Genomic DNA, 71,797 nt, shown 5'->3' on the forward strand with positions numbered 1-71,797 from the left:
AGGGAGGTGGTCGAGGCCCCGTCCCTGGGGGTGTTTAAGACCAGGCTGGATGAGGCTCTGTCCAGCCTGATCTAGTATGGGGTGTCCCTGCCCATGGCAGGGGGGTTGGAACTAGATGAACCTTGTGGTCCCTTTCAACCCTGAATGAAACTATGAAACAATGAAACTATGAAATTTAGGCCTAGTTCGGGCTCAGAGAATCTGAGGAGGTTTAGTCCAGGCCTGCCTTAGGCCTGGCTTAAGTTTGAGCCAGCTCCAGGAGGCTCAGACTAGGCCCAAAGTGGTTCCAGGAGGTCCAATTCAGGCCCAACTGAGGCCCAAACCACCTCCCCGAGCCCCAACCTAGGCCCAAACCACCTCCCCGAGCCCCAACCGAGGCCCAAACCACCTCCCCAAACCCAACCTAGGCCCAAACCTCCTTCCCAAGCCCATCTTAGGCCTGAATTAGGCTCAACTAGGACCCAACCTAGGCCCAACTGTTAAGGTCCGGAGACATTAGATGTCTCGGTCCGGCGACACAGTTCTTTTAAATATTCCCGTGTTGTGAGATTAGAGGCACAAACGAGGCCAAAGTATCAACAGCTAGACTATTTATTAGATAAATAAAGTGGACATAAGAAGGGGAGAGGGAGAAAAGAGAGAGGGAGAGAGAGACGAGAGATAGAAGAGAGATAGAAGAGGAAAGGAATTATATTACCACCCCCCTCATCCCACCCAAGACAGTTACAGTCTGTGGAGGAAAGGTGCTGCAGGAGATGTTGGGTTTGTAGAGAAACCGTGGTGAGGCTTTTTTCTGGAGAACAGCTGTGGTCCTCTGGGGAGATGTTGGGTTGATACAGGAACAGTGCTGAGGCTCCTCTGGGCAGCCTGGGTCTGTAGAGAAAGGGTACTGAGGCTTGGTTCTCCGGGCAGCTTCTTTTCTCCGGAGCAGCATTGTCCCGGCTTTCTCTTCTCAGCGGCCTGGCCCGTCTCCTGTGTTTTCCTTCATCTCCGTTTTTCTCCCCGTTTCTCTCCTCTGTTTCTCTCTTCTGTTTCTCTCTACAAACCAGTAGTTGCTCCAGTCTTTTATACAATCACAAGCTGATTTACATCCAGGATTGGTGGACAGGACTCTTTCCACCTTCTTTCCAGTGGCTCTGCTATCACTTTATCTTTGTTGACTCACATAGTGTTGTAGGGTTGGAAGGGTAAGGCCCAAAAGCCTCCACCCTCCCCCCTGTAAAGTAAAGGGAAAGAAAATTGAAGGGAAAGGGAACAAAAAACCTCACAGCTGAATTATCAAAGCAGTGGAGCTGTATATTTATAAAGCAATGTAGGATATGCAGGGGAATATATACAAATTTACAATATGTACAATAATTACAATAATATACAATAGAGTAGCACAGAAATGAGAGTTGCCCCCTCTGCTGAGGGGGGTTTCCCACCTCCGCTCTCCCCTCTTTCCCCCTTTCCCCAGAGTGGGTTAGAAAGAGAAAGAAAAGAGAGAAAAAAGTTAGAAGCAGTTTGTGTTAATTGGAAGGGAGTTAATACAGGCCTTGGAAGCTTGTCGGTTTCAAGGCCAAAGCCTTGGCCGAAAGCCCAGGAGCTGCAAGCTGCTGCCCGAAGGAGAAGCGGAAGCAAGACTGATAGAAAAGTGCTGGAATGCCCAGTATACCCTCCTGCACTCCCAGTTCAGAAGGTGCTTCCTCCCACTTTACCAATGAAATAGTTTAGATTGTTCTTTCCATTTACCAACTTCCATCCACCATATTCCCTTTCTTAAGGGGACAGCCCCAACCGGTGACAGTCCACCCCTTCTAAACAATTTCATTGGCTGTTCACACTGTCCATCCAATCCAAGACGATATTTACAGTTCGTGAGTAAAGTTCATAGTCCATTCCGGCTATGCTCATATGTAGATGATTCAAAAGTCCAAGAAAAATCAGAAAATGAGAAAAATGGAAAACAGTTCATGTGACCGGATGACGTTGTCCCCTTAAGAAAGGGAATATGGTGGACGGAAGTTGGTAAACGGAAAGAATAATCTAAACTAATTTCATTGGAAGAGTGGGAGGAAGCACCTTCTGAACTGGGAGTATACTGGGCATTCCAGCATTTTATCTTCAGTCTTGCTTCCGCCTCTTCTTTGGGCAGCAGCTTTCTGTGCTGGGCTTTCTGCCGAGACTTCGGCCTTGAAACCGATAAGATAGAAGGCCTGTATTAACTGCTTTCCAATTAACACAAAACTGCTTTTAATTTCTTTCTTTCTCTTTCTCTCTCTCTTTTCTGACCTACTCTGGGGAAAGGGGGGAAGAGAGGGGAGAGCGGAGGTGGGGAACCCCCTCTGCAAGGGGGGGTTACTCTCATTTCTGTGTTACTTTGTTGTATATCTTTGTATATATTGTAAATATTGTAAATTTGTATATATTCCCCTGCATACCCTACATTGCTTTGTAAATATAGAGCTCCACTGCTTTGCTAATTCAACTTGTGAGTTTTTTTTTTCCCTTTCCCTTCAATATTTTTTCCCTTTACCTTGCAAGGGGGAAGGGAGGAGGCTTCTTGGCCTTACCCTTCCAACCCAAGGTAGTGATAGGACTAGGGGGAATGGAATGAAGCTGGAGGTGGGGAGATTCAGGCAGGATGTTAGGAGGAGGTTCTTCACCATGAGAGTGGTGAAACCCTGGAATGGGTTGTCCAGGGAGGTGGTCGAGGCCCCGTCCCTGGGGGTGTTTAAGAGCAGGCTGGATGAGGCTCTGTCCAGCCTGATCTAGTGTGGGGTGTCCCTGCCCATGGCAGGGGGGTTGGAACTAGATGATCCTTGTGGTCCCTTCCAACCCTGAATGAAACTATGAAACTATGAAACTATGAAACCCACCACATTTTTTTTCTTGGCGTATCCAACGTGCGGTAGATAATTAGTTCAATTTATTACTTGATTGATTTAGTGTTTTCCAGCTGAATTAGCAAACATGAAGGTATTGTGGTTTGTGGAGCGATTATTCTTTTCAATTTTTGGGGCTCTGGTTTACAGATATTGTTTGGGTTTGATTTTGGATTACCTGGGTAAATATTTGGGGCGGACAATTTATATGTGGGTTATGTATAGAGTTAAATTATGGTATGGAAAATGCATGAATTTCTTATGGCCATAGAGGTACAGGAATGTTACCTCCACCACTCTCCCAATTGAGATAAAGGGTTTTAAGATTCCGCCTGAGGAGAGAGTAACTTTAGGTGATGCCTGGGACCCAAAGGTGATTTATTTCATGTGTATAATTCTGCTGCTGGTGATAACTAATGTGTATTCTCTGTATTCCTTGTGGCGAGAGAGAAAGGTGTCCAGAGCTTGTTTTGTTATTAAAACTAGGTCAAAAAATAAACCGCCGTGGCACTGGATCAGTCCCAGAATCATCTAGTGATGAGGAATGTGCAGAATCTGTGTCAGTTAAAAAGAAGGCTAAAAAGTTAATTGGTAAAGCAGCTCTAAATCATTTTGCTGCTGATTCTGGCAAGCTGCCAAGGGCATCGGCTGGTATCAACATGGCGCCTGCTCCTTCTCCTCCATCTTCTTCTCCGTCAGCCATTAAGGGAGCAACGTCACTTCCGCCCACTCCCTTGGTGGGACCGGAAGTCACTGCCCCAGCAGCTGATTTATCTCAGGACCTGTCAGCTTCTATTAAGATGGCTGTAAATTCAAACACAGCTCCAGTTAAGGTGGCTGTTTTAAAGACTAGAGGTGGAAAGGCCAAAGATGGAGAAGAAGAGCTGGAGGCTGATCCTGGTGAGGGGCCCTCTACTCTAAAACATCCTGCTGAGAAGGAAGAGAAGGTTTGTTTTAAAGATCTAGCTAACCTAGTGAGATCAAAGCAGGATACAGATGAAGTTAGGAAAGCAGCTGGCAAAGGTGGTTCTCAGCTTAGAGAGATCCTTATGAGAATGACAGCAGGATTATATGGACAAAGAATTCAGGGAGACGAGGAGGAAGATGATATTTCAGAATGTTCGTCACCATGTGAGGAATTGCGAAATGTCCGTAAAGATTTCACCAGGGCAGATAAGGAGCCAGTTCTAGCTTGGCTTAGTAGGTGTTATGATACAGGTGCTCCAGCTCTAACAGTTGGAGACAAGTCAGCAGCTCAGTTACGAACTCTCTCAAGGGATAATGGAATAGATAGACATCTAGGCAGGGCTCTCGGTAAGGTTAATCTGTGGATACGCCTTTTAATGGCGGTTGCCCTGAGATACCCTTCCCGCGATGATCTTCCCTGGAATCCTAAACCCTGGACTACCATAGATGAGGGAATTAAGCGCTTGAGAGAATTTGCTGTTCGAGAGCTACTCTATGGTGAACATGAAACTCTGAATCCTGATGACATTCCTGTGGGTATTGGTCTTGCTAAAAAGATCATCAAACTTGCTCCTTCTAATTATGCAAACATTCTAGCAAGCAGAATTGTGTCAAGAAGTTATGGTGGAGCTTCTCCTACGGTTGGCCAATTCAGTGATCAAATGAGACAATTGGAGGATAGCATGACACGTGGTTCTTTGGTTTCAGCCATTAAAATTATGTCAGGTGATATACAGAATTGCATAAGAGAGTTAAAAGATGAATTTAGAAATTCCATATCCCAATTGGCACAAAGGGATAATTTCAATTCTTCCTCCAGGTGAGTACAAGTTTCATCTGTGAGGAATACACGTCCTCCAAGGAGGTCATTCCAAAACAGGACATTCCAACACAGGTCGTACCAAAATACACCATCAAGGCAATCACGTAGAACTATTTGGATAACTCTGCGTGATCAGTTCGGTGAGAACATGAACCGCTGGGATGGCCAACCAACTTCTAATCTTTTCAGGAGGCTGAGGGAATTGCAAAGTGGCAGAACCCGAGGTAGCAATACCAGAAGGGTAGCTGTTACTTCCACAGTTCCCCAGAACGACTCTTATGGCTCCAACAGTGGCTCCAGTTATAACATGCAAAGTTATAACCCTGCAAACTATGTGCAATGCACATGTGCGCATGTTCCCCATAACTAGGGGTGCCCTGCCTCCCGCCAGGGGGAGGAGAGGGATAACAGAGATAACAGAATCTATTGGGATGTGTACATCCAGTGGCCTGGCACTTCACAATTTCGGAAGTACAGGGCCTTGGTTGACACAGGAGCTCAGTGCACCATAATACCATCAAATTATCAGGGATCAGAGTCTATAACTATTCTGGGAGTCACTGGTGGATCTCAAGAGTTAAGTAAGGCAGAGGTTAATATAAGTTTAACTGGTAAACAATGGAGGAAGCATACAGTTGTGACCGGACCTGAGGCACCTTGTATTTTGGGAATTGATTTTCTGAGAGAAGGGCGTTTCAAAGACCCGAGAGGTTACAAATGGGCTTTTGGAGTAGCTTCTGCAGAAATTGATGGACAAAAATTAAAGCTGTCTGCTAGACCTGAGATTTCTGATGAATCTGCAGTTGTGAGACAACATAAGATGAGGACATTAAATTGCCGGTTGCTTCTCAGACTGTGCATCACAGACAATACAGAACCAACCGTGACTCTTTGTTGCCCATTCAGAATCTGATTCGTCAGCTGGAGAGTCAGAAAGTCGTCAGCAAAACTCATTCACCTTTCAACAGTCCAGTGTGGCCTGTGCGAAAGCAGAATGGAGACTGGCATCTGACGGTAGACTACCGAGCCCTGAATGAAGTAACACCACCTATGAGTGCAGCAGTGCCAGACATGATGGAACTACAGTATGAGCTGGAATCCAAAGAGGCCAAATGGTATGCTACCATAGACATTGCTAATGCATTTTTCTCTATTCCCATAGCAGAGGAATGCAGGCCTCAGTTTGCTTTCACCTGGAGAGGAATCCAGTACACTTTCAACAGACTGCCAATGGGCTGGATCCACAGCTCAAGCATCTGTCATGCAGTGATCCACGATGCTCTGGAGAAAGGCGGTGCTCCAGAACACATCCAGTTCATCGATGATATCATCCTCTGGGGTAAAACTGCTGAGGAAGTCTTCGAGAAAGGTAACAAAATCATTGACATTCTTCTGAATGCAGGCTTTGCCATCAAACGAGACAAGGTGAAAGGACCTACCACAGAGATTCAGTTTCTGGGAGTGCGGTGGCAGGATGGGCGCCGACACATTCCAGTGGATGTGGTAAACAGAGTCTCTACCATGGCAAATCCCACAAACAAGCAAGAGACCCTACGTTTCTTGGGGATAGTGGGATTTTGGAGACTGCACATTCCTGGATACAATCAGATTGTGAAACCTCTGTATGATGTGACTAGAAAGAGAAACCATTTCCACTGGGGACCTGAACAACAAGCAGCCTTTGACCAGATAAAGCAAGAGGTGATTCAAGCAATGGGTCTGGGACCTGTCCGACATTTTGTACACGGCTGCAAGTGACAATGGTCCAACCTGGTGCTTGTGGCAAAAAGCTCCAGGTGAGACATGTGGACGACCTCTTGGTTTCTGGAGTCGAAGTTACAGAGGTTCAGAGGCTAACTATACTCCAACAGAGAAAGACATTTTAGCTGCCTATGAAGGAGTAAAAGCATCTTCTGAAGTGATTGGAACTGAATCACAACTTCTCTTAGCTCCCAGATTACCAGTTTTGAATTGGATGTTCAAAGGCAAAGGCTCCACACCACATCATGCCACAGACTCAACATGGTCTAAGTGGATGGCTCTGATAACACAGAGAGCTCAAATGGGAAATCTTGAAAGACCTGGTCTAGTGGAGGTGATCTCAAGTTGGCCTGAAGGTATCAACTGTGCCAAACCTCCAGAGGAGAAAGTAACTCGTGGTGAGGAAGCTCCTCCTTACAATGACCTTTCTGATGATGAAAAGAAATATGCTTTGTTCACAGACGGTTCCTGTCGTCTTGTTGGAAACAAGCGAAGGTGGAAGTCTGCAGTGTGGAGTCCAACACGCCGAGTTGCAGAGGCGAAAGATGGAGAAGGAGAATCCAGTCAGTTCGCAGAGGTAAAAGCTGTCCAGCTAGCTCTCGACGTGGCTGAACGTGAGAGATGGCCAAAGCTTTATCTCTACACCGACTCATGGATGGTAGCCAATGCTCTATGGGGTTGGCTAAAGAACTGGAAGAAGAGTGGTTGGCAGAGGAAAGGAAAACCCATTTGGGCATCCAACCTATGGCAGGACATTGCTGATCGAATCGAGAGAATTCCAGTGAAAGTGGGACACATCGATGCTCACATTCCTGTGACATTTGTGCTGCTATTAAGCAGGCAAAACGACTTAAGCCCTTGTGGTATGGTGACAGATGGTCCAAGTACAAGTATGGTGAAGCTTGGCAGATTGACTACATCACTCTACCACGTTCTCGTTCTGGTAAGCAATACGTGCTTGCTATGGTAGAGGCAAACACTGGATGGTTGGAAACTTATCCAGTTCCACATGCAACTGCACACAACACCATTCTCGGTCTGGAGAGACAGATCCTGTAAAGACACGGAATGTTGTCGGGCAAGAGGGGACATGGGTCCCAGGAACACCTGTGCAATTCAGGCCTTGAAGAATTCTCTGTTGATAATATAGTGGCGGAGTAGGAGATGTGAGAAAGTGCTGATTGCTTGGTATGCTGAAGTCCTGCTGCCCCTGAGATGGGAGGCAAGCAAGATAAGGAGGAGGCGAGATCTGGGAAAGAGAGCAATTAGGCCGGATAGAAGAATTCCACAGAGTTGTGAAAACAATGATGTAACCATTTAGAGAGCAACCAATAATATGTTGCCAAGTGGGCATAATTATAGCAAACTGTATATAAGATGTGTCTGATGCTCAATAAAGTTGGAATCCGCTGATCAAATTGGTCGTTAAAGCGGCCCCCTTCTTGCAGTAAGTGGCGCTCGAACACGGGACCCTAATGAAGACAAACGTTAGGGTTTAAGAAGTTCTTCGGGACGTTGGGAGATTCGCAGTAAGCCAGGAGGCAAGAAGGCGGCCGGCCCAGGATAGCAGTACCGGAGGCTGCAAGAAAAGGGAAGACAGCCTTGAAGCCGAAGACGCTGTAGAGCCGTAAACTGCTTAAACGAGGTCTGTGCGCACAGGTATTAACGTTTAAATACGGTTATGGATAGGCAGGCAGCGTATGATTTATTTATATGCTTTTTAGAAAAGCGACAGTGTAAGTTAAATTTTACAAAGGAGTTGGTGCCGCTGTTAAGCTATGCAGAAGAGTTAGGATATTTTAAGGACCCAAATGAGGTGTTTGAAAGATTGCAGTGGAAAAAGTCTGGACAAGACTTGTGGCTGCATGGCTTAGGTGATGAAAAACGAGCAAAGGAGTGTGGAAAATGGTGGAAGATGGTTATGACAGCATTGGATCAGCATCGTGCTGAGCAAGTGGCAGCTTATCAAGCCAGGGTACGATTAGATCATACGGACCCAAATGGAGCAAGTGTTACACATGCTGGGTTGCCTTTGTCAGAAGAGGTTCAGGATTATTTAAGAAAGGAGAAGGCTGCGTGTGTAAAAGGACTAGGTGGCAGAGTCGAATTACAATCTGTAACACAGGACTCTGCTGAGGAGCCTTCCCCGTCTCTTTTAGCTGAGCAAATTGTACAGGACAAGAAAGTAGGTGAGGGAGAGGAGACAAACAGGGCGGTAGATCCTGGAGGTGGTGTTAAAGATCATGCAAGAAAGCACACAGAGTATTGGCGAAAGGTTGCAGAACACTTAAACGCCGAAGGAGATCAGGAAGGGTTTAGCCGGCTGGCTGCTTCACATCAAGTTCTTCCAGTAATGTATACACAGGTCCCTGGGGAGCAAAATGTTTTTCAGGCTGATGTAACCCAATTGCCATGGAAATTGTTATCTCAATTACAACAGACTGCGAGTCAGTTTGGGATTCAATCTGAACCAGCTAGACAGATGATTGATTTTATTTACATGAACTATAATATGTTACCTAGAGATTCTTATAATGTTATGAAGCTGATCCTAACAGCATCTCAATTTATGACATTTTTGAATGAGTGGGAACACCTAGCTAGACAATCAGCTGGAGTACAAAGACAGCAAAACGACCCACTATTTGATGTAACAGTAGATCAGTTGTGTGGAACGGGACAGTATGAGAGACCAGAGTTACAGGCACTTTTACAGCCGCCTGTTTTGCAAGCATCAGCCCAGATAGTGAGGATGGTTTTTGACAAGCAGAAGGATGGAAATGCAAATCCTCACTATATGGGAATTAAGCAAGGTAGACAGGAACCTCTTGGTGAATTTGTAGACAAGTTGCTTGCCGCACTTAGAGCAGCAAGCGTAGGAGAAGGTATCCGAGAGGCAATTTTAAGGCAGTGTTTAATGCAGAATGGGAACCAGCAGACGCAGCAGCTTATTACATCAGCAGATCCTAGATGGACGGTAGCCGAATTGTTGCAGAGGGCTCAGGACTTGCCAAGCAATCCGATGGCCATGTTGACGGAGGTGATTGATAAGGGATTACAAAAACAGGCTGAGGTGTTGTCAATGACAATGACAAAACAGCTTGAGCATAGTCAACAGGTTATGGCAGCCTTAGTACCTTTGCGCACAGACTCGAAAGGGCAAGGCCGACCCTATAAGCAGTCATCAGACGAAATACAGTGTCATCGAAAAGCGTAAGGCGGAGATATCGTCTAAAGTAATGCCTGGACTTTTGGCCCATAGATCCGCTTTAGGGCATTTCCCTAGCGGAGGTAGTTATTTTGATGAAGCTTGTTGGAGAGAATACAGGGACAAGTTGTGGGACTTGGTTATAGATGGTGATAAAACTGCTATAAAGCTGCAAAAGTCGTGGCGAGAATGCATGAACTGTGTTAAAACCTACGAACTGAAACAGCGAATGGCTGCTGCAGTTAGAGCAACTTTGTCAGGACGAGATGCAGCGCCAGGTGTATCTGAGTTGCAGCTGAAAGATGTGTCTGAGAACTGTCGACCGATCGACCGGGGCCGCCCCCGATACATCTTGAGGCGACCACACTGCGTTTACCAGCCGTCACCACTGCCGTTTGCACACAGCGGGGAACCTTCCTCTGACATCGCCAGCGACGGCTCGGATTCGGAAGACAACACCGGCAGCGAGGAATTCAAACAGCGCCGACTTTGCTTTACGGCCCCTCTTAGAAAAAATTGAGCGCTTGGAGGCTCGCGATTACAGCGTTCCTGCCACCGCACTCCTCCCGCGAGCCCTGCCGGCCCCCGCGGATATCGACGGCTCCGACCAAGGCGGTACCGGCTGACGCACCACCGACACCGACAGCACCGACAGTAGCAGCAGAGCAGCTGCCACGGCAGCAGCCCCCACCCCTTTCCCCCGCAGCGGCTTTAGCCGCACCACTCTGTTTTGATTTAAAGCAACAGTACTCATTTTGTCATTTCTGATTGTAACGTCTTTCAGAGATTTGTTATTTAGAGTTTTGTTAAGTTTTTCTAATAAGCATAATGAATAAGTAAGCATTTGGTATTTATAAGTACTTAGTACATAGTAATTGCAGTAAGGTGTATGCACTTAGTTAAGAGTTCAAATTGTAAGATTTTCTTTTGGTTCGAACCTTCTTAGTTGTCTGCCTAGGCATTTCAAAGGAGCTCCATGTAATATAGTTAAGGAATGTATAAACAGCTTTTAATTTTGGAAAGTGTTTTTTAGTTAATGTAACAATTTTATTTCTTTTTAGACACTGATTTGATGGATTAATTTTAACATAGTCTTTTAAGGTTTTAAGGATTTTTTGGTATTAGCATAAGTTAAGGTTTGTAGTAAATAGGCATTAATTTTAACAACTATTCCTTCACTAATGTGCAGAAGAACCAAGACTAAGAGGAAACAGCATTTCCCACGAAGTCGAACATCGATCACAATAACTATTATGATAATCTGGGGTCAAAAGCATCAATCAAAAAATATTTTGTCCTGAATGATGAATTTGAAAATAGGCAGTTTGGGCTGGTAAATACAGAAAACCTATTTTGTAGTGAGAAAAAGGATTTAAATCCCCATGGAAAATTATTGAAAGGGATTGGCATAAGTGGGAAATAAAGACTAGAGAAATTTTAGTTGGGAAATATCAGGAATAATTAAAAGGATTAGTAAAAGGAAAAGTAAGAGACATAAGATTTTGAAGGCAGAGGAATTGAAATTACAAAAGCACAATGGGAAATGGTAAATGAACTAACCAAGGAAGTAGAGAAGAGACTCCAAATGGAATTTTGAAGTGGGTTAAGGAGTTAAAAAATCTGTAGGGCACCTGAAGAATGTAACTGCTGCCGAGAAGAAAATACACCCGGCTGCTGGTTGCACCCCAGCAGGCCGAGGAGGCAGAGTTCACATATACTTGGTGGAGCCTAATTTTGATCCTAACCCTATTTGTACATAAGTAGTCCAATCGAAATCAAAAACCATGTTCCCATGTGTGGAATCTTGATCAGACCGGAGAGAAAAGACTTGAACTTGAAAAAGCAATGGTAAATTTTTCTGCTACAGTTGAAATCATAGTAAATGCAAGCACAGATGCAATAAAAGCGCAGCAAATTGAAATCAATAGTCTCTCGAAAATGTCTACTCAGAATAGATTAGCTTTGGATTTTTTATATGTTAAGGAAGGGGGTGTATGTGTAGTCATAAATGTAAGTTGTTGTAGTTATGTTAATCTAGATGAACGAGTGGAAACAGATTTACAGGCGATTGTAAACCACAATCAGATATTACATCAGATTTCTTTGGATGATACTTCTTCTGTATTTAAAGGAATATGGGATAAGTTAACTTCTTGCTTATCGAATATAAGTTGCTTTAAAAAATTCTTTGCAATACCTGTTGGAATAATTGTAATACTGATCTGTGTAATTCATTGTAATTGTTGTTTTAAAATGGTGAGACCTTTAGGTAAAATTGTTTATGCCAATAAGTTACAAGCAAATGGTTATGATCAGAATGTGATCAGAACAGATGAACTTAATTATGATCCAATTAAGAAGGTTCTGAAATATCTGGAAATTTTAACACAAATCAATGGTGACCAAAAAAAAAAAAAAAAAAAAAAAAAAGAAAAAAAAAAGAAAAAAAAGAAGGGGGAATTGTGATGAATATACTGGTGATTTGTGTCAAAATTGTAAGACTTAGAGTGCACTGGGATTAAGGGTCAGGATCTTGTGAGGCCTGTTTAGAGGGTAAAGAGAAAGAAACCTCTCTTGCATACTTGCAAGGACACTGTCTGGTTAATTGGAGACATCACGGCTGAGAAGGAGCTGTCTTAAAGATAAACATTCAGAACTGGGAATTTGTTTTCTTCAGATAAGAAGCCTGCACAATTGAGCATGTGTGAAAGTGGATGCTTTGACCCTTACCACACTGAATGTAGGGAGAAGGGATTTGACCACCTATTCTAAGACTATCATATGCCTCCCTTCTATTTAGCATAAGTTTGCTTATATAGATGATGAAACCATATAAGATGAAGAAAACTATTGTAAGGTTGCTTTTTGGGTGAAGTTGGTACCAATAAGAGATTAGTATTACTAGGATGAGCAAAAACACATTATTATGGGTAATTTTATATTGGGCAAAGCAACGAAGCTCTTTTGCTCTTGCTGATTGCCTGCAAGTTTTCTGTCTGTGAAGCTAGAGCCTGGCCAGATCTACCTTTACAGATTAAAGAAATCTTGCTACCATTAAACAAATTATGATTTTTGACCATCCTAGAGAAAATAAAGGTGCAACATAACAGGTAATAATGAATTGATTGAACTTTTTCAGACATGTCTGATAGGGATACCCAGACTTAATGTTAATATGTTTGTTAATTATAGTAGTAAGTTTTAAGGTTCTTAGGTATCATTGTACTCATTTTGATTATTGTTAAACTTGTTTATAATTGTATTATGCAAAGTGTTCAAAGAATAACTTCCAAGGCCTTACTTGCACAAAAGAAAAACGGGGGAATTGTTGTCGGGCAAGAGGGGACATGGGTCCCAGGAACACCTGTGCAATTCAGGCCTTGAAGAATTCTCTGTTGATAATATAGTGGCGGAGTAGGAGATGTGAGAAAGTGCTGATTGCTTGGTATGCTGAAGTCCAGCTGCCCCTGAGATGGGAGGCAAGCAAGATAAGGAGGAGGCGAGATCTGGGAAAGAGAGCAATTAGGCCGGATAGAAGAATTCCACAGAGTTGTGAAAACAATGATGTAACCATTTAGAGAGCAACCAATAATATGTTGCCAAGTGGGCATAATTATAGCAAACTGTATATAAGATGTGTCTGATGCTCAATAAAGTTGGAATCCGCTGATCAAATTGGTCGTTAAAGCGGCCCCCTTCTTGCAGTAACGGAACTCCAGAGAGGATTGAGTCAGACAACGGAACTCATTTCAAGAACAACCTTGTAAAGAACTGGGCCAAAGAGCACGGTATTGAGTGGATATTCCATATTCCCTACTATGCACCAGCTTCAGGGAAGATTGAACGCTACAACGGTTTGTTGAAGACCACTCTCAAAGCCATGGGGGGTGGATCTTTGAAAAACTGGGAAAAAACGTTTAGCACAAGCGACCTGGCTGGTAAATAGTAGAGGTTCAGTGAACCGAGCTGGACCTGCACATTCAGATTTGCTACGGAAAGCAGAAGGTGATAGAGTTCCTGTTGTTAGAGAAAAGAATCTGTTAGGTAAAACTGTTTGGGTATTTTCACCCTCAGGAGAGGCTAAACCTGTCTGAGGGGTGGTTTCAGCTGAAGGTCCGGGTCACACTTACTGGGTAATGCAAGAGAATGGTGAAATTCAGTGTATACCGCAAAGAAATTTAACTTTAGCTGAAAGAGATTAATTTCAAACTGTTGTATAGTTGCATCGCGTCCAGAGGAAGAATCAACGAGGAATCTATGGTGCACGAACCCTGAGATCCCTGAGAGCCCTGAGTCAACTAAGAGACCCTGAGAATCCCTGTTTCCCTTTTCTTTGCTTCGTCGGCGAAGAAATGAACTGTTTTCCATTTTTCTCATTTTCTGATTTTCTTGGATTTTGAATCATCTACATCTGAGCATAGCCAGAATGGACTAAGAACTTTACTTACGAACTGTAAATATCATTTTGGATTGGATGGACAGTATGAACAGCCAATGAAATTGTTTAGAAGGGGTGGACTGTGACCGTTTGAGGCTGTGCCTTTAAGAAAGGGAATATGGTGGACGGAAGTTGGTGAATGAAAAGAACGGATCTAAACTATTTCATTGGTAAAGTGGGAGGAAGCACCTTCTGAACTGGGAGTGCAGGAAGGTATACTGGGCTTTCGAGCACTTTTCTGCAGTCTTGCTTCCGCTTTCCCTTCGGGCAGCAGCTTGCAGCTCCTGGGCTTTCTGCCAAGGCTTCGGCCTTGAAAATGATAAAGGCCTGTATTAACTCCCTTCCAATTAACACAAACTGCTTCTAACTTTTTTTTTCTTCTTCTCTCTCTCTTTTCTAACCTGCTCTGGGGAAAGGGGGGAGAGAGGGGAGAGCGGAGGTGGGGAAGCCCCCTCAGCAGAAGGGGGGAACTCTCATTTCTGTGCTACTTTATTGTATATCTTTGTATATATTGTAAATATTGTAAATTTGTATATCTTCCCCTGCATATCCTACATTGCCTTGTAAATATACAGCTCCCCTGCTTTGCTAATTCAGCTATGAGTTTTTTTTTCCCTTTCCCTTCAATTTTCTTTCCCTTTACTTTACAAGGGGGAAGGGAGGAGGCTTCTTGGCCTTACCCTTCCAACCCCACGACAAACTGGATAAGTTTCCAACCATCCAGTGTTTGCCTCTACCATAGTAAGCACGTACTGCTTACCAGAACGAGAACGTGGTAGAGTGATGTAGTCAATCTGCCAAGCTTCACCATACTTGTACTTGGACCATCTGTCACCATACCACAAGGGCTTAAGTCGTTTTGCCTGCTTAATAGCAGCACAAATGTCACAGTCAAGGATGACTTGTGTGATAGCATCCATGGAAATGTCTATGGATCTGTCACGAGCCCATTGGTATGTTGCATCTCTGCCTTGATGTCCTGACGAATCATGAGCCCACCGAGCTAAGAATATCTCACCTCGGCGTTTCCAGTCGAGATCAAGATTAGAGTCCATGTCTACTTGAGAAACTCTTGCAGCTAGATCTGCCTCATGGTTGTGTTGTTGTTCCTCAGTAGCTTTGCTCTTAGGAATGTGAGCATCGATGTGTCTCACTTTCACTGGAATTCTCTCGATTCGATCAGCAATGTCCTGCCACAGGTCTGCTGCCCAAGTGGGATTTCCTTTCCTCTGCCAACCACTCTTCTTCCAGTTCTTTAGCCAACCCCATAGAGCATTGGCTACCATCCATGAGTCGGTGTAGAGATAAAGCTTTGGCCATCTCTCACGTTCAGCCACGTCGAGAGCTAGCTGGACAGCTTTTACCTCTGCGAACTGACTGGATTCTCCTTCTCCATCTTTCGCCTCTGCAACTCGGCGTGTTGAACTCCACACTGCAGACTTCCACCTTCGCTTGTTTCCAACAAGACGACAGGAACCGTCTGTGAACAAAGCATATTTCTTTTCATCATCAGAAAGGTCATTGTAAGGAGGAGCTTCCTCACCACGAGTTACTTTCTCCTCTGGAGGTTTGGCACAGTTGATACCTTCAGGCCAACTTGAGATCACCTCCACTAGACCAGGTCTTTCAAGATTTCCCATTCGAGCTCTCTGTGTTATCAGAGCCATCCACTTAGACCATGTTGAGTCTGTGGCATGATGTGGTGTGGAGCCTTTGCCTTTGAACATCCAATTCAAAACTGGTAATCTGGGAGCTAAGAGAAGTTGTGATTCAGTTCCAATTACTTCAGAAGATGCTTTTACTCCTTCATAGGCAGCTAAAATTTCTTTTTCTGTTGGAGTATAATTAGCCTCTGAACCTCTGTAACCTCGACTCCAGAAACCAAGAGGTCGTCCACGTGTCTCACCTGGAGCTTTTTGCCACAAGCACCAGGTTGGACCATTGTCACTTGCAGCCGTGTACAAAATGTTCTTAATGTCTGGACCATCTCGGACAGGTCCCAGACCCATCGCTTGAACTACCTCTTGCTTTATCTGGTCAAAGGCTGCTTGTTGTTCAGGTCCCCAGTGGAAATGGTTTCTCTTTCGAGTCACATCATACAGAGGTTTCACAATCCGACTGTATCCAGGAATGTGTAGTCTCCAAAATCCCACTATCCCCAAGAAACGTAGGGTCTCTTGCTTGTTTGTGGGATTTGCCATGGTAGAGACTCTGTTTACCACATCCACTGGAATGTGTCGACGTTCATCCTGCCACCGCACTCCCAGAAACTGAATTTCTGTGGTAGGTCCTTTCACCTTGTCTTGTTTGATGGCAAAGCCTGCATTCAGAAGAATGTCAATGATTTTGTTACCTTTCTCGAAGACTTCCTCAGCAGTTTTACCCCAGACGATGATATCATCGATGAACTGAATGTGTTCTGGAGCACCGCCTTTCTCCAGAGCATCGTGGATCACTGCATGACAGATGCTTGAGCTGTGGATCCAGCCCATTGGCAGTCTGTTGAAAGTGTACTGGATTCCTCTCCAGGTGAAAGCAAACTGAGGCCTGCATTCCTCTGCTATGGGAATAGAGAAAAATGCGTTAGCAATGTCTATGGTAGCATGCCACTTGGCCTCTTTGGATTCCAGCTCATACTGTAGTTCCATCATGTCTGGCACTGCTGCACTCATAGGTGGTGTTACTTCATTTAGGGCTCGGTAGTCTACCGTCAGACGCCAGTCTCCATTCTGCTTCCGCACAGGCCACACTGGACTGTTGAAAGGTGAATGAGTTTTGCTGACGACTTTCTGACTCTCCAGCTGACGAATCAGATTCTGAATGGGCAACAAAGAGTCACGGTTGGTTCTGTATTGTCTGTGATGCACAGTCTGAGAAGCTACCGGCAATTTAATGTCCTGTATCTTATGTTGTCCCACAACTGCAGATTCATCAGAAAGCTCAGGTCTAGCAGACAGCTTCAATTTTTGTCCATCAATTTCTACAGAAGCTACTCCAAAAGCCCATTTGTAACCTCTAGGGTCTTTGAAACGCCCTTCTCTCAGAAAATCAATTCCCAAAATGCAAGGTGCGTCAGGTCCGGGCACAACTGTATGCTTCCTCCATTGTTTACCAGTTAAACTTATATTAACCTCTATCTTACTTAACTCTTGAGCTCCACCAGTGACTCCCAGAATAGTTATAGACTCTGATCCCTGATAATTTGATGGTATTATGGTGCACTGAGCTCCTGTGTCAACCAAGGCCCTGTACTTCCGAAATTGTGAAGTGCCAGGCCACTGGATGTACACATCCCAATAGATTCTATTATCTCTGTTATCCCTCTCCTCCCCCTGGCGGGAGGCAGGGCACCCCTAGTTATGGGGAACATGCGCACATGTGCATTGCACATAGTGTGCAGGGTTATAACTTTGCATGTTATAACTGGAGCCACTGTTGGAGCTACTAGGGTTGTTCTGGGGAACATTGGAACTAATAGCTACCCTTCTGGTATTGCTACCTCGGGTTCTGCCACTTTGCAGTTCTCTCAGTCTCCTGAAAAGATTAGAAGTTGGTTGGCCATCCCAGCGGTTCATGTTCTCACCAAACTGATCACGCAGAGTTATCCAAATAGTTCTACGTGATCACCTTGGTGGTCCGTTTTGGAATGACCTGTTTTGGAATGACCTCCTTGGAGGACGTGTATTCCTCACAGATGAAACTTGTATCCACCTGGAGGGAGAATTGAAATTATCCTTCTGCGCCAATTGGTATATGGAATCTTTCAGATCCTTCATGCAACTCTCAATTTTTCCAGACAGTGTTTCAATGGCTGAAACCAAAGAACCACGTGTCATGCTATCCTCCAATTGTCTCATTTGATCACTGAATTGGCCAACCGTAGGAGAAGCTCCACCATAATTTCTTGACACAATTCTGCTTGCCAGAATGTTTGCATAATTAGAAGGAGCAAGTTTGATGATCTTTTTAGCAAGACCAATACCCACAGGAATGTCATCAGGATTCAGAGTTTCATGTTCACCATAGAGTAGCTCTCGAACAGCAAATTCTCTCAAGCGCTTAATTCCCTCATCTATGGTAGTCCAGGGTTTAGGATTCCAGGGAAGATCATCGCGGGAAGGGTATCTCAGGGCAACCGCCATTAAAAGGCGTATCCACAGATTAACGTTACCGAGAGCCCTGCCTAGATGTCTATGTATTCCATTATCCCTTGAGAGAGTTCCTAACTGAGCTGCTGACTTGTCTCCAACTGTTAGAGCTGGAGCACCTGTATCATAACACCTACTAAGCCAAGCTAGAACTGGCTCCTTATCTGCCCTGGTGAAATCTTTACAGACATTACGCAATTCCTTACGGGGTGACGAACACTCTAAAATATCATCTTGCTCCTCGTCTCTCTGAATTTTTTGTCCATATAATCCTGCTGTCATTCTCCCAAGGATCTCTTTAAGCTGAGAACCACCTTTGCCAGCTGTTTTCCTAACTTCATCTCTATCCTGCTTCGATCTCACTAGGTTAGCTAGATCTTTAAAACAAACCTTCTCTTCCTTCTCAGCAGGATGTTTTAGAGTAGAGGGCCCCTCACCAGGATCAGCCTCCAGCTCTTCTTCTCCATCTTTGGCCTTTCCACCTCTAGTCTTTAAAACAGCCACCTTAACTGGAGCTGTGTTTGAATTTACAGCCATCTTAATAGAAGCTGACAGGTCCTGAGATAAATCAGCTGCTGGGGCAGTGACTTCCGGTCCCACCGAGGGAGTGGGCGGAAGTGACGTTGCTCCATTAATGGCCGATGGAGAAGAAGGAGTAGGCGCCATGTTAATACCAGCCGCCGCCCTTGGCAGCTTGCTAGAATCAGCAGAAAAGTCATTTAGAGCTGCTTTACCAATTAACTTTTTAGCCTTCTTTTTAACTGACACAGATTCTCCACATTCCTCATCACTAGATGACTCTGGGACTGATCCAGAGCCACGGCGTTTCCTTTTTGATCTAGTTTTAATAACAAAACAAGCTCTGGACACCTTTCTCTCTCGCCGCAAAGAGACCAGCGGATACACGTTAACTATCACTGAGAGCAGAATTATACACATGAAATAAATCACCTTTGGATCCCAGGCATCACTTAAAGTTACTCTCTCCTCAGGCGGAATCTTAAAACCCTTTATCTCAATTGGGAGAGTGGTGGAGGTAACATTTCTGTATCTCCCTGGCCATAGGAAATCCACGCATTTTACATACCATAATGTAACTCCATACATAACCCACATATAGATTGTCCGCCCCAAATATTTACTCAGGTAATCCAAATTCAAACCCAAACAATATCTGTAAACCAGAGCCCCAAAAATTGAAAAGAATAATCGCTCCATAAACCACAACACCTTCATGTTTGCTAATTCCGCTTGAAAACACTAAATCAATCAAATAATAAATTAAACTAATTATCTACCGCACGTTGGATACGCCAAGAAAAAAAATGTGGTGGGTTGGAAGGGTAAGGCCAAGAAGCCTCCTCCCTCCCCCCTTTAAAAAAAGGGAAAGAAAATTGAAGGGAAAGGGAAAAAAAACCTCACAGCTGAATTATCAAAGCAGTGGAGCTGTATATTTACAAAGCAATGTAGGATATGCAGGGGAATATATACAAATTTACAATATGTACAATATATACAATAATATACAATAGAGTAGCACAGAAATGAGAGTTGCCCCCTCTGCTGAGGGGGGTTTCCCACCTCCGCTCTCCCCTCTTTCCCCCTTTCCCCAGAGTGGGTTAGAAAGAGAAAGAAAAGAGAGAAAAAAGTTAGAAGCAGTTTGTGTTAATTGGAAGGGAGTTAATACAGGCCTTGGAAGCTTGTCGGTTTCAAGGCCAAAGCCTTGGCCGAAAGCCCAGGAGCTGCAAGCTGCTGCCCGAAGGAGAAGCGGAAGCAAGACTGATAGAAAAGTGCTGGAATGCCCAGTATACCCTCCTGCACTCCCAGTTCAGAAGGTGCTTCCTCCCACTTTACCAATGAAATTAGTTTAGATTGTTCTTTTCATTTACCAACTTCCGTCCACCATATTCCCTTTCTTAAGGGGACAGCCCCAACCGGTGACACATAGAGTGAGATAATCTTATTAGACTCTCACACCACCCCATCAATCAAAGATAAAAGGAAGAAAGAAAGAAAAGAAAGGAAAGGAAAGAAGTTTTAAACAATTTTTAGAATGGACAAGTTTTGATTGGCTAACAGCACAAATCTGTTGTACACCCTCATTAGACACAAACTGCATATTGGACACTACATGTTGAATTACTGTATACAACAGGGATTTATACAAGATTGACAATGCTAACAAAATACAACAAAATTAAACCAGGTAATTACACTAGGTGAAAGCATCCTTGTTCCTCCTGGAAGCCAGAAGAACAAACAAACCCATACCCCCCCCCCCACCCCGTCAGTCCTTCAGTTTGGAATTGAAGTGAGAGCTTCCGTCCAGATCTGAATGTCTGCGGGGTTATGAAAAGTACAGTCCTTGAAGCGATGTCTTCTGTGATGCAAAACTTGAGAAGTCTTCCATATTGTAGCAAGACAAGTCCTTATGACAATACATCAGGTAGTCTTCAGCATTAGAACTTAAATTTAGCATTAGAACTTAAATAAGAAACACAACCTTGAAACATACAAAACTGGTATTTCCAGGTTACCATTCAGAGCCACCCTCTCAGGTGATAATTACTTTGAATGGGCCTGTAAGTATCGTTGATTGTTTCAGGTTCTCTCAAAGCCAAGCTAAACATAAACAAAAGCCTTTTTCCAAACCAAGTACAATTTTTTGGTGATCTCCTGACTCATGCTTCACCCCCCAATTCACCACTGAGAAGTGAAGCCCCTGGTTGCCCTGGGGTGCATACCCCTCAATTCACCAAATGGTCCCACCAAGAGGGGAGCAGTGACCTCAGCCCTCTTTTTAGTCTCGGGCCAGCATTCCACAATGATTTGTAATTGCCTCGTGGCTACCCCATCAACCACTTCTTTTGGAATATGTTTCTTCTGACCCACCCCCCACTAATATTGTCGGGTATTCAAGTGTTCCCTGCCCCTAGCCAGGTGCCTACTAGGAATACTGCGCATCTGGCCCTGGGGGCTTGGTGGGTGAGTCATTTTCACATGTCTCAAGCCTCTAGTTTGAGGTTTTTTAATTTCCTCAGGTACACTATACTGCCTAGCATAATCTAATAACTCCCTCCCCACGTCTTGCCATGTCCTGGAAGAAAGTGGGGTATTAGCTATTTCTTTTTGGAGCTGGATACCTCTTATTTTAAGCAAGTCAGGGAGACCCCTGATCAAAGGAGTCATTCTGTTTGCATCCACCAGGAGAGAAAGGGGAGATTCAAAATGATGTCTTAGTTCCCTTTCATAAATCATCTACAGGCATGCAGCCTTTTGCACATTCTCCATTATCTGATTCATCCCTCCCTGCAGAGTTAGGGGTTCACCCCTCTCCTTTGGATCAAACCCCCCTGCCCAATAGGCAGCCCTCTGAGTAAGGCTTAGGGGTCCACTTCTGGTTTTTGTAGTTAGAAAAACATTATCACCCCAATAGCCCATGGCTTCAGCTTCTGTTAACAGAATCTGATCACCTCCAGTTTTTGAAACTCGCCAGACATATTCCACCTCAGATTCCTCAGCAGAGCATGCAAATTCTGTACGAATTTTGGCCAATTCAGTGTAGGAGAAAGGCGTTTCTTTGGTTGTGATAGTGGGGGTAACCTCCCCATCCTCATATAAAACTTCAGTTTTAATGAGAGGTCTGATATGCGCAGCAGCTTCCTTAGCCGCTGTCAATTCTGCCCGAGGGCACATAGGGGCAGACTCCAAGTAATTCACACCCTCTTTTGAGTCCAAATACGAATTTTGCCTCCTCTCCTTTTCCAATTGAATTTTAAGATCTGCCACTACGTCTTTCAAAGCGGCAACGTGGCTTTGTAGTGACGAAACTAAGTCCTGCAAAGAGGAAATAGTTTTATTCTCCTGCTCATGCCATTCCTCTTTCTCCTTCACTGAGGCGGCTAAACAGGCACCTAAAACTGCACAAATAAAACCTTTGCCTTTCCCAGCTTTTGCTCTTGCATCTTTCTGCAGGGCCACAATTCTATCAGCCACACTATGGAAATTATGCCAATTTTCACGGGCCCAGTCAAGTACCTGTACAGATGGGCAGGCACCGTGAACTTCTAAAAGGTTAAAAAGCCGCTCACTCCTGGCCATCTCTTTTGTTTCACAAAGCATTTCTTAATAGGGCACTAAGTTTCACAGGGAAGTCAGATCAAAACACTGTTTGTACCAGCAAAATCTTCCCTGGAGAAACGTACACTTTTTAAAGGCTTACTCCAAAATAATCTTCTCCAGGAAAAATGCACAATAGATTTCTCAGGAGGGGTCACACACAAGAAAAAACAACAGCAACCTGGGCTTCTCAAGGAAGTCATACTATTTCCCTGAGAGAACCCACACTTGCAAAAGCTTCTCAGCTTTTGTACCTCAAATTTTCTGTTACACTAGGACAGCAACCCTGTGATTCTTAGGGAAGAGCCACTCTGTTTCCCTGAGAGAACACACACCAGCAGAAGTTTCTCAACTTTTGCTTCAATACTGGGCTTCTCGGGAAAGCCACACTTTACAAATATCACCAAAACTGGGTTTCCTAAAAGAGGGTACTGAGAATTCTCGGGGAGGTCACACTATACAGTCAACAGTTGTACCCCAGATAATCTTCCCCGGGAAAGCACACACATTTAAAGCAGGATACAGAGGATTCTCGAGGAGGTCACACTATAAAACCAACAGTTGTACCCCAGATAGTCTTCGCCGAGAAAGCACACACATTTAAAGCTTTTGAGAACTCCCACATAGTCTCTCGGAAAATTTCGCTTCGTCCTTCTCCGGCCACTTCCCTCTCGGGCGAGTGAAAACGCGAATCTGGACTCCACTCTCGCTTCGTACTCTCAGTACGTCTCAGGCACACACACACATTTCGGGGTTCTCAGAAATGCAATAATTTTGCTGTGATACTTTTCACTGCACGGGAATCCTGCCGACTACGCCAATTAATGTTAAGGTCCGGAGACATTAGGTGTCTCGGTCCGGAGACACAGTTCTTTTAAATATTCCCATGTTGTGAAATTAGAGGCTCAAACGAGGCCAAAGTATCAACAGCTAGACTATTTATTAGATAAATAAAGTGGACGTAAGAAGGGGAGAGGGAGAAAAGAGAGAGGGAGAGAGAGACGAGAGATAGAAGAGAGAGAGAAGACGAAAGGAATTATATTATTAGATAAATAAAGTGGACATAAGAAGGGGAGAGGGAGAAAAGAGAGAGGGAGAGAGAGACGAGAGATAGAAGAGAGAGAGAAGAGGAAAGGAATTATATTACCACCCCCCTCATCCCCCCCAAGACAGTTACAGTCTGTGGAGGAAAGGTGCTGCAGGAGATGTTGGGTTTGTAGAGAAACCGTGGTGAGGCTTTTTTCTGGAGAACAGCTGTGGTCCTCTGGGGAGATGTTGGGTTGATACAGGAATGGTGCTGAGGCTCCTCTGGGCAGCCTGGGTCTGTAGAGAAAGGGTACTGAGGCTTGGTTCTCCGGGCAGCTTCTTTTCTCCAGAACAGCATTGTCCCGGCTTTCTCTTCTCAGCGGCCTGGCCCGTCTCCTGTGTTTTCCTTCATCTCCGTTTTTCTCCCCGTTTCTCTCCTCTGTTTCTCTCTACAAACCAGTAGTTGCTCCAGTCTTTTATACAGTTTTTAGTCCTTAGGTATGTATTCAAATATTGTCCCTCAGGAATTCCAGTGGCAAGAAATAATCCTTAGGTTCTGTGTATTGCTGTGTGTTTGGGCAAGATCCTGGCTGGAGGGGGGGGGGAATCTCCGTCTACCCGGTCTCCATCCAGACAAGGCTCAGGAAACAGGTGGAGATTATCTTGCCCTAAAGGTGTGATGGCTGGGTCCTTGGGTCCATTGTTGTAGCCCCGTGTTATCACGATGCAATCACAAGCTGATTTGCATCCAGGATTGGTGGACAGGATTCTTTCCACCTTCTTTCCAGTGGCTCTGCTATCACTTTATCTTTGTTGACTCACATAGAGATAGATAAACTTATTAGACTCTCACACCAACCTAGGCCCAAACCTCCTTCCCAAGCCCCAACCTAGGCCCAAACCTCCTCCCCAAGCCCAGCTTAGGCCTGATTTAGGCCAGACTTAGGCCCAAACCACCTCTCTGAGCCCCAATCTAGGCCCAACCTAGGCCCAAATCACCTCCCCAAGCCCGTAGCTAGGCCCAAACCACCTCCTTAAGCCCAATTTAGACCCAATTTAGGCCCAAACCACCTCCCCAAGCCCCAACCTAGGCCCAAACCTCCTCCCCAAGCCCAGCTTAGGCCTGATTTAGCCCCAACTAAGACCCAACCTTGGCCCAAACAACCTCCCCATGCTCCAAGTTAGGCCCAAACCACCTCCCCTAGTCCTGACCTAGCCCCAACCTAGGCCTAAACCTCCTCTCCTAGTCCTGACCTAGCCCCAAGCTAGGCCCAAACCACCTCCCTGAGCCCTAAACTAGGCCCAAACCACCTCCCTGAGCCCCAAGCTAGGCCCAAACCACCTCCCCAAGTCCCAAACTAGGCCCAAACCACCTCCCCAAGGCCTAATCCAGGCCCAACCTAGGTCCAAACCTCCTCTCTGAGCCCAACTTAGGCCTCATTTAGGCAAGACTTAGGCCCAAACCACCTCTCTGAGCCACAAGCTTGGCCCAAACCACCTCCCCAAGACCCAAACCACCTCCACAGGCCCAACATAGGCCTGACTTAGACCCAACTTAGGCCCAAACCACCTCCCCCAGTCCCGAACTAGGCTCACACCACCTCCCCCAGCCCCAGCCTAGGCCCAGGCTAGGCCCAAACCACCTCTGGAAGCCCCAAGCTAGCCCCAAGCTAGGCTCAACCTAGGCCCAAACCACCTCCCCAAGCCCAACTTAGGCCTGATTTAGACGCAACTTAGACCCAAACCACCTCCCCAAGCCCCAACTTAGGCCCAAACCATCTCCCCAAGCTCCAAGCTAGGCCCAAACTAGGCCCAAACTTCCTCCCCAAGCCCAAACTAGGCCCAAACCTCCTCCCCAAGCCCCAACCTAGGCCCAAACCTCCTCCCCAAGCCCCAACCTAGGCCCAAACCTCCTCCCCAAGCCCAGCTTAGGCCTGATTTAGGCCCAACTAAGACACTACCTAGGCCCAAACCACCTCCCCAAGCTCCAAGCTAGGCCCAAACCACCTCCCCTAGTCCTGACCTAGCCCCAAGCTAGGCCCAAACCACCTCCCCAAGCCCCAACCAAGGCCCAAACCACCTTCCTGAGCCCCAAGCTGGGCCTAAACCACCTCCCCAGGCACCAAGCTAGGCCCAACCTAGGCCCAAACCCCCTCCCCAAGCCCAGCTTAGGCCTGACTCTCCCCCTCCCCTCCTGCAGAAGGTTCGCCACTCCAAGCTGGCCGAGGCGGTGGAGAAGGCCATCGAGGAGAAGAAGTTCCTGGGGGGGGGCGGAGCCCAGCACGGTGCAGATGTGCTACCCTCCCATCATCCAGAGCGGCGGCAACTACAGCCTCAAGTTCAGCGTGGTCAGGTGAGAGCAGGCCCCTCTAGGCCCGGCCTGGGCCCGGCCTAACCTCCGGCCACCTCCCTCCGGGGCCCAGCCTAGGCCCAGAGCGGCTCCAGGAGGTCCAATTCAGCCCCAAAGTGGTTCCAGGAGGTCCAATTCAGCCCCAAAGTAGCTCCAGGAGGTTCAATTCAGCCCCAAAGTAGCTCCAGGAGGTCAAATTGAGGCCTAGTTCGGGCCCAGAGTGTTTGAGGAGGTTTAGTCCAGGCTTAACTTAAGCCTGGCTTAAGTTTGAGCCAGCTCCAGGAGGCTCAGACTAGGCCCAAAGCTGCTCCAGGAGGTCCAATTCAGGCCTAGTTTGGACCCAGAGCATCTTAGGAGCTTTAGTCCAGGCCTAACTTAGGCTCAGCTTAAGGTTGAGCCAGCTCCAGGAGGCTCAGCCTAGGCCCAAAGCTGCTCCAGGAGGTCCAATTCAGGATCAAAGTACCTCCAGGAGGTCAAATTTAGGCCTAGTTCGGGCTCAGAGCATCTGAGGAGGTTTAGTCCAGGCCTAACTTAGGCCTGGCTTAAGTTTGAGCCAGCTCCAGGAGGCTCAGACTAGGCCCAAAGTGGTTCCAGGAGGTCCAATTCAGGCCCAACTTAGGCCCAAACCAGCTCCCCGAGCCCCAACCTAGGCCCAAACCACCTCCCCAAGCCCAACCTAGGCCCAAACCACCTCCCCAAGCTCCAAGCTAGGCCAAAACCACCTCCCGTAGTCCTGACCTAGCCCCAAGCTAGGCCCAAACCACCTCCCCGAGCCCCAACCTAGGCCCAAGCTAGGACTAAACCACCTCTAGAAGCCCCAAGCTAGGCCCAACCTAGTCCCAAACCACCTCCCTGAGCCCCAACCTAGGCCCAACCTAGGCCCAAACCACGTCCCCAAGCACCAAGCTAGGCTCAACCTTGGCCCAAACCATCTCCCCAAGCACCAAGCTAGGCTCAACCTAGGCCCAAACCACCCCCCCTAGTCCTGACCTAGCCCCAACCTAGACCCAAACCACCTCCCCTAGTCCTGACCTGGCCCCAAACTAGGCCCAAACCACCTCCCCGAGCCCCAACCTAGGCCTAAACCACCTCCCTAAGCCCAACTTCGGCCTGACTTAGACCCAACCTAGGCCCAAACCACCTCCCTGAGCCCCAAGCTAGGCCTAAACCACCTCCGCTAGTCCTGGCCTAGCTCCAACCTAGACCCAAACCACCTCACCTAGTCCCGACCTTGGCCCAAGCTAGGCCTAAACCTCCTCTAGAAGCCCCAAGCTAGGCCCAAACCACCTCCCTGAGCCCCAAGGTAGGCCCAAGATAGGCCCAAACCACCTCCCTGAGCCCCAAGCTAGGCCCAAACCACCTCCCTGAGCCTAGCTTAGGCCTGATTTACACCCAACTTAGGCCCAAACCACCTCTCAGAGCTCCAACCTAGCCCCAAGCTAGGCCCAAACTACCTCTAGAAGCCCCAAGCAAGGCCCAACCTAGGCCCAAACCACCTCCCTGAGCCCCAAGCTAGGCCTAAACCACCTCCCTAAGCCCAACTTAGGCCTGACCTACCCCCAAGCTGGCCCAAACGACCTCCCGTAGTCCCGACCTAGCCCCAAGCTAGGCCCAAACCACCTCCCCTAGTCCCGACCTAGGCCCAAGCTAGGCCCAAACCTCCTCTAGAAGCCCCAAGCTAGGCCAAACCACCTCCCTGAGCCCCAACCTAGCCCCAAGCTAGGCCCAAACCACCTCCCTAAGCACCAAGCTAGGCTCAAACTAGGCCCAAACCACCTCCCCAAGCACGAAGCTAGTCTCAACCTTAGCCCAAAGCACCTCCCCTGGTCCTGACCTAGCCCCAAGCTAGGCCCAAACCACCTCCCTGAGCCCCAAGCTAGGCCTAAACTACCTCCCCAAGCACCAAGCTAGGCTCAACCTAGGCCCAAACCACCTCCCCAAGCCCAACTTAGGCATTAGACCCAACCTAAACCCAAACCACCTCCTCTAGTCCCAAGCTAGGCCCAACCCAGACCCAAACCACCTCCCCTAGTCCCGACCTTGGCCAAAGCTAGGCCTAAACCTCCTCTAGAAGCCAGAAGCTAGGCCCAACCTAGGCCCAAACCACCTCCCTGAGCCCCAACCTAGCCCCAAGCTAGGCCCAAACCACCTCCCTGAGCCCCAACCTAGCCCCAAGCTAGGCCCAAACCACCTCCCTGAGCCCCAATCTATCCCCAAGGTAGGCCCAAACCACCTCTCCAAGCACCAAGCTAGGCTCAACCTAGGCACAAACCACCTCCCCTAGTCCTGACCTAGCCCCAACCTGGACCCAAACTAACTCCCCTGGTCCAGACCTAGCCCCAAGCTAGGCCCAAACCACCTCCCTGAGCCCCAACCTAGGCCTAAACCACCTCCCTAAGCCCAACTTAGGCCTGACTTGGACCCAACCTAGGCCCAAACCACCTCCCTGAGCCCCAAGCTAGGCCTAAACCACCTCCCCTAGTCCTGACCTAGCCCCAACCTAGACCCAAACCACCTCCCCTAGTCCCAACCTAGGCCCAAACTAGGCCTGAACCTCCTCTAGAAGCCCCAAGCTAGGCCCAAACCACCTCCCTGAGCCCCAAGCTAGGCCCAAATCTCCTCCTTAAGCCTAGCTTAGGCCTGATTTAGACCCAACTTAGGCCCAAACCCCCTGCCTGAGCCCCAACCTAGGCCCAAACCTCCTCCTTAAGCCTAGCTTAGGCCTGATTTAGACCCAACTTAGGCCCAAACCACCTCCCCAAGCCCCGAACTAGTCTCAAACCACGCGCCCAAGGCCTAATCCAGGCCCAACCTAGGTCCAAACCTCCTCCCCGAGCCCTGGCCTGGGCCCAAACCACCTCCCCAAGCCCCAACCCACGGCCAAACCTCCTCCCCAAGCCCAGTTTAGGCCTGAATTAGGCCAGACTGCGGGCCAAACCACCTCACTGAGGCCCAAGCTAGGCCCAAACCACCTACCCAAGCCCAATTTACACCCAACTTAGGCCCAAACCACCTCTGTGACCGCTTGACGTTGTCCCCTTAAGAAAGGGAATATGGTGGACGGGAGTTGGTAAACGGAAAGAATAATCTAAACTATTTCATTGGTGAAGTGGGAGGAAGCACCTTCTGAACTGGGAGTGAACTGGGCATTCCAGCACTTCTCTGTCAGTCTTGCTTCTGCCTCTTCTTTGGGCAGCAGCTCTCTCTGTGCTGGGCTTTCTGCCAAGGCTTCGGCCTTCAAACTGACAAACCTGATAAGGCCTGTATTAACTCCTTTCCAATTAACACAAACTGCTTCTAGTTTTTTTTTCCTCTTTCTCTCTTTTCTAACCTGCTCTGGGGAAGAGGGGGAGAGAGGGGGAAAGCGGAGGTGGGGAACCCCCTCAGCAAGGGGGGGGGAACTCTCATTTCTGTGTTACTCTGTTGTATATCTTTGTATATATTGTAAATATTGTAAATTTGTATATATTCCCCTGCATACCCTACATTGCTTTGTAAATATAAAGCTCCACTGCTTTGCTAATTCAGTATGTGAGTTTTTTTTTCCCTTTCCCTTCAATTTTCTTTCCCTTTACCTTACAAGGGGGAAGGGAGGAGGCTTCTTGGCCTTACCCTTCCAACCCACCACATTTTTTTTCTTGGCGTACCCAACGTGCGGCAGATAATTAGTTTATTTTATTACTTGATTGATTTAGTGTTTTCTAGCTGAATTAGCAAACATGAAGGTGTTGTGGTTTGTGGAGCGACAATTCTTTTCAATTTTTGGGGCTCTGGTTTACAGATATTGTTTGGGTTTGAATTTGGATTACCTGGGTAAATATTTGGGGCGGACAATTTATATGTGGGTTATCTATAGAGTTAAATTATGGTATGGAAAATGTATTAATTTCCTATGGCCAGTGAGATACAGAAATGTTACCTCCACCACTCTCCCAATTGAGATAAAGGGTTTTAAGATTCCGCCTGAGGAGAGAGTAAGTTTAGGTGATGCCTGGGATCCAAAGGTGATTTATTTGATGTGTATAATCCTGCTCTCAGTGATAATTAAGGTGTATCTCCTGATTTCTTTGCGGCGAGAGAGAAAGGTGTCCAGAGCTTGTTTTGTTATTAAAACTAGATCAAAAAGAAAACGCCGTGGCTCCAGATCAGTCCCAGAGTCATCTAGTGATGAGGAAGGTGCAGAATCTCTGTCAGTCAAAAAGAAGGCTAAAAAGTTAATTGGTAAAGCAGCTCTAAATGACTTTTCGGCTGATTCTGGCAAGCTGCCAAGGGTGTCGGCTGGCACCAACATGGCGCCTGCTCCTACTCCTCCTTCTTCTTCTCCGTCGGCCATTAACGGAGCAACGTCACTTCCACCCACTCCCTCGGTGGGACCGGAAGTCACTGCCCCAGCAGCTGATTTATCTCAGGACCTGTCAGCTTCTATTAAGATGGCTGTAAATTCAAACACAGCTCCAGTTAAGGTGGCTGTTTTAAAGACTAGAGGTGGAAAGGCCAAAGATGGAGAAGAAGAGCTGGAGGCTGATCCTGGTGAGGGGCCCTCTACTCTAAAACATCCTGCTGAGAAGGAAGAGAAGGTTTGTTTTAAAGATCTAGCTAACCTAGTGAGATCAAAGCAGGATACAGATGAAGTTAGGAAAGCAGCTGGCAAAGGTGATTCTCAGCTTAAAGAGACCCTTAGGAGAATGACAGCAGGATTATATGGACAAAGAATTCAGGGAGACGAAGACGAAGATGATATTTCAGAATGTTCGTCACCACGGGAGGAATTGCGAAATGTCCGTAGAGATTTCACCAGGGCAGATAAGGAGCCAGTTCTAGCTTGGCTTAGTAGGTGTTATGATACAGGTGCTCCAGCTCTAACAGTTGGAGACAAGTCAGCAGCTCAGTTAGGAACTCTCTCAAGGGATAATGGAATAGATAGACATCTAGGCAGGGCTCTCGGTAAGTTTAATCTGTGGATACGCCTTTTAATAGCGGTTGCCCTGAGATACCCTTCCCGCGATGATCTTCCCTGGAATCCTAAACCCTGGACTACCATAGATGAGGGAATTAAGCGCTTGAGAGAATTTGCTGTTAGAGAGCTACTCTATGGTGAACATGAAACTCTGAATCCTGATGACATTCCTGTGGGTATTGGTCTTGCTAAAAAGATCATCAAACTTGCTCCTTCCAATTATGCAAACATTCTGGCAAGCAGAATTGTGTCAAGAAATTATGGTGGAGCTTCTTCTATGGTTGGCCAATTCAGTCATCAAATGAGACAATTGGAGGATAGCATGACACATGGTTCTTTGGTTTCAGCCATTAAAACTATGTCTGGTGATATGCAGAATTGCATAAAAGAGTTAAAAGATGAATTTAGAAATTCTATATCCCAATTGGCACAAAGGGATAATTTCAATTCTCCCTCCAGGTGGATACAAGTTTCATCTGTGAGGAATACACATCCTTCAAGGAGGTCATTCCAAAACAGGTCATTCCAAAGCAGGTCGTTCCAAAATACACCATCAAGGCAATCACGTAGAAGTATTTGGATAACTCAGTGTGATCAATTCGGTGAGAACATGAACCGCTGGGATGGCCAACCAACTTCTAATCTTTTCAGGAGACTGAGGGAATTGCAAAGTGGCAGAACCCGAGGTAGCAATACCAGAAGGGTAGCTGTTACTTCCACAGTTCCCCAGAACGACTCTTATGGCTCCAACAGTGGCTCCAGTTATAACATGCAAAGTTATAACCCTGCAAACTATGTGCAATGCACATGTGCGCATGTTCCCCATAACTAGGGGTGCCCTGCCTCCTGCCAGGGGGAGGAGAGGGATAACAGAGATAACAGAATCTATTGGGATGTGTACATCCAGTGGCCTGGCACTTCACAATTTCGGAAGTACAGGGCCTTGGTTGACACAGGAGCTCAGTGCACCATAATACCATCAAATTATCAGGGATCAGAGTCTATAACTATTCTGGGAGTCACTGGTGGATCTCAAGAGTTAAGTAAGGATGAGGTTAATATAAGTTTAACTGGCAAACAATGGAGGAAGCATACAGTTGTGACCGGACCTGATGCACCTTGTATTTTGGGAATTGATTTTCTGAGAGAAGGGCGTTTCAAAGACCCTAAAGGTTACAAATGGGCTTTTGGAGTAGCTTCTATAGAAATTGATGGACAAAAATTGAAGCTGTCTGCTAGACCTGAGCTTTCTGATGAATGTGCAGTTGTGGGACAACATAAGATACAGGACATTAAACTGCCGGTTGCTTCTCAGACTGTGCATCACAGACAGTACAGAACCAACCGTGACTCTTTGTTGCCCATTCAGAATCTGATTCGTCAGTTGGAGAGTCAGAAAGTCATCAGCAAAACTCATTCACCTTTCAACAGTCCAGTGTGGCCTGTGCGAAAGCAGAATGGTGACTGGCATCTGACAGTAGACTACCGAGCCCTGAATGAAGTGACACCACCTATGAGTGCAGCAGACATGATGGAGCTACAGTATGAGCTGGAATCCAAAGAGGCCAAATGGTATGCTACCATAGACATTGCTAATGCATTTTTCTCTATTCCCATAGCAGAGGAATGCAGGCCTCAGTTTGCTTTCACCTGGAGAGGAATCCAGTACACTTTCAACAGATTGCCAATGGGCTGGATCCACAGCTCAAGCATCTGTCATGCAGTGATCCACGATGCTCTGGAGAAGGGCGGTGCTCCAGAACGCATCCAGTTCATCGATGATATCATCCTCTGGGGTAAAACTGCTGAAGAAGTCTTCGAGAAAGATAACAAAATCATTGACATACTTCTGGATGCAGGTTTTGCCATCAAACGAGACAAGGTGAAAGGATCTACCACAGAGATTCAGTTTCTGGGAGTGCGGTGGCAGGATGGACGCCGACACATTCCAGTGGATGTGGTAAATAGAGTCTCTACCATGGCAAGTCACACAAACAAGCAAGAGACCCTACGTTTCTTGGGGATAGTGGGATTTTGGAGACTGCACATTCCTGGATACAGTCGGATTGTGAAACCTCTGTATGATGTGACTCGAAAGAGAAACCATTTCCACTGGGGACCTGAACAACAAGCAGCCTTTGACCAGATAAAGCAAGAGGTAGTTCAAGCGATGGGTCTGGGACCTGTCCGAGATGGTCCAGACATTAAGAACATTTTGTACACGGCTGCAAGTGACAATGGTCCAACCTGGTGCTTGTGGCAAAAAGCTCCAGGTGAGACACGTGGACGACCTCTTGGTTTCTGGAGTCGAGGTTACAGAGGTTCAGAGGCTAATTATACTCCAACAGAGAAAGAAATTTTAGCTGCCTATGAAGGAGTAAAAGCATCTTCTGAAGTGATTGGAACTGAATCACAACTTCTTCTAGCTCCCAGATTACCAGTTTTGAATTGGATGTTCAAAGGCAAAGGCTCCACACCACATCATGCCACAGACTCAACATGGTCTAAGTGGATGGCTCTGATAACACAGAGAGCTCGAATGGGAAATCTTGAGACCTGGTCTAGTGGAGGTGATCTCAAGTTGGCCTGAAGGTATCAACTGTGCCAAACCTCCAGAGGAGAAAGTGACTCGTGCTGAGGAAGCTCCTCCTTACCATGACCTTTCTGATGATGAAAAGAAAAATGCTTTGTTCACAGACGGTTCCTGTCATCTTGTTGGAAACAAGCGAAGGTGGAAGTCTGCAGTGTGGAGTCCAACACGCCGAGTTGCAGAGGCGAAGGATGGAGAAGGAGAATCCAGTCAGTTCGCAGAGGTAAAAGCTGTCCAGCTAGCTCTCGACGTGGCTGAACGTGAGAGATGGCCAAAGCTTTATCTCTACACCGACTCATGGATGGTAGCCAATGCTCTATGGGGTTGGCTAAAGAACTGGAAGAAGAGTGGTTGGCAGAGGAAAGGAAATCCCACTTGGGCAGCAGACCTGTGGCAGGACATTGCTGATCGAATCGAGAGAATTCCAGTGAAAGTGAGACACATCGATGCTCACATTCCTAAGAGCAAAGCTACTGAGGAACAACAACACAACCATGAGGCAGATCTAGCTGCAAGAGTTTCTCAAGTAGACATGGACTCTAATCTTGATCTCGACTGGAAACGCCGAGGTGAGATATTCTTAGCTCGGTGGGCTCATGATTCGTCAGGACATCAAGGCAGAGATGCAACATACCAATGGGCTCGTGACAGATCCATAGACATTTCCATGGATGCTATCACGCAAGTCATCCATGACTGTGACATTTGTGCTGCTATTAAGCAGGCAAAACGACTTAAGCCCTTGTGGTATGGTGACAGATGGTCCAAGTACAAGTATGGTGAAGCTTGGCAGATTGACTACATCACTCTACCACGTTCTCGTTCTGGTAAGCAGTACGTGCTTACTATGGTAGAGGCAAACACTGGATGGTTGGAAACTTATCCAGTTCCACATGCAACTGCACGTAACACCATTCTCGGTCTGGAGAGACATATCCTGTGGAGACATGGAATTCCAGAGAAGATTGAGTCAGACAACGGAACTCATTTCAAGAACAACCTTGTAAAGAGCTGGGCAAAAGAGCACGGTATTGATTGGATATTCCACATTCCCTATTATGCACCAGCTTCAGGAAAGATTGAACGCTACAACGGTTTGTTGAAGACCACTCTTAAAGCCATGGGGGGTGGATCTTTGAAAAACTGGGAAAAACATTTAGCACAAGCAACCTGGCTCGTAAGTAGCAGAGGTTCAGTGAACCGAGCTGGACCTGCACATTCAGATTTGCTACGGAAAGTAGAAGGTGACAGAGTTCCTGTTGTTAGAGAAAAGAGTCTGTTAGGTAAAACTGTTTGGGTATTTTCACCCTCAGGAGAGGCTAAACCTATCCGAGGGGTGGTTTCAGCTGAAGGTCCGGGTCACACTTATTGGGTAATGCAAGAGAATGGTGAAATTCAGTGTATTCCACAAAGAAATTTAACTTTAGCTGAAAGAGGTTAATTTCAAACTGCTGTGCAGCTACATCGCGTCCAAAGGAAGGCTCAGCGAGGAATCTACGGTGCACGAACCCTGAGATCCCTGAGAGCCCTGAGTCAACTAAGAGACCCTGAGATTTCCCTGTTTCCCTTTTCTTTGCTTCGTCGGTGAAGAAATGAACTGTTTTCCATTTTTTTCTCATTTTCTGAGTTTCTTGGACTTTTGAATCATCTACATCTGAGCATAGCCGGAATGGACTATGAACTTTACTTACGAATTGTAAATGTCATTTTGGATTGGATGGACAGTATGGACAGCCAATGAAATTGTTTAGAAGCGGTGGACTGTGACCGGCTGACGTTGTCCCCTTAAGAAAGGGAATATGGTGGACGGGAGTTGGTAAACGGAAAGAATAATCTAAACTATTTCATTGGTGAAGTGGGAGGAAGCACCTTCTGAACTGGGAGTGAACTGGGCATTCCAGCACTTCTCTGTCAGTCTTGCTTCTGCCTCTTCTTTGGGCAGCAGCTCTCTCTGTGCTGGGCTTTCTGCCAAGGCTTCGGCCTTCAAACTGACAAACCTGATAAGGCCTGTATTAACTCCTTTCCAATTAACACAAACTGCTTCTAGTTTTTTTTTCCTCTTTCTCTCTTTTCTAACCTGCTCTGGGGAAGAGGGGGAGAGAGGGGGAAAGCGGAGGTGGGGAACCCCCTCAGCAAGGGGGGGGGAACTCTCATTTCTGTGTTACTCTGTGTGGCCGGTTGACGTTGCCCCCTTAAGAAAGGGAACATGGTGGACGGAAGTTGGTAAACGGAAGGAATAGTCTAAACTAATTTCATTGGTGAAGTGGGAGGAAGCACTTTTCGGAACTGGGAGTGAACTGGACATTTCCACGACTTTTCTATCAGTCTTGCTTCCGCCTTTCTACGGTGCGGCTGCTCTCTGTCCCTGTGCTGGGCTTTCTGCCAAGGCCCCGGCCTTGAAATCCAGACACCAGGCCTGTATACTAACTCCCTTCCAATTAACACGAACTGCTTCTAACTTTTTTTTTCCTCTCTTTCCTTTCTCTTTCTATCCCATTCTGGGGAAAGGGGGGGGAGAGAGGGGAGAGCGGAGGTGGGGGACCCCTCTCTGCCGAGAGGGGTTACTCTCATTTCTGTGTTACTCTGTTGTATATCTTTGTATATATTGTAGATATTGTAAATTTGTAAATATTCCCCCTGCAAACCCTACATCGCTTTGTAAATACAGCTCCACTGCTTTGCTAATTCAGCTTGCGAGTTTTTTTTTCCTTTCCCTTCAATTTTTTTTTCCCTTTTACCTTACAAGGGGGAAGGGAGGAGGCTTCTCGGCCTTACCCTTCCACCCACCACACTCTGTTGTATATCTTTGTATATATTGTAAATATTGTAAATTTGTATATATTCCCCTGCATACCCTACATTGCTTTGTAAATATAAAGCTCCACTGCTTTGCTAATTCAGTATGTGAGTTTTTTTTTCCCTTTCCCTTCAATTTTCTTTCCCTTTACCTTACAAGGGGGAAGGGAGGAGGCTTCTTGGCCTTACCCTTCCAACCCACCACACACCTCCCCGTGCCCCAACCGAGGACCAAACCCCCTCTCCAAGCCGAGCTTAGGCCTGACTCTCCCCCTCCCCCCCTGCAGAAGGTTCGCCACTCCAAGCTGGCCGAGGCGGTGGAGAAGGCCATCGAGGAGAATAAATTCCTGGGGGGGACGGAGCCCAGCGCGGTGGAGATGTGCTACCCTCCCATCATCCAGAGCGGCGGCAACTACAGCCTCAAGTTCAGCATGGTCAGGTGAGAGCAGTCCCCGCTAGGCCCGGCCTAGCCCCGGCCTAACCTCCAGCCACCTCCCCCCGGGGCCCAGCCTAGGCCCAGAGCGGCTCCAGGAGGTCCAATTCAGCCCCAAAGTAGCTCCAGGAGGTCAAATTGAGGCCTAGTTCGGGCCCAGAGCGTCTGAGGAGGTTTAGTCCAGGCTTAACTTAAGCCTGGCTTAAGTTTGAGCCACCTCCAGGAGGCTCGGACTAGGCCCAAAGCTGCTCCAGGAGGTCCAATTCAGGCCTAGTTTGGACCCAGAGCGTCTTAGGAGCTTAAGTCCAGGTCTAACTTAGGCTCAGCTTAAGTTCGAGCCAGCTCCAGGAGGCTCAGCCTAGGCCCAAAGTGGTTCCAGGAGGTCCAATTCAGGCCCAACTTCGGCCCAAACCACCTCTCCGAGCCCCAACCTAGGCCCAAACCACCTCCCCAAGCCCAGCTTAGGCCTGAGTTAGGCCCAACCAAGACCCAACCTATACCCAACCTAGGCCCAAACCACCTCCCCAAGCCCCAAGCTAGGCCCAAACCACCTCCCCAAGCCCCAAGCTAGGCCCAAACCACCTCCCGAAGCCCAGCTTAGGCCTGATTTAGACCCAACTTAGCCCAACTTAGACCCAACCTAGGCCCAAACCTCCTCCCCAAGCCCCAGCTTAGGCCCAAACCTCCTCCCCAAGCCCCAGTATAGGCCCAAACCTCCTCCCCAAGCCCAGCTTAGGCCTGATTTAGGCCCAACTAAGACCCAACCTAGGCCCAAACCACCTCCCCATGCCCCAAGCTAGGCCAAAACCTCCTTCCCAAGCCCCATCTTAGGCCCAAACCCCCTCCCCAAGGCCAGCCTGGGCCCGACTGAGGCCTGTGCCTGCGCTGCAGCGAGAAGAACCACATGCACTTCGGGGCCATCACCTGCGCCATGGGCATCCGCTACAAGTCCTACTGCTCCAACCTGGTCAGGACCCTGCTGGTGGACCCCCCCCAGGAGGTGCAGGACCACTACAGCTTCCTGCTGCAGCTGCAGGAGGAGATGCTCAAGGAGATGAAGCAAGGTGAGGAGCTCCTGGGGGGGGGGGGGTGGGAGAGGTCCTGGGGGAGATTGGAGAGGTCCTGGAGGAGGTTGGAGAGGTCCTGGGGGTGGTTGGAGAGGTCCTGGGGGTGGTTGGAGAGGTCCTGGGGGTTCTAGAGGGGGTTCTAGAGGTTCTTGGAGGTCCTGGAGGAGGTTCTAGAGGTTCTAGAGCAGGTTTCATAGGTTCTTGGGGGACCTGGAGGAGGTTCTGGAGGTCCTAGAGGAGGTTCTGGAGGCTCTTGGAGGTCCTAGAGGAGGTTCTTGAGGTCCTGAAGGAGGTTCTGGAGGTCCTAGAGGAGGTTCTAGAGGGTCTTGGAGGTCCTAGAGGAGGTTCTGGAGGTCGTAGAGGAGGTTCTGGAGGTGGTTCTGGAGGTTCTAGAGGAGGTTCTTGAGGGTCTTGGAGGTCCTAGAGGAGGTTCTGGAGGTCGTAGAGGAGGTTCTGGAGGTCCTAGAGGAGGTTCTTGATGGTTCAAGAGGTTCTTGGAGGTCCTGGAGGAGGTTCTGGAGGTCCTGGAGGAGGTTCAAGAGGTCCTGGAGGAGGTTCTGGAGGTTCTTGGAGGAGGTTCTGGAGGTTCTAGAGGAGGTTCTAGAGGCTCTTGGAGGGCCTGGAAGAGGTTCTGGAGGTCCTAGAGGAGGTTCTGGAGGTTCTAGAGATCCTAGAGGGGGTTCAAGGGGTTCTAGAGCATGTTCTGGAGGTCCTAGAGGAGGTCCTAGAGGTTCTTGGAGGACCTGGAGGTGGTTCTGGAGGTTCTAGAGGAGGTTCTTGATGGTTCTTGAGGGTCTTGGAGGACCTGGAGGAGCTTCAAGGGGTTCTAGAGCAGGTTCTGGAGGTTCTAGGAGGTCCTTGAGGCCCTGGAGAAGGTTCAGGAGCTCCCAGAAGACCTTTTTACCCCTTTGGGCCCTCAAGGTGACACCAAAGGCCCTCAAAGTGGCCACCAAGGAGCTCCAAGTGACCACAGGGAGCTCAGGAGGGACCCCGGGGAGGTCGCCTCTTGCCTCCGCCGTATGTTGCCTCGCCGCTCCACAGCGGGCCTCTTCTTCCTTCTGTGCCAGCCACTGCCAAGGAAGGAGGACAGAGTTAGGCCTCAGTAGTGCCAGTTGCTCCCCGCCTGAGGGAAAGAGGGATGCCTCCAGCCCCGCAGGCAGCTCCTCATGGGCACCCCCCGGCCAGCTACCCGCCCGCAGACACCCCCAGCTCTGCAAAGTCTTCCCGCTTTTGCTCGACTCACCCAAGCGGCGCACGACACACTTCCGGTTGGGACCGCAGACGGGCGCCGCAGCAGATGCCCTGGGCAATGGAGCTGGGCATGCAACGCAGCGGCCAGAGCGGCTGCACGACCCTGCTTACAGGGGGCTGGAGCCGCCGCTGGCATTTCAAAGCGCCCGGGATGCCAGGGCACTGACTGGGCCCTGACTTACAGGGCGGCCCTGGTCCCAAAAGGCCCACGGAGGCTCCTTCTCTCCACTTCAGGGGCATCTTCACCCACACCCCGCTAGCCGGGGGGGATGCCCCACATAGGCTGCCAGCTAAGCGCAAAGGCACTCGGACCCCGACCCCTCTTACGGGCGGGTCGAAACCCAGGGAGCTGAGAGCTTGGCCTGGCCCCGCAGCTACAGGAAGACAGCAGCCAGGCAGTGGGGCATCACGGCCAAAGGCCGGGGGGCTGTGGCCCCAGCCCCGAAGACGGGGTGGGGTGGGGGAGAACAACACGCTAAGATAACCCACACACTCCCTGGCCCCATGCCTCTGAAAGGCCGGGACCAGATCTACCCCCCCTGATTACAGGGGGGGTCCCTCCTTGAACCTCCCGCCGGACACCGGCAACACACTTCCCTGCCTACAGGGCGGTCGCTCTCGGCCCGGCACTCCCAAAAAGCCCCACGGAGAGCCATGGGCTCTGGCCTGCGCCCACTTACGGGCTGGCCCTCCTGGCTGCAGCACAACACCACCTCTTCAGGAGCCCAGGGACTGACCTCAACCCTCTAAGGGTTTGTTCCTGTTAGCTGCCAAAAGCAGCCTCCCCAGCCCTGCTTACAGGGACCTTGGGCTGCTGCTGGGGAAAGAAGGGGACAGAACGGCACAGGAGGCTCCATAACTCGTCACGCAGGCCCCGAGTACGGGGCTGTTAATCTGACAGGGTGCCAAGGGAACAGGCTGCCATGAAGGCAGAGACCCAGGCCCTGAACTACAGGGGGCTCACCTTGCCGCAAGACGACTTAAGCGGCTTCGCTGTGTCCATCCAATCAAAGGAGGGGCAAGCCGAGCTCCCACCCCACTCGAGGCCTCCAAGGAGACTGCCATGGAACCGCCCAGAGCCCCTCTTTCCCTCCTGGGAAGCCTAAGCAGAGAATCCCATAAAAAAAAAAAAAAAAAAAAAGAGAAGGGGCGAAACCTGTGGCTCGGCGTTTTCGATCCCCTTCAACAACATCTTCCTCTGATACCGCCAGCGACGGCTCGGACTTGGGAGACGAGAGGTCCGACGCTGGGAACCCAGACAGCGGCAACTCTGTCCTGCAACTCCTCTTGGAAAAGATGGAGCACCTGCACGCTCGCGATCACGGCATTTTTGCACCCCCACCCCGCCACGAGCCCCGGCCGCCCCGATGGTGGCCCCCACCACCCCAGCAGCACTCAGCCCGGCAGCCCTCAGCCCGGCGGCGCCGACCCCAACCGCGCCCCACCCTCCGGCAGCTCTCCTGGCGACGCATCCCGCCCCACGGCAGCGGCAGGAACGGCCCTAGCGGCCCCTTCCCCCCGGCAGTTTCAGCTGCGCTACACCCCCCCCCCCCCCCGCCTCAGAGAGCCTTCAGGCCCCCCTGCTGCTCCCTCTATGAAATGTATCTACATCTGTAGTGTTCTGAGCGGCCCAGGAGAGACCTCACAGTTACAGAAGTGTGAGAAACTGGTTATAATATTTGGCTTTCGCAAGGGGAATTACTGGGGACCGGGCGGGGCCGATCGTTATGCCTGGATCGTTCTGTATTGTGTGGACTATTGGGAGAGAAAGGGGAGGTGACAACAGGTCTAAACACTAGCCAGGTCAAAAGTGCACATTTTATCTGTCCTGATGGAGAGGGGTGGGAGCGTGCTGGGGACTATATGAATATGTACGGTTTAATATATTAATATGTCTGTTTGCCGTCTATATCAGTTCACCTCGTGTTGTGAGGGTGCGCCTCTAGCAAGCTCACTCTGCGCCCAGCGCTGTGTTGCCTTTATTTTATAATAAACTGGTTATAAATTTTCAGCAGTGAGTTCGTTTGTCTCTCCATCAGGACAGACAAAACCTGCACTTTTGACCTCCCCATCCCCTCTCAATGCCACTCAGTGCCCCCCAGGTGCCTCCCAGTGCCCCCCAACCCCCTCTCAATGACTCCCAGGTCCCCCCCAGTGCCCCCAACCCCCTCTTGCAGTTCCCATTTGCAGCCTACGATAGATCTGAAACCAAAACAGCCCAGTCCACCCCCCACCCCCTCCCAGTAGCTTTCAGTCCCTCCCAGTGCTCCCAACCCCCTCCCAGTCCCCCCCAATCCCCTCTCAATGGCTCCCAGTGCCCCCAGACCCCCTCTCAGTGCCCCCCAGGTCCCCCACAGTCCTCCCCAATCCCCTCCCCAGTCCCCCCCAATGCCACTCAGTGCCCCCAAACCCCCTCCTGGTGCCCCCCAAGTTGCTCCCAGTCCATCTCAGCCCCCCCAACCCCCTTCCCAGTCCCCCCCAGTGCCTCCCAATCCCCCCAAACCCCCTCCCAGTGCCCCCCACATCACTCCCAGTCCCTCCTCACCCTTCTTCAGCCTGTGCTGGTTCTTGCTGTTGATCACCAGGGAGCTCTCTCGGAACTCGATGCCCATGGTGAACCTGGAGGGGGGGAGGAGAGGGGGAGAAGGCCTCAGGAGGGAGGGGAGAGGCTCCCACAGGTCTTCCTCTTGCTCTTCCTCCTCCTCCTCTTCCTCACCCCAGGTTCTTGGTGAGCTTGGGCAGCAGCTCAGGCCGCTGCTTGCACGCCGCCTCCAGCACTGCCGCGTAGACCTCGCACAGCCACCGGCCTGGGGGGGGGAAAGGGGAGAGGGAGCTGCTGGTGGCCACCTGGAGCTCCTTAGTGGCCACCTTGAGCTCTTGGTGGCCACTTGGAGCTCCTTGGTGGCCACTTTGAGCTCTTTGTGGCCACCCTGAGGGCCTTGAGTTCCACAGCAACTCCCCCGGGGTCCCTCCTGAGCTCCCTGTGGCCACTTGGAGCTGCTTGGTGGCCACTTGGAGCTCCTTGGTGACCACCCTGAGGTCTTTGTGGCCACCTTGAGGTCTTTGTGGCCACCTTGAGCTCCTCTGTGGCCACCCTGAGGGCCTCGAGGTCCACAGCAACCTAGTGACTCAAAAAAAAAAATCAAAAGCAAGTACATGATCACACACTGAAGCTTATAGAGGTGTCCTGGGCTTTTGCCACTCAGATGCAGCTTCAGAGAGATTCACAGACATAGATCAAACCAATACAACAGCAAACTTCAAATATTTTTAACCTACAAAACTGTTAACATGTTAACATCTTTATAACAAGCAAAGGATTTCATAGAATAAGAGAATGGTCCAGGCTGGAAGGGACCTCCAAAGCTCATCCAGTCCAATCCCCTGCAGTCAGCAGGGACATCTCCACTAGATCAGGTTGCCCAGAACCCTGTCCAGCCTCACCTTGAATATGTCCAGGGACGGGGCCTCAACCACCTCCCTGGGCAACTTGTTGAAGTGTTCCACCACCCTCATGGTGCAGAACTTCTTCCTAACATCCAATCTAAATCTGCTCTTCTCTAGTTTGAAGCTATTGCCCTTTGTCCTGTCCTTGCAGGTCTTTGCAAACAGTCTCTCCCCATCCTTCCTGTAGCCCCCTTCAGGTGCTGCAAGGCTGCACTTAGGTCTCCCCAGATTCTTCTCTTCCCCAGGCTGAACAGATCCAGCTTCCTCAGCCTGTCCTCATAGCAGAGGTGCTCCAACCTCTGACCATTTTCCTGGCCCTCCTCTGAACCCACTCCATCGCAGGAACACATAGAACTACTTTTGTCATGCTAAATTCCTGTAATAGAAGGTTTCTTTTTAAGGCTACACAATGAATGTGAAACACAATCTGTCCTACTACACTCCTGATTCAGAATCCAGCTTTGTCAAATTCAAAACCTTGCACATCAACATGGTGCATGTGCAGCACAGAAAGCATGTGCAGCAGGCTTACAAAGTTATAATTCCATATTTTTTCTCTTGCTAAATACAACATACTTCCCATCAATCCTAAATAAAATCTTTTATGCTAAGATCAGACATTACTCTGTGTAAGGAAAAGCTGCTGAAATTCAGCCCTGCCTCATGCATCTATTAACAACACCTCACAAATCTCAGAAGAAATGCCAAAAAGGCAGCTTTCTCCTGTCAAGTCTATAGGCAATGCTGATTCCTAATAGAAAAAGACACTGAGCATCCTGTTCCAAAGCAATTCAGTGAATGAAGAGATCATTTGCCTGTCCATGATCACAGCAGACTTAGCACTTGTTAGCTGCCATCTTTTGGAAGTCATCCAGTCACATTAACCACATGCTTCAAGGGCATCCTCAAATCTTGGCCAGACATAGCTAGAAGTGAAACTATTTACAAAATTTTCTGTAGTAATTCAGTGCAGGTTCCCTGGCATGTAAAGGTAATGTAATGCTAAACTGGGAGCAGGTGTTTGTGGAGGAAGAGGGAATGTTCAAACCAACATCATTGGTGCCTCAGGCATCTGTAAAGATAGATCTTCAAAACATTTCAACCACATTGACAGCAATGCACTTGCTCTACATGGCTTCCGTCTTACAGAACCATTAAGGTTTCTGATCCAGTCCAAAATATTTGACTTTGTTTCACAACAAACTGTTAAACATCTTGCTCATGAAAATGTGTTTGCCTGTATAGGAAGAGCTCTCAGCTAAAGTTCTTGCACATAAGAACTTAAGTATCATAGTAGTAGTATCAGTCAGGGTTGGAAGGGACCACAAGGATCATCTAGTTCCAAACCCGCTGCCATGGGCAGGGACACCCCACACTAGATCAGGCTGGCCAGGGCCTCGTCCAGCCTGGGCTTAAACACCTCCAGGGACGGGGCCCCAACCACCTCCCTGGACAACCCATTCCAGGGCTTCACCACTCTCATGGGGAAGAACTTCCTCCTCACTTCCAGCCTGAATCTCCCCACCTCCAGCTTCATTCCATTCCCCCTAGTCCTATCACTACCTGAGATCCTGAGCAGTCCCTCCCCAGCCTTCTTGTAGCCCCCTTCAGATACTGGAAGGCCACAATGAGGTCACCTGGGAGCCTTCTCTTCTCCAGACTGAACAGCCCCAACTCCTTCAGTCTGTCCTCATAGGAGAGGTGCTCCAGCCCTCTGCTCATCTTCGTGGCCCTTCTCTGGACATGCTCCAGCAGGACACAAAGATGGGTGTTGTTTCAGAATTAAGCAAGAGGTATCATCCATTTCTTTGAGAAAATCTCTTGCCAAAATGTACAGGAACTCAACTATTAGACTGCTATGTGCTTAGCCAATACTGATCACCTACACAGCTGAGCACAGATAACGAACACATTAAAAAGCAGCAAAGAATAGCTACTAGCCTTCACTAACCAATGCAAATAGTCCTGAAATATATAAAACAAGTGCTATCATAAGTATTATTCACATTGGACATTTGTTTGGAATCTTCTACCTTTTTTTTTCCCTCTTCTTCTTCTTTTTTAAAAAAATCTGGTAAAATGTCCCCCCTAGAAATGTCCCCCCTAGAAGTACAGCCTGAAAGCTTAACCCCTGCCATAGCTGGTGCCCGAGGCTCACCACCCGGCTGCATTTCAAAAGCAGCTACAGAACACAATCAAGAATCAATATGAAATCACTGAAAATATTTAACGAACTGCAGATCTAATTGGTAGCAAAGTCAGCTGCAGAGATTGACCAATATTTCTTATTTTAAGATTCTCTACTATATTGTGCCAGAATTTAATTGCAGGGATGGAATGCCAAACACCTTTGAAAACCGCCAGCAATCTGCGAGGAAGACTGAGAATTACATTGCTTCAGGTGTTTTAAATTCTGAAACCCTTTTATTTCAGAAATGTTACTACTAAGTTTCAGCAGAGAAGCACTGACAACCGTATCCGTGTCAAACCCACCTTCATTCATCTCCTTGTGTTCCCCTGATACAAAGCAACCTTTACTAATATCACTGAAGAGCCTTCTCCCTTCTAGACCCTGCCTCAGTCAGTTCACAGCCTAGACAATATTTGCTTACTGATTCCAAAGTTTTCTCCTTTCCATGTAGGTCAGGTGTGGGATGTATGCTTCCCTCTCTGAATACACTTTCCAACTGCTCTGCAAACAAAATTAGTGATATATTATGAGGATTTCCTCTCATTACTGCATACACCCAAATGACTACACAGGCCCAGTTTAACCTCCACCATGGATCCACTGCATGGAAAAAAACCCAAACAACAAAGGACCATGGGGTGATTATGCATGCCTAAATCTTTGGGCACAGGAACCAGAAAACAATACCCAACTCCCTTTAAAAAGTACCTAAGCTCTCCTTTGCTGTATCTGACAGTCACCAACTAGGATACAATTCTCCTTTGTTTTATTTTTTTTCCTGCAGTATTTCAGCACAGTATAGTGTTTGGTTTGGTTTGTTTCAGTTATTGTTTCTGTTTTCTAAGGTAAGAGAACATTTGTACCTTTCCAGTTTGCAGGCAAGGCAAATCACAGTGGTGTGGTGAAGCGCAGATGATATTGTCTAGCAAAGACATAAACCTGAATCTCTCTACACTCTCCATGTTCCTCCTAGCCTGACCAAGTAAGTTCATCACAACACAGACCCTACACCATTCACAGCTTTCACCTTTGGTGGTCCCTTCCAATGTCCAGTTGCACTGGACACTAGGAAGCAGCTGGCAGCAGCTGATGCACCTTTGAACCATCCTCATGCATGCTGTCACTGGATAGCAGAGAAGAGATCAGCACCTCCCTCTCCACTTCCCCTGATCAAGAAGCTGTAGAGGGCAAAAACTCCATTGTCACCAAGTTTTTTAACAATTTGCTGAAATAATTTCCCAGACTAATACACAAATCATAGAATAACAGAATTATATGTGTTGAAAGAAACCTTAGAGATCATCTAATTCCACCACCACCACCCCCCACCACCCTCCCACTCCCCGGGCAGGGACACCTTCCCTGAATACCTCCAAAGAGGGAGCATCCATAACCTCCTGGGGCAACCTGCTCCAGTGTCTCACCACCCTCACTGCAGAGAATTTACTTCTATTATCCAGTCTAACTCTACCCTCCTCCAGCTTAAATGTAAAAGAAGTGCTCCCAGCATCCTTCAGATTCTGGACGGCTGCTATAAGGTCTCCATGGAGATTTCTCTTCTCCAAGGCTGAACAGCCCCCATCTCCTGCAGCCTGTCCCCATATGGGGCAGATGTTTTTCAACATCAACTGTAGCCTAAAATTCAAATGGAAAACCAAAGGTAGATATCAGGTTTAGAAGTGAAAATTCAAGAAAACTCCCTTCCCAAATATGACCAGAAACCAGGAAGAAAAATAAGGGTCCTTCCCTAAACCGCATCTGGATTAAACTCCGAGTACTGCAAAATTCCTGTCTGGGAAAAAAGCTTGCACAACACTTGGGATGACTTTTTTTTTTTTTTTTTTTTAAAAAACTAACTTTTCTTTTTCAGCTCCTAACAATTAACATCTTGTGAAAATTAAGACACACTTGAAACCAATTATTAAAAATGATTGCCATTCATAAGGGCAAAGTATTACCAAGAGACAATGCAGAAGATAAAATAGCTCACTTGAAGGGAATAGAAAATTATTGAATATCTATGTAAAAATAAGGACTAATTAGGGCACCCTAATGAGGGTGGAGGTCAAGAGTATGGGGTTGCACTTCTGAGACAATTCGAATAGAAGCAAAACATTGTTGGGGTAAAACCTAAAGGGAAAAGCCTAGCACCAAATTGCATTTGCCATCTGATCTAACTTCTGGAGACAGTCAAAATGATCCTTAGAATTCTGCCCTACCTCTTTCCTCTGCTGTGATACAGGGTGGTCCACACTGCTGCAAAATGCTTGATTTCGAGATTGGTCAAAACTAATGAAAACATTGTTGGGGTAAAACCCAAAGGGAAAAGCCTAGCACCAAATTGCATTTGCCATCTGATCTAACTTCTGGAGACAGACAGAATGATCCGTAGAATTTATCCCTACCTCTTTCCTCTGCAGAGATACAGGGTGGTGTACACTGCTGCAAAATGCTTGATTTCGAGATTGATCGAAACTAATGAAAACATTGTTGGGGTAAAGCCTAAAGGGAAAAGCCTAGCACCAAATTGCATTTGCCATCTGATCTAACTTCTGGAGGCAGTCAAAATGAGTATTTGAATTCTGCCCCAACACTTTCCTTTGCTGAGATACATGCTTTACTCTACAGCTGCATACAGCACTTCTGAGACAATTCGAATAGAAGCAGGGGCTGGGTTGGAAGGGACCTTCAGGATCACTCAGTTCCAACCCCCTGCCCTGGGCAGGGACACCTCCCCTAGACCATGCTGGCCTCATCCAGCCTGACCTTGAATACCCCCAGGGAGAAGCCATCCACAGCCTCCCTGGGCAAGCTGTGCCAGAGCCTGCCCAGCCTGACTGCCCCCAGCCTCCTCCTCCTCATCCCCAGTCTCCATCTGCCCTTTTCCAGCCCAAATCCACACTCCCTGCTCCTGCCCCTGCTTGCTGCCTGACCCAAGCCTCTCCTATGACCCAATCCTCTTCCACACCCAGAAGAGGACCCTCAGAAAGGAACTTTTCACCTTCATTTTGGAAAGACAAATGATTAGATGCTCAGTCTCCCAGGCAGGGCTCTGCTGTGGAACCCAAATCTCTCTGAACAGCATCCAGGTCTCCACTAAGCTTTTGAATTCCCCAGCAGTGGATGCTCCAGGGAGGAAACTTCTTCCTTTGCTCCTGCCTCACTCCATCCTCTCCCTATTGATTGGGGATTCACCTCCATCCTCTCCCTATGGATTGGGATTCACCTCCATCCTCTCCCTATGGATTGGGAGTTCACCTCCATCCTCTCCATATTGATTTGGGATTCACCTCCATCCTCTCCCTATTGACTGGGGATAAATCATCTTCACAGGTTCACAGCAGGGGCTGGGTTGGAAGGGACCTTCAGGATCACTCAGTTCCAAGCCCCTGCCCTGGGCAGGGACACCTCCCCTAGACCATGCTGGCCTCATCCAGCCTGGCCTTGAACACCCCAAGGGAGAGGCCATCCACAGCCTCCCTGGGCAAGCTATACCAGAGCCTGCCCAGCCTGACTGCCCCCAGCCTCCTCCTCCTCATCCCCAGTCTCCATCTGCCCTTTTCCAGCCCAAATCCACGCTCCCTGCTCCTGGCCCTGCTTGCTGCATCCCGTGAGTGAATGCCAGGGGAGCAGCCTCCAGCCCCAGGCGCTCACAGGGGCTGCAGGGGCCGGGCAGGGCCAGGGACCCCTCCTGCAGCAGCAACATTTCCCCAGGAACAGCTGCAGCAGCTGCAGCGCTTTGGCTTCCCTCAGGGTTGTGCTTCCCTGCAGTTGGTCTTTGCGTTGTTTGGGGGATTTTGGGGGAGTTTGGGGGTTTTTGTGTGCTTGCTTTTTTGTTTGGTTAATTTGGGGTCTATGGGGTTTTTTTATGTGTGTGCTGTTTGGTTTGGTTATTTTGGGGTCTTTTGGGGTATTTCTTTGTGTGTGTGCTTTTGGCTTGGTTGGGTTTGGCTTTTTAAGAGGGGGTTGGGATTTTAGCAGGGGGATTTTGATAGTTTTGGTTTGGGGTTTTGGGGGGATTTTTGTGTGTTTTGTGTGATTTTTGGGTTGGTTTGGGTTTGGTTTGGTTTGGTTTACTTTGGTTTGGTTTTAGTTTGGTTTGGGGTTGGGTTGGGTTTGGTTTGGTTTGGGTTTGCTTTGGTTGGGTTGGGTTTGGGTTGGGTTTGGTTTACTTTGGTTTGGTTTTAGTTTGGTTTTGGGTTGGGTTTGGTTGGGTTTGGTTTGGTTTTGGTTTGGTTTGGTTTGGGTCGGGTTTGGGTTGGGTTGGGTTTACTTTGGTTTGGTTTTAGTTTGGTTTTGGTTTGGGTTGGGTTTGGTTTGGGGTTGGATTTTTTTTGTTTTGCTTTTGGTTTTGTGTTTGGTTTGGTTTGGTTTGTGGTTTGGGTTGGGTTGGGTTTGGGTTTTGCTTTTGGTTTGGTTTGGGTTTGGTTTGGTTAACTTTGGTTTGGTTTGGTTTTGGTTTGGGTTTGGGTTTGGTTTGGGGTTTGGTTTTTTTTGTTTTGCTTTTGGTTTTGGGTTCAGTTTGGGTTGGTTTGAGTTTTTTGGTTTTGCTTTTGTTTTGGTTTGGGTTTGGTTTGGTTTACTTTGGTTTGGTTTTAGTTTGGTTTGGTTTGGGTTTTGTTTTTTTTTGTTTTGCTTTTGTTTTTGTGTTTGGTTTGGTTGGGTTTGATTTGTGGTTTGTGGTTTGGGTTGGTTTGGGTTTGGGGTTTGGGTTTTTTGGTTTTGCTTTTGGTTTGGTTTGGGTTTGGTTTGGTTTACTTTGGTTTGGTTTGGGTTGGGTTGGGCTTGGGTTTGGTTTGGGTTTTGTTTTTTTTTGTTTTGCTTTTGGTTTTGGGTTTGATTTGGTTTGGTTTGGTTTGGGTTTGGGGTTTGGGTTTTTTGGTTTTGCTTTTGGTTTTGGGTTTGGTTTGGTTTGGTTTGGGTTCAGTTGGGTTGGTTTGGGTTTGGTTTGGGTTCAGTTGGGTTGGTTTGGGTTTGGTTTGGGTTGGGTTGAGTTAGGTTGGGGTTGGTTTGGTTGGTTTGGGTTTGGGTTTTGGTTTGATTTGGTTTTCCCCCCTCAGAGCACACCAGGCCAGTTCTGCTGGCAGCTTTAGGCTGGATTAAAAAGTGGACTCTGTATTTGTGCTCCTTGCAGTTGGTTTCTATGACAATGCTTTTACCTTTTGTCCCAGGTCCACTTCAGCCTCCCTCTCCTCTGGGAGTTGTCAAAGGTGTTCTGAAAGTCCCTGCAAACCACCTGACCTGGTGAGAGAGAGAAAGGAAACAAAACAAACCCACAGGAGAAAATAAAAACAAACAAAACCCCAACAAACCACAAATAAAACCCAAAACTAAACCTCAACAACCACCCAAAAAAACCTATATAAATAAATAGTAAAAACCCCAAGAGAACCAAACAAAAAAATCCCCAACCCCCAAACAAAAAAACCCCAAAACTCCAAACGAGAAACCAAAAGCCCCAAAGGAAAATTAAAATACCACAAACAAACAAAAATCCATTAGAAGAACCAATAAAACCCAACCCAAAACCCCCAAACAATCAAACAAGAAACTTAAAATGCCAAATAAAAATCAAAATACCCCAAAGAAACAACAACAAAAAAACCATTAAAAGAACCAATAAAACCCAACCAGAAACCTCAAACCAACCAAACAAGAAACCAAAACCCCCAAATGGAAACCAAAATACCCCAAACTAACAAAAAATCCATAAAAAGAACCAATAAAACCCAACCCAAACCCCCAAAATGACCAAACAAGAAACCAAAACCCCCAAATGGAAATCAAAATACCCCAAACTAGCAAAAATCCATAAAAAGAACAAAAAAAAACCCAACCAAAAACCCTGAAACAAGCAAAGAAGAAACCAAAAAACCCAGATGGAAATCAATATAGCACACACTAACAAAAAATCCTTAAAAAGAACCAAAAAAAAAAAACAACAAATCAAAACCCAACCAAAACAACCAAAGGAATCAAAACCCCCAAATTAACATCAAAATGCCCCAAAGAAACAAAAATCCATAAAAAGAACATGAAAACCCAACCAAAAACTCTGAAACAAGCAAAGAAGAAACCAAAAACCCCAAATGGAAATCAAAATAGCCCAAACCAACAAAAATCCATAAAAAGAACAAAAATAAAACCCCAACCCAACCAAAAGCCCCAAAACAACCAAACAAGAATCCAAAAGCCCCAAATGAAAATCAAAATGCCTCAAACTAACAAAAATCCATAAAAAGAACAAAAAACCCCAACCAAAACACTCAAAGCAACCAAGCAAGAAACTAAAAACCCAAATGGAAATCAAAATACCCCAAATTAACAAAATTCCATAAAAAGAGCAAAAAAAATCCAAGCAGAAGCCCTAAAACAAACAAAGGAAGCAAAAACCCCAAATGAAAATCAAAATACCCCAAAGAAATGAAAATCCATAAAAAGAACAAAAATAAACCAACCCAAAAGCCCCAAAACAACCAAAGAAGAAACTGAAAACCCCAAATGGAAATCAAAATACCCCAAACCAACAAAAAATCCATAAGAAGGACAAAAAAATCCAAGCAGAACCCCCAAAACAACCAAAGGAACCAAACCCCCCAAATTAACATCAAAATACCCCAAAGAAACACAAATCCATTAAAAGGACAAAAAATCCCAACCAAAAACCCTCAAACAAGCAAATAAGAAACCAAAACCCCCAAATGGAAATCAAAATACCCCAAACTAGCAAAAATCCATAAAAAGAACAAAAAAATCCAAGCAGAAGCCCCAAAACAAAGGAATCCAAAGACCCAAATTAATATAAAAATACCCCAAATAAACAAAAATCCACAAAAAGGACACAAAACCCCAACCAAAACCCCTGAAACAAGCAAAGAAGAAACCAAAAACCCCAAATTGAAATCAAAATAGCCCAAAGAACCAAAAATCCATAAAAAGGACAAAAAAAACCCCAACCCAACCAAAAGCCCCAAAACAACCAAACAAGAATCCAAGAGGCCCAAATGGAAATCAAAATGCCCCAAACTAATAAAAATCCATAAAAAGGACAAAAAAAAAACCAACCAAAATCCCCAAAGCAACCAAACAAGAAACTAAAAACCCAAATGGAAATCAAAATACCCCAAATTAACAAAAATCCATAAAAAGAGCAAAAAAAATCCAAGCAGAAGCCCCAAAACAACCAAAGGAACCAAAAACCCCCAAATGAAAATCCAAATACCCCAAAGAAATGAAAATCCATTAAAAGAACATAAAACCCCAAGCAAAAAACCCAGAAACAAGCAAATAAGAAACCAAAAATCCCAAATGGAAATCAAAATACCCCAAACTAGCAAAAATCCATAAAAAGAACAAAAAAAAAAACCTGTCACTGGATAGCAAAGAGAAGAGATCAGCACTTCCCTCTCCACTTCCCCTGATCAAGAAGCTGTAGAGGGCAAAAACTCCATTGCCACCAAGTTTTTTAACAATTTGCTGAAATAATTTCCCAGACTAATGCACAAATCATAGAATAACAGAATGATATGTGTTGAAAGAAACCTTAGAGATGTGCACACCCCTGGCAGCCCCTCAACCTCTCCAGCTGCCTCGGGAGGGAGCGCCAGCCGTCGGCGCTTACCCTGGCAGCCCGTGAGGAGTAGGGGTCCTCGAAGAGTGCCCAGACGCGGGGCTGCAGCCGCCGCCAACGCCCGCCCTTGCCCTCGGCGGTTGCCCCCACGTCCTCGATGCCCAGCCTCTTGCAGCCAGGTCGCCGTCGTCACCATCAGGGGGTGGCTCTCCCGTCAGCAGGTCCTGCCGCCGCGCACCTCTCGGCCCCGCGGCCACCCACCGCCGGGCAGCAGCTACGGGCAAGGCTCTTCCGTCTGCCCGCCCTGGGTAGTGCTCTGGGCGCTCTCCCCCTTTCCCGTGGGAACAGGCTACCGAAATAGCACTGCCACTTCTCCCGCGTGAGGATCCGCCACCTCTCCCACCCCGCTCTCCCTCTAGGGGGATGGAATAGAAAGTCTGCGGTTAATTATTTAATGGCCATCTATCTTTTATTATCGTAACAGCTTGGAGGAGAGGAGAAGAGCTTGCGGAAAAGGTTGAGAGGTTTGTCTCTTCTCCTCCCACCTCTAATGTGGAAGGGGAGGATTGCTTTTGGGGAAGAAATACCAAGCCCCTCATTAAACCGACAGCAGGCACACCCTTGGAAAGGCTGTCGGAGTGGAGCTCGGCTCGCTACTTTCTCACAAATCACGAACACGAGCGTGCACCGCGGGGAAAGGCCGGTGGTCCCAGCGCCGGGCTGTCCCGGGTTCCCCCCGGCTGCCCCCCGTCAACCCGTCTTCCTCCTCGCCGCCCCCCAAATACCTTTGCAGAGGAGAGCGAGCTGCTTTTCTTCTCCAGTGGGTTTCGGCTGCGCGGGGGGGCAGACGCCGGGTTCCAGCTGCTCTCCGTGCCTCCCTGCAGCTACTTGTTGGTGGGTTCAGGCCCCCCCCTGCTGCTCCCTCTATGAAATGTATCTACATCTGTAGTGTTCTGAGCGGCCCAGGAGAGACCTCACAGTTACAGAAGTGTGAGAAACTGGTTATAATATTTGGTTTTCGCAAGGGGAATTACTGGGGACCGGGCGGGGTCGATTGTGCTGATGGGTCTGTATTGTGTGGGCTATTGGGAGAGAATGGGGAGGTGTCGACAGGTCTAAACACTAGCCAGGTCAAAAGTGCACGTTTTGTCTGTCCTGATGGAGAGGGGTGGGAACGCGCTGGGGACTATATGAATATGTACGGTTTAATATATTAATATGTCTGTTTGCCGTCTATATCAGTTCACCTCGTGTTGTGGGGGTGCACCTCTAGCAAGCTCGCTCTGCGCCCAGCACTGTGTTGCCTTTATTTTATAATAAACTGGTTATAAATTTTCAGCAGTGAGTTTGCTTGTCTCTCCATCAGGACAGACAAAACCTGCACTTTTGACCCCCCCATCCCCTCCCAATGCCTCCCAGTGCCCCCCAACCCCCTCTCAATGACTCCCAGGTCCCCCCCAGTGCCCCCAACCCCCTCTTGCAGTTCCCATTTGCAGCCTACGATAGATCTGAAACCAAAACAGCCCAGTCCCCCCCCCCACCCCCTCCCAGTAACTTTCAGTCCCTCCCAGTGCCCCCAAACCCCCTCCCAGTCCCCCCCAGGTTGCTCCCAATCCCCTTCCAGTGCCCCCCAGTCCCCCCCAACCCCCTCCCAGTGCCCCCCAGGTTGCTCCCAGTCCCCCCCAGGTCCCCCCCTTCCCCATCCCCTTCCAGTGCCCCCCAAACCCCTCCCCATCCCCTCCAAGGGCCTTCCAGCACCAGCAGTCCCCCTCACCCCTCCCCCAGTGCCCCCCAAGTTGCTCCCAGTCCATCCCAGGCCCCCCAGCCCCCTTCCCAGTCCCCTTCCATTGCCTCCCAGTCCCCCAACCCCCTCCCCAGTCTCTCTCCATCCCCTCCCAGACCCCCAGTGCTCCCAACCCCCTCCCAGTCCCCCCCAATCCCCTCTCAATGGCTCCCAGTGCCCCCAGACCCCCTCCCAGTGCCCCCCAAGTGGCTCCCAGTCCCTCCCAGTGCCTCAAATCCCCCCCAGGTCCCTCCCAGTCCCCCCTAGATCATTCCCAGTGCCCCCCAATCCCCTTTCAATGGCTCCCAGTGCCCCCCAGGTCCCCCCCAGTCCTCCCCAATCCCCTCCCCAGTCCCCCCCAATGCCACTCAGTGCCCCCAAACCCCCTCCCGGTGCCCCCCCAAGTTGCTCCCAGTCCATCTCAGCCCCCCCAACCCCCTTCCCAGTCCCCCCCAGTGCCTCCCAATCCCCCCAAACCCCCTCCCAGTGCCCCCCACATCACTCCCAGTCCCTCCTCACCCTTCTTCAGCCTGTGCTGGTTCTTGCTGTTGATCACCAGGGAGCTCTCCCGGAACTCGATGCCCATGGTGAACCTGGAGGGGGGGAGGAGAGGGGGAGAAGGCCTCAGGAGGGAGGGGGAGAGGCTCCCACAGGTCTTCCTCTTGCTCTTCCTCCTCCTCCTCTTCCTCACCCCAGGTTCTTGGTGAGCTTGGGCAGCAGCTCAGGCCGCTGCTTGCACGCCGCCTCCAGCACTGCCGCGTAGACCTCGCACAGCCACCGGCCTGGGGGGGGGGAAAGGGGAGAGGGAGCTGCTGGTGGCCACCTGGAGCTCCTTAGTGGCCACCTTGAGCTCTTGGTGGCCACTTTGAGCTCTTTGTAGCCACCCTGAGAGCCTTGAGGTCCACAGCAACCTCCCCCGGGGTCCCTCCTGAGCTCCCTGTGGCCACTTGGAGCTGCTTGGTGGCCACTTGGAGCTGCTTGGTGGCCACCCTGAGGGCCTCGAGGTCCACAGCGACCTAGTGACTCAAAAAAAAAAATCAAAAGCAAGTACATGATCACACACTGAAGCTTATAGAGGTGTCCTGGGCTTTTGCCACTCAGATGCAGCTTCAGAGAGATTCACAGACATAGATCAAACCAATACAACAGCAAACTTCAAATATTTTTAACCTACAAAACTGTTAACATGTTAACATCTTTATAACAAGCAAAGGATTTCATAGAATAAGAGAATGGTCCAGGCTGGAAGGGACCTCCAAAGCTCATCCAGTCCAATCCCCTGCAGTCAGCAGGGACATCTCCACTAGATCAGGTTGCCCAGAACCCTGTCCAGCCTCACCTTGAATATGTCCAGGGATGGGGCCTCAACCACCTCCCTGGGCAACTTGTTGAAGTGTTCCACCACCCTCATGGTGCAGAACTTCTTCCTAACATCCAATCTAAATCTGCTCTTCTCTAGTTTGAAGCTATTGCCCTTGGCTATAAAATACACTTTTTTTTTCCAATATATATAATCCTTAAAGCTATTACAAATACAAAGTAAGACCATAAAACTCATTCTATAATATACCTATAACAAACCCTTAACTTATGCTAATACCAAAAATCCTTAAAAACTTAATGAACTATGTTAAAATTAAACCATCAATGTCTAAAAAGAAATAAAGTGGTTACATTAACTAAAGAACACTTTCTAAAATTAAAACCTTATTTAGTACAATTCTTAACTATATTACATGGAGCTCCTTTGAAATGCCTAGACACACACTAAAATCAAAGACAAGAAGGTTCAAACCAAAAGAAAGACTTAAAATTTGAACTCATTACTAAATACCTATACCTTACAATGATTACTAAATACTTATAGGTACTAAATACTCACTATTCATGCTTACTGGTAAAACTTGGCATCAAAATAACAAATCTATAAAGCACATTACAATCAGTAATAATTAAATTAGTACTGTTGCTTTAAATCAGAACTTTCATAAACTAGAGTCTTATCAGAAAGAGAAGGGGGGGGGAAAGGGTGGCTCTCTCAGCAAAGCCACCGTAGGCACAGAGACAGGGATAGAAGGGCGGGTCGCCGCAGAATTCACAGCCAAAGGTAGCTTTTCCTCGAAGGCGGGGCTTTATCAATAGGTAGTAGCAGCAGTGATTTGAGATTAATTGTTGTTTTGTCTCCTGCTGTCCTTTTTTCTCCTTCTGTGGCTGTTTAGGTAAAGCAAAAGTCACTGCCTTGTCACCTTGTCCGATCTTAATTTCCTTTCTTAACATAGTCTCAAAACTGAGTTGTGATCTTTTGACTTAGAATGTCCCTTCTGTCCACAATCAAAACACGTTGTAGAACTTTCAAGAGTCAGCGGTGGGGGTGTCCAGTGGCGGTGGGGTAGCGGGCAGCTGTTGCTGTTAGGCCTAGCATCTGCAGCTCCAGGGTTGCAGGAGGGCTTAGCAAAGTGCTGTTAATTACTGCTGAAGTTGCCTTAGGATCTCCTGCAGTTGCAGTTGCAGTTTGTTCCAAAGGTCTGTGGCCTACAAGGGCTAAAACATTTCCTTCTATCAGCTAAGTGTTGCTCCCTAAATTCAGTGCATCACCCCAGGGCTGTGGTGGGTTGAAATTTGCCCCCTCCTCCCCCCCCCCCAACATTAACCTTGCCTACCACAAGGGCTCTCAGCCTTTCTTGCCAGCAGAGGTGTAGGTAGGAGAAGGTTTCTCCTCCAAGGGGCTCAGGAGAAAGCTGTGGACAGTGCCTGCTGTGACAGAAGACTGTGGTTATGAAACAGTAAAAAAATATATGTGTGTGTATATACATATATATATAAAAGTTAATGTTTCTGGCCACAGAGAAAAGTGGAAATGGATTCAAAGCAGGAACTCCATCAGGTGACAGAGGAGAGCGCAGTGCAGGCAGCTCCTCCAGCCCTGGAGGGCTGTGGAGAGCCTGTGGGGGTGGCTGGCACTGCAATGCGAGCTGACTGTGCTGTAGTGCAGGGGTGGTGTGAAAATCAATTAAAACTCATTAAGTGCTTGGAAATGGAAATTAAACAACAGCAGCAAAAAAAAAAAAGGAAACCCAAACCAACCAACCCAAAAACAAACCCAAAAAAACCAAACAACAAAAAGCAAACAGAAAAACCCAAACCCCACCAACAGAACCGGAGGTGGTTGTGAAGATCAATTAAAACTCATTAAGTGCTTTGAAATGGAAATTAAAACAACAACAGCAGCAACAACAGCAAAGAAAACCAAACCAAACAAACACACAAACAAAAAAAACCCCAACAAAACCCAAACCAACCAAACCAAACCAACAGAAGCAGGGGTGGTGTGGAAAGTCAGTTGAAACTCATCAAATGCTTTGAAATGGCAAATTAAAACCAAACCAAGCCAGATACACACCCCAAACTAAACCACAAGAAAGCCAAAAGCAAACCAAAACAAGACAAAACAAAAACAAACAAAAGCAAAAACCAAACCAACAATAAAAAAACAAATAAAAGCAAAACCAAAAGCGAAAGGAAAAAAAAGAAAAAGGAAAAGGAAAAGGAAAGGAAAAAAGAAAAAAGAAGAAAAAGGAAAAGAAAAATAAAAATAAAAAGGAAAAGGAAAAAAAAAAGAAAAAGAAAAAGAAAAAGAAAAAGAAAAAGAAAAAGAAAAAGAAAAAGAAAAAGAAAAAGAAAAAGAAAAAGAAAAAGAAAAAGAAAAAGAAAAAGAAAATAAAGAAAAAGAAAAAGGAAAGGGAAAGGAAAAGGAAAAGGAAAAGGAAAAGGAAAAGGGAAAGGAAAAGGGAAAGGGAAATAAAAGGGAAAGGAAAAGGGAAAGGGAAATAAAAGGGAAAGGGAAAGGGAAAGGGAAAGGGAAAGGGAAAGGGAAAGGAAAAGGGAAAGGAAAAGGAAAAGATAAAATAAAAACAAAAAGGAAAGGGAAAGGGAAAGATAAAAAGAGAAAAAGAAAAAGAAAAGGGAAAGGGAAAGGAAAAAATAAAAATAAAAGGAAAAGGAAAAGGAAAACGAAAATATAAAAATAAAATCGAAAGGGAAAGGAAAAAAAGGAAAAGGAAAAAACCACAAACAAACAAACAAAAAAAAACACACAAAAAAGTCCCTAAAACCCCCACAAATAAAAACCAAAACAAAACAACAGGACCAGAGCTGGTGTGAAAATCAACTGAAACTCATTAAATGCTTTGAAGTGGAAATGAAACAACAACAACAACAACAAAAAACAACAACCCCAAACCAAACTAAACCACAAATAAAACCCAAAGCCAAAAACCCAACCAAAACCAACCAAACAAAAACCCTAAACAAACAACAACAAAAACCAAAGCCCAGCAGAAGCAGGGCTGGTGTGAAAATCAATTAGAACTCATTAAATGCTTTGAAATGGAAATTCAAGCAGCAACAACAACAAACCAACAACAAACCAAACCCAAAACCTAAAGGCCAACCACAAAAAAAAAAAGCCCAAACAAAACAACAAAACCAGAGAAGGAATGAGATGGGATGGGATGGGATGGGATGGGATGGGATGGGGTGGAGTGGAGTGGAGTGGAGTGGAGTGGAGTGGAGTGGAGTGGAATGGAATAGAATAGAATAGAATAGAATAGAATAGAATAGAATAGAATAGAATAGAATAGAATAGAATAGAATTAACCAGGTTGGAAAAGACCTCAGAGATCACCAAGTCCAACCTCTCACCCAGCACCATCTGATCAACACAAGCATGGCACCAAGGGCCTCATCCAGGCTCTTCCTAAACACCTCTAGGGATGGTGACTCCACCACCTCCCTGGGCAGCACATCCCAATGGCCAAGCTCTCTCTCAGAGAAGAACTTTCTCCTCACCTCCAGCCTAAACCTCCCCTGGCACAGCTTGAGACTGTGTCCTCTTGTTCTGGTGCCTGGGAGAAGAGACCAACCCCCACCTGGCTACAACCTCCCTGCAGGGAGTTGGAGAGAGCAAGAAGGTCTCCCCTGAGCCTCCTCTTCTCCAGGCTAAGCAACCCCAGCTCCCTCAGCCTCTCCTCACAGGGCTGTGCTCAAGGCCTCTCCCCAGCCTTGTTGTCCTTCTCTGGACACCTTCCAGCAGCTCAACCTCCTTCCTAACCTGAGCAGCCCAGAACTGGACACAGGACTCAAGGTGTGGCCTAACCAGTGCTTCTCCAGCTGTCCAAGCTGTTTGCCCTCAGCTGATCAGTGGGAGCTGGGTTTAGGATGTGCACCTGGACATGGGATGGATGCAAGGGTGGCCACAGTGCTGCTAGGTCAGTGGTTGGACTCCAGGCTGGAGGTGAGGAGAAAGTTCTTCACTGAGAGAGTCATTGGTCATTGGGATGTGCTGCCCAGGGAGGTGGTGGAGTCCCCATCCCTGGAGGTGTTCAAGAGGGGATTGGATGTGGCACTTGGTGCCATGGTCTAGCCATGAGGTCTGTGGTGACAGCTTGGACTGGATGATCTTTGAGGTCTCTTCCAGCCTTGGTGATACTGTGAGATTGTGATTCTGTGAAATCTTTTCCAACCCAAACAATTCAATGACTCAATGATTCTGTGCCCTGTGTTTTGGGGAGCAAAGGGGGGTGCCCCTCTCTGAAGGGCAGACAGGTCCTAGCATGACTTCCAGTATTTAAAGGGGCCTAGAAGCAAGCTGAGGACAGAGTTTTGGGCAGAGTCTGTTGTGAGAGGCCAAGGGGTGATGGTTGGAACTGCGAGAGGGAGATTGAGAGTGGAGAGAAGGCAGAAATGTTTGAGGCTGAGGGTGGTGAGAGCCTGTGCCAGGCTGCCCAGAGAGGTGGGAGCTGCCCCATCCCTGGCAGCATCCCAGGGGAGGCTGTTTGGGGCTGTGAGCAGCCTGCTCTGGCTGGGGATGTCCCTGCTGAGTGCAGGGGGCTGGGACTGGAGGACCCCTCGAGGTCTTGTTCAATTCAAGGCACTCCATGACTCTATGCTAAACCTGCCCTGCAGTGCCAGCACATGAACCATACCATGTGGACAAGAGGATCTGAAGCCCATCCTGACCTCAAGCCCATCTTGACCTCAAGCCTATCCTGACTTCAAGCCCATCCTGACTTCAAGCCCATCCTGACTTCAAGCCCATCCTGACCTGGTCTGCTACTAGGTGAGATGGGGTTGGAAGAGCCTGAAGTCACCCAGTGAGGCAGCACTGACTTATGGACCCTTCAGACCACCCTCACAAGGACCACTTCTAGCTACTTGTTAGGTGTATCCCCCAGAGCCTTGCTGCCCAAGGGGAGGCTATTCCTTGCAGAGAGGCCACTCCAATCAGGAGGACTGCATGGGGATGGTCATGCAGGGGTTACATTGGGGTCTAAGTGCCTAGCAGACCACCTTGGTTTGGAGGTCCATCACAAGCTGGCCAGGGACTCAGGTTTGGATCTGGCTTCTCGCCAGGCATGGGCACAAGGGTGTTGTATTTTTGTTCAGTGCATCCCTAAGGTGATCCATGCAGAGCAGAGCAAAAGGAGGAGCAGAGCAGCCCAAGACCTCACAGAGGGCTTGAACCAAGATCTGCCACACTGCAGGTGAGCTCCTGGTGTCTGGAAGCAGGTAGGAAGCCAACCTGTTGGCTGTCCCAGGTGTGGGAAGACTTGGAGGGAGGTTTTTCTCCTTCCAGATGAAGAGAGTTTTGTCACTGTGAGGGTGACAGAGCCCTGGAGCAGGCTGCCCAGGGGAGTCTCCTTCTCTGGAGACATTCCAACCCCCCCTGGCTGTGTTCCTGTGTGACCTGCTCTAGGTGACCCTGCTCTGGCAGGGGGCTTGGACTGGATGAGCTTTGGAGGTGCCTTCCAAGCCCTAATATTCTGTGATTTGTGCCTGTTCAGCTTACTCAAATGATCTCTAACCCAATCCTCAGTGACCTGTGGGGAGTCCTGCTTCTTCCAGGCTTCCTCTCTTGCTTCCAGAGCCTGGTTTCCTAGGGGTGGGTGTGTGTGTGTGTGGGGGGGGGGGGGGGGGTCTTAGCAGTAAAGGCTGAAGCAAAGAAGGCTTTCAGTAACTCTGCCTTCTCTTCATCCTTGGCTACCAGGGCTCTCTCCTTGTGGAGCAGGGGGCCCACACTTTTCCCTCTTCTTCCTTTTCTCCTCTGCTGTGTTTGAAGGGTCGCTCATTTCTGTTGTTTGTGTTGCTCTTACACATCTTTTTTTCCCCCCCTCCTGTTCCAAGCCTGTGTTTCTCTCCATCAGCCTCCCCTCTCCCTGGGTAACAGCCTGGGTGTGGGAGTGAGCCATGAATTCAGTTCCACACCTCCTCCACCTTTCTTTGACATGTGTGCTTTCTTTCTTTCTGTGCTGCCTGGCCCTGGAGCCAAGCCTTGAAGAAAGTCACTGATGGGGCTTCAGCCTCCTCCTCCTCCTCCTCTGCCTTCTCCTCCTCCTCCTCCTCCTCTGCCTTCTCCTCCTCCTCCTCTGCCTTCTCCTCCTCCTCCTCTGTCTTCTCCTCAGATGCAGTGATCCCTCAGCTGCAAAGCTGATCCCAACAGCCTCCATCCCAGCTAGGTGTCAAATATTCTGCATGTTTGTGTCAGTGAGGCTGCAAAAAGAAGCCCCAGGAGGCAGCCAGGTTGTGCCCTCAGAGCAGGGGAGGGAGGGATCCATGTGGAGATGGTTTTCAGAGTGGAGCTGCACACAGATTTAGAGTGAAACAGGGTCTGCTGAAATTAGCTCTGAAATGCTGCATGGCCCTGCAGCTCAGCTCACTGATCACAGGAGCATAGAATTGTTTTGGTTCTAAGGGACCTTTAAGACCATCCAGTCCAACCCTGACCCCAGCACTGCCCAGGGCAGCACTGAGCCATGGCCCTCAGCACCACAGCTGCACAGCTTGGAAACCCCTCCAGGGATGGGGACTCCAACACTTCCCTGGGCAGCCTGGGACAGGCCTGGACAACCCTTTGGGGGAGGAATTGTTCCTCATGGCCAACCTAAACCTCCCCTGGAGCAACCTCTTGTCCTGTTGCTTGCTCCTTGGGAGAAAGATGTTGAGATGCTGGAAGATGTCCAGAGAAGGGCAACAAAGCTGGGGAGGGGTCTGGAGCACAGCCCTGTGAGGAGAGGTTGAGGGAGCTGGGGTTGCTTAGCCTGGAGAAGAGGAGGCTCAGGGGAGACCTTCTTGCTCTCTCCAACTCCCTGCAGGGAGGTTGTAGCCAGGTGGGGGTTGGTCTCTTCTCCCAGGCAAGCAGCACCAGAACAAGAGGACACAGTCTCAAGCTGTGCCAGGGGAGGTTTAGGCTGGAGGTTAGGAAGAAATTCTTCATAGAGAGTGGTGGAGTTGCCATCACTGGAGGTGTTTAGGAGGAGACTTGATGGGGTCCTTGGTGCCATGGTTTAATTGATCAGATGGTGTTGGATGATCTTGAAGGTCTCTTCCAACCTGGCCTATTCTATTCTATTCTATTCTATTCTATTCTATTCTATTCTAATTCCATTCCATTCTAAAGAGCCCAACCCCCACCTGGCTCCAGCCTCCTCTCAGGGAGCTGGAGAGAGCCAGAAGGTCTCCCCTCAGCCTCCTCTTCTCCAGCCTCAACACCCCCAGCTCCCTCAGCTGCTCCTCCCCAGCCCTGCTCTCCAGACCCTTCCCCACCTTGGTTGCCCTTCCCTGGACCCACTCCAGCCCCTCACTCATGAGGGGAAATGTCCAACCTAAACCTCTCCCTGGCACAAATCTGAGGCCACTTCCTTTTGTCCTGTTGCTTGTTCACCTGGGAAGGTCATTCAGCCTCCAAAAAGGGGTTAAATCTCTCCCACTCCCAGGCCAACCTGGTGAGAAGTTAAAAACAACAAATTGAATGTCCTGAGGGTGGTTTATCAAGTTTCATAAAAGCAGGTTAAAAAAAAAAACAAAAACCAAACCAACAACCAAACAACAACAAAAAACCAACCCCAAACCAACCCCAAATCTGGTTCAGAGGCTGAATGCCAAGTGCTGCCTGTGATTCACCATCCCAGCAGGGAAGCAGAGGAAATCAGTCACAGTCCTGTGGCTCTGGGTTTGAACTGATTTGAGGTGTTTTCTATAAATAAGCTCTTAAGCAAATTGTGTTTGGGGTAAGAGAGGAATAAAAATCTATTTTGGTGTAGTCAGGTGTTGAGGGTTGCAGTCCCTGCAGGGGAGGAGAACAGCAAGCAGCTTAAAACCCCCTGTCTGAGCTGGTCAGCTCAGCTCTGGCTCTCTCGCTGAGCTAAGCTCACTCCTAGGGCTGCTTGCTGCAGCTAAGCTGAGGCAGGGTGGTTCTGGGTGAGCAGGGTGGATGGGGACTGGCTGGAGAGAATCATAGAATCAATAAGGTTGGGAAAGAGAGTCTCACAGTCTCACAAAGGTTGGAAGAGACCTCGAGGATCACCCAGTCCAAGCTGTCACCACAGACCTCATGGCTAGACCATGGCTCCAAGTGCCACATCCAATCCCCTCTTGAACACCTCCAGGGATGGGGACTCCACCACCTCCCTGGGCAGCACATCCCAATGGCTAACAACTCTCTCAGTGAAGAATTTTCTCCTCCCCTCCAGCCTAAACCTCCCCTGGCACAGCTTGAGACTGTGTCCTCTTGTTCTGGTGCTGCTTGCCTGGGAGAAGAGACCAACCCCCACCTGGCTACAACCTCCCCTCAGGGAGAAAAATAAGCCACCCCTGAGCCTCCTCTTCTCCAGGCTAAGCAACCCCAGCTCCCTCAGCCTCTCCTCACAGGGCTGTGCTCCAGACCCCTCCCCAGCCTTGTTGCCCTTCTCTGGACACCTTCCAGCAGCTCAACCTCCTTCCTAACCTGAGGAGCCCAGAGCTGGACACAGGACTCAAGGTGTGGCCTAACCAGTGCAATGTACAGGGGCAGAATGACCTCCCTGCTCCTGCTGGCCACACTGTGCCTGATGCAGGCCAGGATGCCCTTGGCCCTCTTGGCCACCTGGGCACACTGCTGGCTCATGTTTAGGCAGCTGTCAATCAGCACCCCCAGGTCCCTCTCTGTTTGGCAGCTCTCAGCCACTCTGACCCCAGCCTGTAGCTCTGCCTGGGGTTGCTGTGGCCAAAGTGCAGCCCCTGGCACTTGGACTTGTTGAATGCCATCCTGTTGAACTCTGCCCATCTGTCCAGCTGGTCGAGATCCCTCTGCAGAGCCCTTCTGCCCTCTAACTGAGCAACATCTGCTCCCAGCTTGGTGTCATCTGTAAATTTACTGATGATGGACTCAATGTCCTCCTCCAGATCATCAATAAAGATATTGAACAGGATGGGGCCCAGCACTGATCCCTGGGGCACACCACTGGTGCCTGGCTGCCAGCTGGCTGTGGCACCATTCACCACCACTCTCTGGGCTCAGCCTCCAGCCAGTTCCTAACCCAGCTCAGAGAGCTGCTGTCCAAGCCAGGGGCTGACAGCTTGGCCAGCAGTTTGCTGTGGGGATGGTGTCAAAGGCCCTGCTGAGGTCCAGGTAGACCACATCCACAGCCTGCCCCACATCCACCTCAAAGATCATCAAGTCCAGCCTGGAAGAAGTCAGAGAGTGGTGGTCAGTGGGACAGAGTCTAGCTGGAGGTCTGTGTCTGGTGGAGTCCCTCAGGGGCTGGGACTGGGACCAGGAGTCTTCAATATATTCATTGGTGAGGGCACTGCCAGCAGGTTTGCCAAGCTGGGAGGAGTGGCTGGCACCTCCTCAGGCTGTGCTGCCAGCCAGCCAGGCTTGGACAGGCTGGAGAGCTGGGTGGGGAGAAATGGAATGAAGTACAGCAAGGACATCTGGGGAAGAACAACCCCATGGACCAGGGTAGGTTGGGGACTGACCTGCTGGAGAGCAGCACAGGGGGTCAAGGTGGACAGAAGGATGCTCATGAGCCAGCAAGGTGTCCTTGTGGCCAGGAAGGCCAAGGGCAGCCTGGGGTGTATCAGAAGGGCTGTGGTCAGTAGGTCAGGGAGGTTCTCCTGCCTCTCTGCTCTGCCCTGGTGAGGCCACATCTGGAATCTTGTATCCAGTGCTGGGCCTCTCAGGTCAAGAAGGACTTCAGGGAACTGCTTGAGAGAGCCCAGCACAGAGGCACAGAGCTGCTGCAGGCAGTGGAACATCTCCCTGTGAGGACAGCCTGAGGGAGATGGGGCTGGGAGCAGAGCAGCCTGAGGGCTGCCCTTAGTGCTGGGGATAAAGATGTGCAGAGCTGGGGCCAGGCTCTGCTCAGGGATGGCCAAGGAGAGGACAAAGGGCACTGGGGTACAAGCTGGAGCAGAGGAGGTGCCAGAGGAACAGGAGGAGAAACTTTTTCCCTGTGAGGGTGCTGGAAGGCCTGGAGCAGGCTGCCAGAGAGGTTGTGGAGTCTCCTGCTCTGGAGCCTTTCCAGTCCCCCCTGGATGTGTTCCTGTGCAGACTGCCCTGGGTGATGCTGCTCTGGCAGGGGGCTTGGGCTGGGTGCTCTCTGGAGGTCCCATCCAGCCCCTAGCATCCTGTGTGCTAAGCTCTGCCTCCTCAGTGTGGAACTGCTTTCAGCTCTTCACAAACACAACTCCTGTGGGCATTATGGGATGGGGCTGCCCTAGCTGCAGCCAGACTGCACCACAAAGTGGGAGCCAGATCAGGGGCCCCCTCAAGCAGGCTGAGGAGAGGCTGCAAGCACATTGCAAAGAACAGCTCACACCAGCCTAAGCATTGCCCTGAGTCATCTTAGAATCAATCCCTGACAGCTCTGTGATTGCACTAGACAGGGAGCACCACTGCATAGCTCTTCATTTCACTGGGAGCAGCACCAGGTCTGGTTCTCCTCCCTGCATCTGCTTCCTACCTTTGCATTTCAGACATGCTCCTGCTCTGTGGCACCTTGTTCAAGAGCCCTGTTTGCCAACAGGAAGTTCACACCATGTTTTCATTAGCAACCACAGGAAGAGTTAGGGCCCCAGGGGCTGAGGTAAGGGTGAACACCCCTGGGTTTGGGTGAAGGGCACGTGGAGGTGAGTGCCTCATCCTCCTCCCTGGGCAACCTGCTGCAGTGCTCCAGCAGCCTCCTGGGGCAGAACTTGTTCCTCACATCCAATCTCAATCTGCTCTGCTCTCATCCCAAACCATTGCCCCTGGTGCTGTCCCTGCAGCCCTTTGGGGACAGTCCCTCTGCAGCCTTCTTGGAGCCTCCTGCAGGCACTGCGAGGCTGCTCTGAGGTCTGCCTGGAGCCTTCTCTTCTCCAGGCTGAACACCCCCAGCTCCCTCAGCCTGTCCTCACAGCAGAGCTGCTCCAACCCCCTGAGCATCTTCATAATCTCCTCTGGACCCTCTCCATCAGCTCCAGGTCCTTCCTGTGCTGAGGGCTCCAGCTCTGGCTCCAGCCCTGCAGGTGAAGTCTGCCCAGAGCAGAGCAGAGGGGCAGGATCCTCTACCCCGGTTCCGGCCACACTGCTTTGGATGCAGCCCAGGCTGCCCTTGGCCTCCTGTGCTGCCAGTGCCCATTGCTGGCTCCTGCCCACCTCCTTCCCCACCAGCACCCCCAAGGCCTTCTCCTCAGGGCTGCTCTTAACCTCATCACCCCCCCAGCCTTCACTCATACCTAGTGTTGGCCTAGATGTGTTGTGCCTTCTTTGCCAGATCATTCACTGTTATTTGGAGCCCCAGTGCCCCCCCCGGACATGTGGCTGGAAAAGCCCTTTAAGGTCACAGTCTGGCTGCTAAACACCACCCTATTCTTCAACAGCTCCTGGGTCTGGCCCATGTGTGTCACAGAATCATACAACCACAGGACATGACAGGTTGGAAGGGGCGTCCAGGGATCATCCAGTCCAAGCCCCCTGCCTGAGCAGGGTCACCCAGGGCAGGCTGCACAGGAATGCAGCCGGGGGGGGTTGGAAGCTCGGCAAATGCAATTTGGTGATAGGCTTTTCTCTTTACGTTTTACCCCAAACATGTTTTCATTAGTTTCGATCACTCTCAAAATCAAGCATTTGCAGCAGTTTGTACCACCCTGTATCTCAGCAGAGGAAAGAGGTAGGGAAGAAATCTAAGGATCATTTTGACTGTCTCCAGAAGTTAGATCAGATGGCAAATGCAATATGGTGCTAGGCTTTTCCCTTTAGGTTTTGCCCCAAGAATGTTTTGCTTCCATTTCAATTGTCTCAGAAGTGCTGTATGCAGCTGCAGAGTAAAGCATGTATCGCTGCAGAGTAAAGCATGTATCTCAGCAGAGGAAAGAGGTAGGGCAGAATTCTAAGGACCATTTTGACTGTCTCCAGAAGTTAGATCAGACGGCAAATGCAATTTGGTGCCAGGATTATGCCCTTAGGTTTTCCCCCAACAATGTTTTGTTTCCATTCGAATTGTCTCAGAAGTGCTGTATGCAGCTGCAGAGTAAAACATGTATCTCAGCAGAGGGAAGTGTTAGGGCAGAATTCAAATACTCATTTTGACTGCCTCCAGAAGTTGGATCAGATGGCAAATGCAATTTGGTGCTAGGCCTTTCCCTTTAGGTTTTACCCCAACAATGTTTTCATTAGTTTCAATCAATCTCGAAATCAAGCATTTTGCTGCAGTGTGGGGCAACTTGCGTCTCAGCAGACGAAAGAGGTAGGGAAGAATTCAAATACTCATTTTGACTGTCTCCAGAAGTTAGAGCAGATGGCAAATGCAATTTGGCGCTAGGCTTTTCCCTTTAGGTTTTACCCCAACAATGTTTTCATTAGTTTCGATCAATCTCGAAATCAAGCATTTTGCATCAGTGTGCACCACCCTGTATCTCAGCAAAGGAAAGAGGTAGGGCAGAATTCTAAGGATCATTTTGACTGTCTCCAGAAGTTAGATCAGATGGCCAATGCAATTTGGTGCTAGGCTTTTCCCTTTAGGATTTACCCCTACACTGTTTTACTTCTATTCGAATTATCTCAGAAGTGCTGTATGCTGCTGCAGAGTAAAGCATGTATCTCAGCAGAGGAAAGAGGTAGGGAAGAATTCTAAGGATCATATTGACTGTCACCAGAAGTTAGATCAGATGGCAAATGCAATTTGGTGCTACGCTTCTCCCTTTAGGTTTTAGCACAAGAATGTTTTGCTTCTATTCAAATTGTTTCAGAATTGCTGTATGCAGCTGCAGAGTAAAGCATGTATCTCAGCAGAGGAAAGTGTTGGGGCAGACTTCAAATACTCATTTTGACTGCCTCCAGAAGTTAGATCAGATGGCAAATGCAATTTGGTGCTAGGCCATTCCCATTAGGTTTTACCCCAACAATGTTTTCATTAGTTTCGATCAATCTCGAAATCAAGCATTTTAATGCAGTGTGGGGCAACTTGCATCTCAGCAGAGGAAAGAGGTAGGGAAGAATTCAAATACTCATTTTGACTGTCTCCAGAAGTTAGATCAGATGGCAAATGCAATTTGGTGGTAGGCTTTTCCCTTTAGGTTTTACCCCAACAATGTTTTCATTAGCTTTGATCAATCTCGAAATCAAGCATTTTGCAGCAGTGTGGACCACCCTGTATCTCAGCAGAGGAAAGAGCTAGGGCAGAATTCTAAGGATCATTTTGACTGCCTCCAGAAGTTAGATCAGATGGCAAATGCAATTTGGTGCTAGGCTTTTCCCCTTAGGTTTTACCCCAAGAATGTTTTCATTACTTTCGATCAATCTCGAAATCAAGCATTTTACAGCAGTGCGGACCACCCTGTATCACAGCAGAGGGAAGAGGATGGGCAGAATTCTAAGGATCATTTTGACTGTCTCTAGAAGTTAGATCAATTTGGAATGCTTGATTTAGAGATTGATCAAAACTAATTGTTGGGGTAAAACCTAAAGGGAAAAGCCTAGCACCAAATTGCATTTCCCATCTGATCTAACTTCTGGAGACAGTCAAAATGAGTATTGAATTCTACCCTAACACTTTCCTCTGCTGAGATACAGGGTGGTCCAAACTGCCGCAAATGCTTGATTTCGAGATTGATAGAAACTAATGAAAAAATTGTTGGGGTAAAACCTAAAGGGAAAAGCCTGGTACCAAATTGCATTTGCCATCTGATCTAACTTCTGGAGACAGTCAAAATGACCCTTAGTATTCCACCCTACCTCTTTCCTCTGCTGAGATACAGGGTGGTCCACATTGCTGCAAAATGCTTGATTTCGAGATTGATCGAAACTGATGAAAACATTGTTGGGGTAAAACCTAAAGGGAAAAGCCTAGCACCAAATTGCATTTGCCATCAGATCTAACTTTCGGAGGCAGTCAAAATGTGTATTTGAATTCTGCCCTATCACTTTCCTCTGCTGAGATACAGGGTGGTCCAAAGTGCTGCAAATGCATGATTTCGAGATTGACCGAAACTAATGAAAACATTGTTGGGGTAAAACCTAAAGGGAAAGGCCTAGCACCAAATTGCATTTGCCATCTGATCTAACATTCGGAGGCAGTCAAAATGAGTATTTGAATTCTGCCCTAACACTTTCCTCAGCTGAGATACATGCTTTACTCTGCAGCTGCATACAGCACTTCTGAGACAATTCGAATAGAAGCAAAACAGTGTAGGGGTAAAACCTAAAGGGAAAAGCCTAGCACCAAATTGTATTCACCATCTGATCTCACTTCTGGAGACAGTCAAAATGAGTATTTGTATTCTGCCCTAACACTTTCCTCTGCTGTGATTCAGGGTGGTCCACACTGCCACAGAATGCTTCATTTCGAGATTGATTGATACTAATGAAAACATTGTTGGGGTAAAACCTAAAGGGAAATGCCTAGCACCAAATTGCATTTGCCAACTGATCTAACTTCTGGAGACAGTCAAAATGAGTATTTCAATTCTGCCCTAACACTTTCCTCTGCTGAGATACAGGGTTGTGCAAAATGCTGCAAAATGCTTGATTTTGAGATTGATGGGAACTAATGAAAACATTGTTGGGGTAAAACCTAAAGGGAGAAGCCTAGCACCAAATTGCATTTGCCATCTGATCTAACTTCTGGAGGCAATCAAAATGAGTATTTGAATTCTGCCCTAACACTTTCCTCTGCTGAGATACATGCATTACTCTGCAGCTGCATACAGCACTTATGAGACAATTCGAATAGAAGTAAAAGATTGTAGGGGTAAAACCTAAAGGGAAAAGCCTAGCACCAAATTGCATTCGCCATCTGATCTAACTTCTGGAGACAGTCAAAATGAGCATTTGAATTCTGCCCTAACACTTTCCTCTGCTCAGATACATGCATTACTCTGCAGCTGCATACAGCACTTATGAGACAATTAGAATAGAAGTAAAACAGTGAAGGGGTAAAACCTAAAGGGAAAAGCCTAGCACCAAATTGCATTTGCCATCTGACCTAACTTCTGGAGACAGTCAAAATGATCCTTAGAATTCTTCCCTACCTCTTTCCTCTGCTGAGATACAGGATGGTCCACACTGCTGCAAAATGCTTGATTTCGAGATTGATAGAAACTAATGAAAACATTGTTGCGGTAAAACCTAAAGGGAAAAGCCGAGCACCAAATTGCATTTGCCATCTGATCTAACTTCTGGAGACAGTCAAAATGAGTATTTGAATTCTGCTCTAACACTTTCCTCTGCTGAGATACAGGGTCGTCCAAACTCCTGCAAAATGCTTGATTTCGAGATTGATAGAAACTAATGAAAAAATTGTTGGGGTAAAACCTAAAGGGAATAGCTTAGCACCAAATTGCATTTGCCATCTGATCTAACTTCTGGAGACAGTCAAAATGATCCTTAGAATTCTGCCCTAGCTCTTTGCTCTGCTGAGATACAGGGTTGTCCACACTGCTGCAAAATGCTTGATTTGGAGATTGATCAAAACTAATGAAAACATTGTTGGGGTAAAACCTATAGGGAAAAGCCTAGCACCAAATTGCATTTGCCATCTGATCTAACTTCTGGAGACAGTCAAAATGATCCTTAGATGTCTGCCCTAACACTTTCCTCTGCTGACATACATGCTTTACTCTTGTCGAGGGTTGGAAGGGGAAGGCCCAGAAGCCTCCTCCCTCCCCCCTGTAAAGTAAAGGGAAAGAAAATTGAAGGAAAAGGGGAAAAAAAACTCACCGCTGAATTAGCAAAGCAGTGGAGCTGTATATTTACAAAGCAATGTAGGATATGCAGGGGAATATATACAAATTTACAATATGTACAATATATACAAAGATATACAATAGAGTAGCTCAGAAAGAAGAGTTCCCCCCTCTGCTGAGGGGGGTTTCCCACCTCCGCTCTCCCCTCTTTCCCCCTTTCTTCAGAGTGGGATAGAAAGAGGAAGAAAAGAGAGAAAAAAAAAGTTAGAAGGAGTTCGTGTTAATTGGAAAGGAGTTAATACAGGCCTTTATCAGTTTCAAGGCCGAAGCCTTGGCAGAAAGCCCAAGAGCTGCAAGATGCTGCCCGAAGGAAAGGCGGAAGCAAGACTGAAGATAGAAGTGCCGGAGTGCCCAGTTCACTCCCAGTTCAGAAGGTGCTTCTTCCCACTTCACCAGTGAAATTAGTTTAGATTCTTGTAGGACGACGGAGATTGGGAATCAATACGGCTGACCAATGTGATCGAGTATTGTTCCTCTTTTGTTCCAGTGTTGCAGTCCGATGGTGCAGGCCTGAGGTGCAGGCCTATGGAGCAGGCCTGTAGTGCAAGTATAGCACAGTAAAGTGTAGAAGAAACAGGAGACAGGAAAGGCAGAAGAAGAGGTGCGTAGCAAGGCAACTGCTACGACTTATATAAACTCGGAGTGCTCTGTTGGCATAGCTCCAGTGGTTCCCTATGAGTGACCACACATTGCACTATTACAGATTATTGGTCCAACTACTAATGACACAACGAGGTTGTTGATGCAGGTGCATATCCTGTTGTCCCAAGATAACTGTCCATGTTTATAGCTACCAGTGTCTTGTTTTAGTTACATGCTGCAGGCACAGCACTGTTTTGCTACACTGCTAGCTGATTCTGCATTTATGGCCTACCACCATGTCAGGCTCCAGGCCTGCACTGCCAGATTGCTCACACTGCTCGTCACTGGCATTGCCACAAATCCCCCTTTTTGTTTTTGTGAGCA

This window comes from Melanerpes formicivorus, unplaced genomic scaffold (genome assembly GCF_026170545.1).
Source record: "Melanerpes formicivorus ecotype bairdi unplaced genomic scaffold, bMelFor1.0.p_v2 SCAF_31, whole genome shotgun sequence".
NCBI classification, from domain to species: domain Eukaryota; kingdom Metazoa; phylum Chordata; class Aves; order Piciformes; family Picidae; genus Melanerpes; species Melanerpes formicivorus.